Source organism: Mirounga leonina, unplaced genomic scaffold, assembly GCF_011800145.1.
Source record: "Mirounga leonina isolate KUSES-001 unplaced genomic scaffold, KU_Mleo_1.0 Mir_366, whole genome shotgun sequence".
Taxonomy (NCBI): Eukaryota; Metazoa; Chordata; class Mammalia; order Carnivora; family Phocidae; genus Mirounga; species Mirounga leonina.
In genome coordinates this window covers 18,686,319-18,758,407 of record NW_023270709.1, presented here as the reverse complement: position 1 = coordinate 18,758,407, position 72,089 = coordinate 18,686,319, and the positions used below count along the sequence as shown (strand labels likewise).

Below are 72,089 nucleotides of genomic sequence, written 5' to 3'. Positions count from 1 at the left end.
CTTGAAATCATGACCCTGAGATCAAGAGTCTGATGCTTAATTGACTGAGCCACCCAGGCCCCCCTGGAAGCTGCTACTTTTATCACAAAAGTACATGCAATGTATGTCACCACTTTCTGGCTTTGATTAGTTGAGTAAATAAGTTTCCTTATTTCTAGGCACTCAGGCTCCCCTGGGGTGAATCAACCCAAGGGACAAAATTGCCGAGAATGCCTCCATCAATATTTTTCCAGTCTCAGGCGAATATCAGGCTTTATCATCTTGCTTTGCATTACTTGTGAACGTGGAAATCTTCCTAGCCACTGAAGTAATAAAAACAGTGGCATCTATATTTCAAGATCCATATATCATGGGTTAAAATATTAAATGTGACAGCTAGAGTCAGAATGAGGTTTTGGTGATATCTTAATGGTATGTTAAGAAAACTCCAAAATGCTTGCCTTGTCCCCATCCTCAAGCCATCAGAGTGGGCACTGGAAAGATTTTTATTAATAATACATGGGACCCCCTATCAGACTGACACCAGTGACCAGCTGTCTGAAGTTCTTCCTAGGACGGGGCAAATATAAGCAAGCCAACTGATAAAAACTGTAACCGGGGAGACCTTCTCCATGGGAATATAATTTCGGGTGGAAAATCCCTATACACTAGTTTAGTAGATTATTTTTAAGTTTGTTCCTGTGGCATAAAGGTTTTTATGTTAGTCTACATCCACATCACCTGGGCTGAGCAAGGGCCTCCTAAAAGGAGAGTGTTTTTTATCACTCTGCATAACATCCAGATGAAGCACTAACAAATGCTCTAATCCAGATGAGCAGCTAATATGTGTTCTCATACTGAGGACCTGAATGATTTTAGTTTGATTTGATCTTTTTTTCCATTTAAGTGTGAGAGGATCACAACATAAGCGGACAAGACATACAAGAGGTGATAGCCACACAAATACTATATGAACTCAAACCTTGAAAAACCCGCTGCACGTGGACAAATGGCCAGATTATACCCTGCTTCGTGTGCAGAGAATAGGGCTACAATCTGGGCTATTGGAGTGCTTTTCTTCTTTTTCTAAAGCTGCTTAATACGTATAAAATATTGTTCCAGTTTATTGCAGTTAAATACCCTTACCCTTGCTAAAGCTGTAAGTGCCATAAAGTAGTGTATCTCTCTGCTAGGATCTCATGAAATTATTGCAAATCAAAATGACACAAAGAGCTCAGAAATAAATGTAAAACGAAAGGAAAAGAACGGTATACATTGAACCTTAGGTGTATACTTTAAAACCTATATTTTTGCATTACATTTTCTTCTTGAAGAAAAGCTCTTCAAGATCCGCCTTTAAAGACAGTCTAAATATCCTGTACCTGAATTAGAGGCCTCCTTGTGCTGTGCGGTGACTAAAGTATGTTCTTCGTTGTCGAAGGAGGCCTCCGTGGCATATTAATTTCTTTTAGTAACTGATCTTTACTTTGAGCAGAGATTGTGGCAGGGCTGTGATAATGATTTGGAAGACAGCAAGTGAAGGGATAAAATAGAGCAAAACACTTGTTGCTCAGGTTATGCTGAGGCCAAGTGTCTCTAAATGGAATTAAGAGAGGAAATGATTTTGGACCAGATAGGGGAACTTTGGACTTGGAGCCAAACCCATTCTTCAACTTAAATTTAGTCCTAAGCACCAGACAAACAGCCAGAGACTATATTTCCACTTACCCTATGGCTACCCCAGCGCAAAAGAATCATGAATGATTGACTGTCACTGACTACCGTGACCATCAGCAACTTCTTTAAAAGCCATGAGATGGAGGATGGCGCTGGAGCCTAGCGTATACCCTTTGCAACTTTTTATTTACCTAATGCAATACTGTCCCTATCCTCACAAGACTTCCTAAATTGCTGAGTGAAGAGGGAGTAGGGTGAGGTGGGAACGTGCCACGGCTTTAGAGAGTCACGGACCTGGTTCAAAGTCTGCGGTGCCCTTTGCTGTCTCTGGGCTTTAGTGAAAACTTCCTCATCGGCAACACAGCAATAAAGATACTAAACTTCTAGGGTAGTTGGGTGATTAAGTGCGATCGTTTATGGAAATCATTGCGGACACAAGAAACAGTGGTTGAAGTTATCATGGTAACCCAACTGTGTTGACATCATACATTGGATTATTTAAATCATCCTTTTCAAAATGTTCACCAGCGAGTAAGTGCAGGCCCCTCAGTTCTTACCCACCCCGCCCCTGGCATCCTCCTCTTGACACCCAGAACTGCTGTTGTCCCCTATGCTTCCCCAGAGAATGTTTACCCTGCCGGGCTGGCTCCCTTCTGCTGCTATTGATAATCTCAGGCCACTTGGGCCTCAAGGGAGAACGCCTTGCTTTCCCTTGTCTGTCTTGTCACCACCTTGGAATAGGTCCTTTCTCTTAATTCCCCACCACAGGACAGACACCTGCCTTTGCCTTAATTATAGTTTGTTGGAAGTTCAGAAACAATGGATGGGAAGCAGAATTCAGACAGAAATTTACCAACACAGCACAGGTGCTGAGCCATCCCCCAGGTGCCTGGCCAGGTCCCCACAAAAAGAATTCAGCCTTGCTCCGGATCTCAGAGCTCGGGCCCAAACTACTCCAGGCCTCAGAGAGGAGGCCCCACTTTCCCTCACTCCAATTTAAGACCTGCCTCTGAGTCCGCTTTTCCCACCACATGGTTAACTCTGCCTAGTGTGCTTCTTGTAGGAGAAAACCCACATCACCTAGAGGAATATGCTCTGGCCTTGGTCAAACAATGGTGTCAAAATCACTGGGTAGAGAGGAGAGCCTCAACTCAGGTGTGCCATGGAGACCCAGAACGTGTGCCTCCCCTCCCCCCAGCTTCCAGGTTTCCTGGGGTGTCACAGAGACTTTTTGAGCCTCTAGGGTTGCAAAGCAGATGAGGCTAGGCAACTGGAGCCCATATATGAGTCCTGAGATTCAATTCCAAGATCCACCAGCTGGTAGCATGGAGGTTGTGGGTGTCCTGTCTTCCCTTTCACAACTGGCTCAGGAACTGGACCAAAAGGACTCTGTAGGTCTGTAAACAGCTGAAGGACCTGGAGAGGGGAGAGATAGAGAAAGCAAAGTGGGCCAGAGGAATGGGTATGGCTACTTGGACATCTCCCCCCATCCCCATCTATCTATATGTACACAACCATATATAGGTACATATGTGAATATACAGTATGTATATACATATTGAATATCATAGTCAATTGAGTATATATTTGAATATATGTATTGAATATATGTATTTATTTTTTTTTAAGAGGAGGTTTTTATTTATTTATTTATTTATTAAAGATTTATTTATTTATTTGAGAGAACGAGAATGAGAGAGAGTACATGAGAGGGGGGAGGGTCAGAGGGAGAAGCAGGCTCCTCGCTGAGCAGGGAACCTGATGCGGAACTCGATCCCGGGACTCCAGGATCATGATCTGAGCTGAAGGCAGTTGCTTAACCAACTGAGCCACCCAGGCGCCCGAATATATGTATTTATATTAGTCAGGGTTCTCCAGAGAAACAGAACCAACAGAACCATGTGTATATATATGTTTATATATATATATATATATATAGACAGACAGAGAGGGGGGGGGAGAGATTTTTTAAAAAATATTTTATTTATTTACTTGACAGAGAGAGAGACAGTGAGAGAGGGAACATAGCAGGGGAGTGGGAGAGGGAGAAGCAGGCTTCCCGCGGAGCAGGGAGCCCGATGTGGGGCTCGATCCCAGGACCCTGGGATCATGACCTGAGCTGAAGGCAGATGCTTAACTGACTGAGCCACCCAGGCACCCAGAGAGAGAGAGAGAGTTTTTTATAGGAATTGGCTCATGCAGTTGTGGAAGCCCAAACTCCCACAATCTGCCATCTGCAAGCTGGAGATCCAGGAAAGCTGGTGGTGTCATTCATTCCGAGTCTGAAAGCCTGAGAATCTGGGGGCAATGGTGTAAGTCCCTGTCTGAGTCCGAAGGCCCAAGAGCAGGGACCCCCATGTCCAAAGGCAGGAGAACATGGATGTCTCAGCTTGAGCAGAGAGAGCAAATTCGGCCTTCCTCCATCTTTTGTTCTATTCGCAACTGATTGGATGATGCCCACCTGCGTTGGTGAGGGTGATCTTCTTTAATCAGCCTACTGATGCAAATGCTAATGTCTTCTAGAGACACCTTCCCAGACACACGCAGAAATGGTGTTTTATCAGCTATCTGGGTGTCCTTTAGCCGGGTCAGGTTGACACAGAAAATTAACCATCACATGTGATGTCACTCCTGTGGTTTTGTTACGTTATATAAGATTCCATGTTCCTAACAGACTCGCTCTAGTCTGTCTGTGTCTGTCTATCTGTCTCTCTCTCTCTCTTGCTGGCTTTTGAAGAAGCAAGCTGCCATGAATCCGACAGTTGCAAGGAAATAAATTCTGCCGACCACCTAAGAAGCTTGGAAGCAGGTCCTTCCCCAGTCAAGCCTCCAGATGGCAGCCCTGACCAACATCTTGAATGCAGCCTTAGTGGACCCAGCTAAGCTCTTCCTGGACTCCTGACCCAAAGAAATCTTGAAATTCCTTAAGCCTTTTAGTTTCTGGTAATTTCTTATACACCATAGAAACCTATACAGTCAATAATTCTACAGGATTTTTTTTTTCAATACTAAAGCCTCCAATCCTTTCAGTATTTCTGGATCCTCATGTCTTGAATGTTTCTTATAAGCAGCACATAATAGAAAAAAAATTAACCATCACATTATTCAATTGTATACATATGTTTATATATATGCATGTGTATACCTATATATGTATATGCATGTATGCGTGTGTATATATATATATATATTCAATTGCTCTCTTCAAATATTTGAGTTTTATTCCATCCATCATCTCTTTTAAAAAATTTTCAACACTATTTTCTTTCTTGCTTCCACTTGTCTCCTAATCTCTCCTTTAAATAGAGCCATGATATGAGACTTAATCATTTTTTTCCCGGTAGGCTCCACACCCATCACCGGGCTTGAACTCATGACCTCGAGATCAAGAGTTGCATGTTCTACAGACCGAACCAGCCAGGCGCCCTGAGACTTAATCATTTTTATCTGGTTTCTTCTAACTTGTTCTCCTGTTAACAATTTTTTATATGCAAAGTGGCTGAACCTTACATTTGATAGTTATCTGTTTTTGACTTACTGGCCTCCAAACACCTTTTTCCCATGGTCAGTGACCTTTTACAGAGAAACGTCCCCACCTTTGTTCTAAGTAAACACTAGAGTGTAGCACCAAACAATGCTGCCTGACAACGGAAAGCTGGGTAGCATTCTTTGCAGCCCAGCCAACCTGGCAGGGAAAACGTTCAAGAGGGCTCTTTGTGTGGGAGCAAAGCAGTAGGATAGGACTAAGGCAAAAGTGGTAACACAGGCAGAAGCTTGCTGGCATCTGTGGGATTGATTCCTACAGGTTTAATATAGCTACTTAAGAGAGTACATGTTGTTGCAAAGTCAAGCACCACTAGAACTGACTGTTAAGATTGGCCACAGGAACCGAAGGCAAAGTGCTTGGAACAAATGTATGTTTTTTCTCCAAGATAGGCTGGGAGGACATGCCCCGTCAAGATACTACAGTTCTGATGTGTGCCTATTGCTGAGTAGAGCCGAACGCTGAAGATTTTGTCATCAGAGTGTGAACGATTTGGGTTCAAATCCCAGCTATGTCCCTGCTACCTGAGCTATTCTTGGCAAGGTCACAGGGGAGATTTCAGACATTGAGTCAGTCTGGTGAGAGATGTAATGGGGCAGACAAAATGTCCAGCACTTCATATAGACATAATCGATCCCAATTTCCAACCATATCTAAATAGGACCAGTCCTATCTGGGGTAGTAAAGCAATACTATGAAGACTACTTTGTTCCAAGTGCCTAAGGACTAGAGCTAATTAAAACGATGATAGTAGTTTCCTGTGTGTGTGTGTGTGTGTTTAGAGGGGATGGAGTGAGGGTGTTCCACACACCACCGAGAAATTCTTGGATACCAGCTGGGTGTACTACAAATCGCCTTGATTCTGATGCTGTCTACCAGGAGATAATGTCAGACTCCACAGGTTAAGGGCTCAGGGAAATAAGACTGCCCAGCCATAACCCCCCTTTCTTCAGGGATCAATCACAGGTCCAGAAGGGAAGTATTTCCAAATAAATGGCCTTGTTTTGTTAATGTATTGGAAGATTCGATACAGTTAAGATGCCAGTACTCCTCAAATTGATCTATACATTCAATGTGATTCTAGTAAGAATCCCAGCAGATTTTCTTGGTGGAAATAGGCACAGGCTAAAATTTGCATGAAACTTCAAAGGAACTACAGTAGTCAAAACAATTTTGTAAAAGAACAAAAGAGCTCACATCACCAGATTTTACGACTTAGAGTTATCAAGGTAGTGTGATTTTTATGTAAGGCTATATGTATAGTTCAATGAAATAGAAAATGCAATTCAGAAATAGACCCACACAAATATGGTCAACTTATTTTTGACAGAGGCACAAAGGTAACAAGCTCACTCAAAGCAGGCAACAACCTCAATGTCCTTGGGTGGTGAATGGATTCACAAACAGGGTGATCTATGCAGCGGAATACTATTCACCATAAAAATATACCAACTATATGAACGGCAAATGATCGTGCTGAATAAGAGAAGCTGGTCTCGGGGCTACATGCTATATTGTTCCATTTATATTGCATTCTGGAAAAGACAGAACTGTAAGGATCGAGATCAGTGGCTGACAGGGGTCACGAATGGGGGAGGGTTTGACTACAAAGGAGCAGCAGGAGGGGATTTTTGAAAGTGAGGGAACTGCTCCAGATCCCAACGGTGGTAATAGTTACATTGATGTATGTGTTGAAACTCAATGAACTGTACACTCAGAAAGTTAATTGTACAGTATACAAATAAAAAAAATAGACAAGAATATACTTGGATTTTAAAAAACCTCAAGAAAATCATGAGAATAAAATATAAGACGGTGGTTGCTTTCTGAGTGGAGGGGAGTTATATTTGGGATGTAGTATGTGGAGGAGATTTTAAGGTGACTGGCTGCATTCTATTTCTTTACCTTATAATTATTCACTAAGCTATACACTTGCATGGTTTTCTGAATCTATATTTTAACAATTAAAATGTATGTAGATATCGAGCCAACAAAATTTCAATAGGATTTTATGTGAAATGAGTTCTAGGGACTGGTAATGCCCTGTTTCTTAAGCTGGATGATAAGTATTTAAGTATTCATATTATAAATATAGTTTAAACTCTGTATACATTATTGGCATAGCTTACACTCAACACATATGTTTTATACACTCTTTTGTATGTATGATTTAGGTCACAGTGAAAAAAAAAACCCTCTAAATTACACATTACCCAGGGCATTTTCAAATATACTGGACATCTATATATTATTTATTAAACTAACATTTTCCTAAACACCTATTTTATACCCAGTATGTGCAGGATCTTTTGAGGTACACAAGAGAAGTACAAAGTGTTGCTAGACTATTTTACATTGAGAATGTATTCATGTATTGTTCATGTAAAAAGATAAGTTGAATTAAAAGTCAGAAAACTACAAAGCTTGTTTCCTGTTTCAAAAAATTAGGATCTTATTCAGGAGATGAGAACACAAACGGAAAGGCCTTGGAGAATGCTAGACTGATCTTCTGGACCCTTCTGCTATGCACGGTGAGTGTGTAAATCAGTGTGCCATGGGGCAAAGGTGTGCACTTCGGGGAAGAACTGATGCACATCCATCGTAACCCAAACTACGTGGATATTCACCGCAGTCACACTTAAGGGAAAGTTTATAAGACTTTTCAGGCCGTTCGTTCCAGGAGAACATATAAGCACCGAACAATGTATTTTAAATTGCAATTCAACAGGGACACAATCTATCAGAACCAGAAATTTATTTTATAGGCAGCTTTTCAGGGTTGTACCTCTTTCAAATTGCAAATCACACCTACTTACGTATTTAGCATAAAGAAGCTAAAGGAAGTAAGACTCCAATTTCTGTATTTTGTTATAGTTCGTTACATTTTATTACAGTTCATCTGCCTTCTGACTATTTCCCATAATCCTGATACCTTAACATTCTTTTGTTTCTTTGCTGTTCTTTTAGAAATGGAACAGCCGAAGATGATTAACCTACTATTGATTTAGAAGAGTCGGTGGATTGTTTGCAGGCACCTTTTTGGGGAGCACTAGTAATGACTTTCATGGTTATTTCTGCACCTTCTGAGCCTCTTGGCTGAAGCCGAGCATAATTAGGGGGTCATAGCATTGAACGTCCAAACTGGGACACTTTGAAAAAGGAGTGCCACTGGTAATTACTTGAGAATAATGTGTGTAAATGGGGGCTGTCCTGGACAAACAGGGACATATGTCATCCTAGTCATAACCAAACTGGAATGTAAGAGGAGAGCCACCAGGAGGACACAGGTAATTGAAATGGTGGTGCGTGCGGACAGGGGCCGTGCATGTGCGGCCAGAGACATGGGGGCCAAGGTGCAATGACCATGGGGCAGGGCTTCATGCACTGGATGAGTAACGGAACTAGATGACCTCGTTGAGCCTGATTCCTATCATGGATGGAAAAGCACTGCCCCGTCAAGGTTGTGATTGTGGGTTGTAGGTGAGAGTCTCTGCTTCATGGTGCGACTGTGTATGAGGGGTGAGGGGCAGTGACAGAAGTGGCTTTTGTCAATGCCCTCTTTCTTTGCTCGCTTTCTGGATACTGCTCTATTTTTTATGGTGATGCTGATTTTTTATAGGGTCGGCTCACTGCTTGCTTTTCTTGAGTAGGCATAGAATCTGCTATTCTTTCTAGAGGGTTCAACGTGACTTTTCCTTCCTGAGTTGTAACAATTTATAAAGTTATCCACACGTGTGGATGTGCTAATGAGATGAGATCTCTGCTTAGCTCACAAAGGGGGAAACAGAGGGGAGCAGAGGGCCCCGGAAGGTGCTGGGAGAAGAAATGCATAATATACAGTGAGATAGAAGCAGAAAGTCCTCAGAAACCATCTTCCCAATATGTACACTTTTCTTATCACATCTTTGCCCACTGATCTCATATGATAGCATTATTATAATCACTGCTGCCAATAACATGTCTAATATACACATACCTAATGCTCTTTCATTCATCAACAACACATATTTATGGGTCCCTACTGTTCGCCATTCTAGATGCTAGGGATAGATTGGGGAGCATGACAGGCAGGCTCTGTGCCTTCATTGAAGCAGGAACAACCCTAAGCACACACAAACAGTCGAGATAAAGTCAGAGAGTGAGTGAGGTGTGCCATGCAGCCGAAAAATTTAATTCACATTTATTGAGGGTTTACTCTGTGTCTGACATGGATTTACATGCTCTATGGGTGTTCGTGGATTTAATCCCCTCAGCACTTTGATGCTGCTAGTGACAATATTATCATCCCCATTTTATAGATGAGAAGACCAAGGCACAGAAAGGAAGCTGAAGTCACTGTCCAGGGCCAAGTGCCAGTAAGTGATAAAACCAAAATTTAAATACAGACCATCTAATTCTGAGTCCACATCCTTACGCATTTTGTCACATGGAGTTCTGCAGTGCTAAGAGCACCAGAGGTCCATATAAGGGTTTGAGGTGCTGGGTAGACTAAGGCTGGGATGAGGAGCCTATGTTAAATAGGGTGGTCAAGGAAGACCTCTCAGAGGTCTAAAGTGCCTTCAGTTGAAAACTAAGGAATGAGAAGTCGTTAGACACGTAGAATCTGAGGGTAGAATTTTCCAGGCCCAGGAATCAGCTAGTACAAGGATCCGAAGGCAGAAATGAGCTTGAATTGTTCAAGGGACAGAAAGGGAACAGTGGGGTGGTCACGATGGTCATGAACAAGAAATCCAAATGTAAAGCAGAAAAATCTGGCTTACTATTTGAGTATCAGTTTCTTGGTCTATAAAAAGGAAATGACACCACTGACCTTACCCACTTGTTATGGAATTAAAGTGGTAGCATTCTTATAATCATGGCTATTAATACCACGTCCACAGTAAACAGAGCCTGGCTCTCTTGCCTTTTCCCATAAGAACATGTCCATGTTACGAGTTAATATTTAACTGAGCAGATACTGCATATTACGCACAGCGCACACGCAATCCAAGTCATCACTTCTAGCCTGGAAGGGACCTACCATCCCCATTTTGTTGATGAGAAACCAAAGCTCTCAGAGGGTAATACCACCAAAATCAAATATCTCATGGACCTCAGCTGTGATTCTAACCCCGTTTTGCCTGACTTCAAAGCATGAGGCGTTTCTTCTACCCTCCTTTGTCAGTTGCAAACGCATCCGAAGCAGGCAGGGAACGATGTCTCGTCTGTATTAAGAGTATCGCCTACAGACGCAGACTCCGTGCAATAAATCTTTAGGTGGATGCTGTGATAAAGACCACGATGGCATTGAATCGATGATGATGAAGTAGACCAGAGCGAATCAGAGCCATGGAGGGCTTCAGCTGCGCTCCTGTCCTCGGATGTCCAAATGCGCCTGACAAAAAGATGCTCTTCCTCTGCTCTGAGGCTGTGCGGGCTTGGCCTGAGAGAATCAAGAATAAAGCTGATTGCAAACTTGGTGCATAACAGAGAAAATAAAGACATCATTTACTGACTGATTTGGACTAAGAAAAGATGTATTTACTTGCAGTTTATTATGTTGAATGTGACAGGCATACATTTGTGCTTTTTATTGAATGATGACTTACTACATACAGGAATTGGTGCAATTTGTAATGCAGATTATGTTTTTAAACAAAAAAGGGTGCAAATACACTGATGACTGTCACATGACTTGCTCTGCACTTCTCAAAAAGTGGCTGGAGCGTGGGTGGAACGACAAATATACCCTCGATGCACGAATGTAATTTCCAAAGAAGATGATTCTGGGCAGCTTCCAATTCAGTCGGGCAGATTTAGACAGAAGAAATCCATAGCTAAGAAAAGCTAAGTATCTTAAAATAGCAGGAATTGGAGTAGGATCATTTGAATCACTCCCATTAACTGCTGAGATGCCTCCAGACAGAGCAAGAAGAACCACGGCTCAAGTCAGGATGTGGGACGAAAGTACATGTTGAATCTCTGTAAGATTCCCAAAGTCAAGCACCTGGGAGTCACATTTTACTTCCCAGGATGGGAGGTGAGGGCAGGAGGAGGGACGAAGGGATCGCCGCTTGTCAGTGAAATGCAATCAAAGGCGAGCCAGGCCCACGGCTGATTTTTTTCTGAATAATGAGTTTTGTGACCTCATCAGCTTCTAGGCGCTGGGCCAAATCTTGTCTCATGATACATTTGTGCAGTTCCTCGAGGTGGTGGACTTGGCTTTTCTACTTGAAGTGCATTTGTGAATTTACCCTGGGCAGGATTCTGTCTGTTCCCTCCCCCCCTCCCCCCCCTGCCCCCCACCCCCCATAATCAACTACCATGTTCATTTCCCTCGACATGCCGCGGTGTAGATAATCCCAGTTTCTTTTAGATGAAGGCAAATCCCATTAATTGCTGTTCTTCATCGGACGGTTTGGGCTGTGTCACCCACTTCATCCGGAATCCAGCCATTAAGAAAGAGTGTTCATTCATGCTAATAACTTTCATTTCAGCGGCTGGTGAGTAATAGTCGAGAGAATGTATGATTAAAGGTGCAACCCATGCAAAGATTTGAAAATAAGTGGAAACATTTAAAAAAAAAAAGAATATCAGGGCTTTTATTTGCCTTGAGGGGAAGGCAAAGCGGGGCATGACATAATTTTCAAATTGGGTTTCACGGCTTTCTCATCATTTAAAATTGGAGCTTTTTTGGTTGAACAGACATGTTGTAGCTTGCACAACATGACATGTCAAAATGGTTTCTTCTCTCAAAATCTTGGAGCTTCACAATGCGTTCTGCTATGGAGATTTTGACTCCCATCCTCCACCCCCCGACTTGGTCATTTACCCCAGGCAATTTTCCCTCCCTATGATGGGCAAACCCTGTAGCTCACACATGCTGGAAAGCCCTGCCTCTCTTGTGAGAGCAAATGCTACGCCCCCGCCTACATTTCAAAGAAAAGCTCAGCTTGCCAGCTCTTGGCAGTTCCATTTAGGACCGGGCACAGCATTGGAGGCTGTAACAATTTGGTCTACACTGCAAATCCCCGTTCCCAGCAAATGCAAGCGGCAAAGACTTGCAGCAGGACCTGGCACCTTCGTCTCCTAGGTGGTGAGGCCTCCGGTCTATTTCTAGGCAGTGATCACGGATTTCCTTGCTTTGCCTTTCACAGATCTGCTTTTTCCTCCTCTGATTACCAAAAGGGGGCTGCATTTGCGCTAATGAAAATCAATGGGTGGGGGAAGGCCTCTTTGTTCTCAAAGACTCGGAGCTCCTGGGTGCTAATGCTCCCCATCGCCTTAGATGCTGGCGTTTTGATTCAGAGGTAGTTTGATCAATGGCATTTGGTCTTATTTTGTTGTGTTTCAATTTCCTGGCAGGAAGAGAAGTAGGCAAAAAGGAACTGTGAAAACCTCCACCACCCCAGCCACCCACGCTGACCACTCCTCAACCCCACCGTAGCCCCAGATCCAGGCAGGATAAATCTTGAGGGCTGGCGGGATGGTGGGCAGCAGCGAGGAGGAAGAGAAAAGGACAGAGAAGGTCCCTCCTTGTCCTTGTCCGGAAGTAGAGCAGTGGCATCCGGTCGAGTTCCATTCCTCTCTGCACGAACACCAGTTTGGGTGCGCTCTTGTGTAACCTACATCCGTTGGCTGGGGCTGCCATGACAAAGTACCACCAAGTGGGGGGCTTACACAGCAGAAATGTGTTGTCTTACTGTGTTGGAAGCTGAAGTCCACCATGAGGTGTCAGTAGGGCTGGGTCCTGAAGACTGTGAGGGAGAATCTACCCAAACCCCCCTCCTAGCTTCTGATGGTTTGCTGGCCATCTTTGGTGGTCCCTGGCTTGTAGAAACATTGCCAAAATCCGCCTTCATCTTCACATGGGGTTCTCTCTGTGTGCATGTGACTGGGTCCAGATTTCCCCTTTTTATGAGAACACCAGTTGTATTAGATTAGGGCCCACCCCAGTGACCTCATTACCTCTGTAAAGAGCTTATTTTCAAATAAGGCCACATTTTATGCGGTAATGGAGGTTAGGACTCCAGCAAATCTTATGTTGGTGGGGAACACAGTTCAACCCATAACAGAGCCCGGGTTTAATTTCTTTTCTGATTCTGGTACCCATGCATGTGCAACCTTTAGCACATTATTGGTCATGCTTTTTCCAAATTTGTTGCAGCTGCTGGTATCCCTGGAGTGAGGTTATGGCTGTTCTTGGCATTCTCTGAATCCGGGATGTCCTAGAAAAGTGCAAAGCTTTCCTTGCCCCTGGCTTTGACTTCTGCATGCTACTCACTGAAGGGAAGGGAAGTGACTGTTTACTTGACACTAGTCTTGAGGGCCAGGACCCATAAGGGAAAGAGGGAGCTATTCAGCAGATGCTGGTTTTGAAGTTCCCATGGTAGCTGGCTGGGCCTTCAGGGACAGAAGCCTCCTTCGCTTCCAGATCTGCCACACATACTTATCGGCACCCTTTCTACCTGTATTTGAGGGGGATGGACGAGTCAGTCAGTCAATCAACATCTGTCCTGGAATCAGAGCTCACTTCCTGTGTCTCAGGTTTGCAGGTGGTACTCTCTTCCCTCTGACACTCTAAACTCTGGACCCTGCCAGCCTGCCTCAAATTTGAGAGGATGTTCTAGGCCAGCTGTCACATCTACCTGGGTCACCAGGGCCCACTAGATCCTTTTCCACATATTTTTTCCTCAGGAATTGATTCTTTGCCTGCATGGGTTTAACCAGGTCCTACCTACAAGTGGGCTCTGCATTCTGTCCCCACTTCTTTTTTAAGTAGGCTCCACGCCCAGCATGAAGCCCAACGCAGGGTTTGAACTCACGACCCTGAGATCAAAATCTGAGCTGAGATCAAGAGTTGAACACTCAACCGACGGAGCCACCCAGGTGCCCCTGTCCCCATATTAATCCAGCACCTCAGTGTTCCCTCCAGAGTCATTCTGTCCCTCAGAGAGCCTACGGGGCAGTGGATGTGGCCAGGAATGGTTGTCTTGCCTTTCTCACAGGATCACTGGCCGGAACGTGTGGCCCTCACAGTAGCCCTCTTGCATTATTGGCTACTCCCACTTTACAAATGAAGGGACAATGGTGAAGTTCAGTGAGGATGCAGAGTCATTGAGGGATACATCTGAGATGCAAACGGAGGATTTCTGATTCAGAGTCCAGTGTTCTTACCAATATCCTGGGACTAATGGCCATGAAAACGTGCCATCTATGCTTCCAGCTCTAGGAAGCATAAAGGACTGATGGTCACAAGTGCTGGCTGCAAGTTGACTTCTGCATTCATGCCCACGCATGCTTCCCCTGGGTCGCTCCAGGCAATGACCTGGCTCATCAGAGTCCTGATGCAGCCCTAGTGTCGCGAGATGGGGGCGGGAGGGGGACACTCCTCCTGGCTACTTTAGCTTACAGACTCCAGAGCTGCCCAGCCAAGATTTTCCTAGAACTGTACTGCACACAGCCTGAGCGTCTCTTCAGCCAGCTCTCCTTCCTTCCCCTGCTCCTTCAGAGGGCTCAGCCCTGCATCGTGCTTTACAGACTGTCGCCCCGCCTCCATGGGCTCTCTCTTCTTTTTCCCACACAGACAGTAAGCCCAATAAATCTCTTGCACATCTCCTTCTGTCTTGTGAGCTATTCCTCAGAGGAATGAATGTGCCAGGCCTCCCCACTCCCCCCTATGAAATGATGAGTTCTAATGTCAATTCATTACCTGTAGGAATATCTTTCACGGACTCCATGTTTTCAAGGCTTACCTGAGGAGGGCAAGGCGGGAAAGAATAAAAATGGCCAAGAATGAAAGAAGTAAGGGGGAGGGATGCAGAATGGCTCTACGCCATGGTCCTTGCCTCCTCCAAGATAAGACTACCGCACATGGAACATTAGGGAGATACAAGTCAGCTGTATCATTAACCAAATTATCAGCAGCCACCTTACATGCGGAATACTGTGAGTATTGTAGAAATCAGAGGAAATAAATACTAAGAGACCTGGAGTTTTTAAGAAAGATAAGTTGTCACGGAAAAGGGAGAATGCTGGAAAGTGAGCTTTGAAGGATAAGTAGGATCTTTACAGCTATAACATGTAGGTGGAGTGGATCCCACGTGAAGGAAACATTGCATGTGGAACCAATATAACAGTCCTGGGAAACAGTGAGATGAGCTGCATGAAATTGGGCATTTTTTTTAAGGTTAATACACCTGTCTAGGGGTGCCTGGGTGGCTCAGTCAGTTAAGCATCTGACTTCTGCTCAGGTCATGATCCCAGGGTCCTGAGATAGAGCCCCGCATCAGGCTCCCCTGCTCAACGGGGAGTCTGCTTCTCCCTCTCCCACTCCCCCTGCTCCTGTTCCCTCTCTCGCTGTGTCTCTCTCTGTCAGCTAAGTAAATAAAATCTTTCAAAAAAATACACCTCTCTGGGCCTGAGTTTTCTCATGCATAAAATGGGAGGTAATAATATTATCTGCTTCCCAGGGCTTTTATATGGGTTAAAGACTTAATATTTTTAAAGCATTTAGAACAGCTCTTGGGAAGAACAAGTACAATTTGTTTGTTAAATAAATTGGTGGAGATGAATTAAACATGATTCCAAACTTTAAGATGTGAGTGATGGAAAGGATGTTGGTACCATTGACAAAGACAGAAAAAGGAGCAGATGAAGCTTGTTTGGCTACGGGAGATGGAATTTTTGGATAGGACTGGATGGGAGAAGGAGATCTGAAGCGAAACTGTCAGCAAAGGTAGGTTCTGGGATCTAGATTTCAGATTCATTGGCGTTCGTTGTGGAGCTAAACTGAGAGCTAAAAACCTCATGACTGAACCACAGAAGGGCACCTCCATGTTGGCTGGAAAGAGTTCCTCCAAGCTGGTCCCAGTTCCTGGTCTCACTCTGGGGACACAGAGCAGTCCAGTGGCACTTCAGCTAGTGATCCGTGTGATACCTTTGTTAATACGTAAAGGAATCCGGCAGGTACGGAAACGACTAATAACTAATAGTTCATTTGGTTTTCGAAGCTATCCGTATTTCCCAATTTTCCTTCGCGAGGCTCTCTGGGGAAAATCTGCACGAAGGAGGCTGTAATATTTAATTCATTCATATCCAGCCACACCACAGCCTGGATTGGTTTATTATGGTAGTTCACAGGCATTCGGACAAAACAGATAATATTTTAAACATAATGACAGACCTGGCTTCCTGCTCAATATCTTCCAGTTTCAAAAGAGAAATTTTCAGACTTCTTTTGACCGTGACGTTGAGAATTGTAATTCGTGTCACAACATGACACATATACCTAAAACTGAAACCATTACGAAGTATAGTGCACTTCATTATCTTCTTTTCTCTTCTAATCCATTCTAGTCTATTTTATTTATTTTAAAGAGTGCCCTTTGCCACCCACTAAACCCATTTTGTGGCCATTGATGAGTCCTGACCTGCCGTTTGAGGAACAGTGTCTCAACCTATGTGACCATCGATGGCGGCCTGAGCCCTAGTACGCCAGCAGAAACTCAACTTGTCAGGCGAGTAGTTGAAGGTCAAGGCACACTTGCTGCTCAGCTGAGTTTCACCTTGAGTCTTATTCTAACCATCGGGCTCTTGCTTTGTCTCTGATACTCCAATTCCAATGCTGGATCACTATCTGAGGCCCCAGTGCAAAACCCTCCTTTGTGATTTGTCTCCCCTACGCTGAAGTCTTGCTTCTAAACTCCCAGCCGTGTGGTTGTGTCCGTGCATGCTTGCGGTCTGCTAGGACTGGTCAGGGCTCTTTCACTTCCGGCTCTGGACCTCACTTTCTACATCTGAACATTTCAAATCATCTTACCAACCTAATAAACAGGGCTACTGTAGGGACAAAGTGAAATAGCAGTTAATGCAGTTAGCAATTTTTATTTTTCAGTTTTGCTTGCAGTTAAGCTTGGTAACATTTTAAGTGCAGAGTTTTTAGACTGGCTGTGACCAGCCTTACGCAGATTCTGGTATCCTCTTTCCTCCTGTTTTTAGTATTCCCCTCCCTTCCCACCTCCTACACTCCTAAAAAAGGAATCTACACTAATTATTTCTGCTAAGGTAGCTGGTGGTAACCACCTGGAGAACTTCCCTATCCTATGAATGTTGACATTTTAGGAGAAGACTAAGACTAAAGGTCTTCCTAACACAATTGTACAAATTACTACTAATTGAATTCCTGGGATTATGTGAAGGTGGAGAGTATTATTTTGCCCAGGAGGGTCTCATCGGTACCTCTTAAAACATTGGGGTAATTGGGGTAGAATTCAGGTTGAGCAGTTGGCACAACTGATGGCCTCTATTTACACACTTAACCTTGACCCTAGTGATTTAAAACATAAGCAGACTTAAAATATTTTTTGCCTTTGTCCAAAGATCAGGATTTTTCATGTTCGCAGAGAAAACCCAGTAAAGTTAATAGCTGTTTCACCATGAAACACCGACATGTCATTGTATAATTTAATACAAATTATTCTAATTATTAATTCATTTACCCCCCAGAACTCTGTCTCTCATCTCTCAAACTAACTCTTACAATACTATTTTTCCAGGAGTGTACAGTATTATATGTGGAAAATCTGGGTAAGGCATGTGTAATTTAGAAGTGGATTAGGTACTCTTATATCACACTCTGCTGTTTACACCTCTCCCAAGATGGTGTATATGTGTGTATTTGTGTGTGATGTGTGTGTGTATATATATGTGTGTGTGTGTATGTGTGTGTGTGTATATATATATATATATAATCTGGATAGGTTTATAATATTCAGACATATGCTTATAAATATTCATAAGGCAATTCATACATAAATGAATAATTTAAGTTCCTTAGCATCACCCGATCTGTTTATAGAATTCCCTTTCTGTCCCAATTGAGCATCACCTCAAAGTTCTTCTCAAACACCTTCTCTTAGCTAACATTCCAAATATGCCTAATGTAACTGATAAAGTTTATAAAACTGCCTTTGTTTCCTACTGTTGTGTAATAATTGACCAGAAACTTAATGGCTTAAATAATGTAAATTTATTATCTTATAATTCTAGAGGTCAGGAGTCTTAAGATCAAAGTGTCACAGGGCTGTGTTCCCCTCTGGAAGCTTTAGAGGGAGAATCCATTTCCTCGATTTCTGCAGCTTCCAGCAGCTGCCTGCATTCCTCAGAACCAGCAACTGAGCATCTTCAAATCTCTCTCTGACTTTGTTTCCAACATCACATCTCCTCTGACTTTGACCTTCTTGCCTCTCCCTTATACTTGTAATTATATCGGTCCCATTTGGAGAATCCAGGATAATCTTTACTTCTCAAAATCCTGAACTTAATTACATTTGCAAAGTCCCTTTTGCCATATAAGGTAACAGGTTCCAAGAGATAGGACATGGACGTTTTTGGAGGCCCATTACTGATTCTATCACAAGTACAAAATAAAAGATTATAATAATTTTCTGTACATCAAACTATGCCTTGCAATGGAATGAATGGAGTTTGTTTAGGGTGACATGCAGGCTTGTCCTAACTTTCTGGGTGTCATGCTTTCAATGAGTTTACCATTTGAAGCCTTAAATCTGTACCAGAGCCCAGAAGATGAGTACAGGAGACTGTAAACAGGCCTCCAAGGTTGAAAAGTCTTACCAACAAAACACGAAAGTTTAAAATTACTTGAAAGTCATTAATAATTTACTTCCTTAACATACTTTTTAAAAGTATCAGGCCGTACAAGCTTAGGATAAAAAGGCATTGCCATATTGATATTCTCCTTATTTAAAAAAACCACTAAAATCAGTATATTCAAAATCGGTCATGCTTTATTACACCATTGATTTAACCAGCCAGTGTTCACTAAGCAGCTGCAACATGCCAGGTACTACACTGGGCACTGGGCCTAATGCTGAGCAAGACTGACATGGGCTTTGACCTCACAAACTTACAGGCTAGTGGAGGATAGGAAAAGTAAGGAAGTTATTACAATACTGTGTAGTAAGTGTGTAAAAGGAATGTTTTTCACTATTGTCCAGTTATACCCACCTCTTAGTGCAGGGACTGTCCCTTCCATATTACCATCTCATTTCTGGGTGTCAGGACCCCATCACCTTCTGTTGGGGGAGAGTTTATGAGTATCCCAACCTCTTAATAAATGGCGGGGAGCAGTGACTACCCATATATCTCAGGTGGAAAGCAACTATCTATTGAACTGTTATAGTGGAAGCAGTCAAGGACAAGATGAACAACTGATATGCCTTTCCCATCTGGGGAGACTGTGGTATGCCCAAGAATAGCTCAAGTAGTCTGCAGACATTGGTTCAGCTCCAACAAGAATCTCAGGTGCCATTCTCTATTACTAGCAATTCTCCTGCTGCTGATCCCACTTCTCTGTCTTTGTCTTGCCCGATCAGACCTCTCATTCCCAGCTCGCACCTCCCCTAAGGCCATGCCCATCCTCCTACCCCATTGCACTCCTGCTCCTCAGCCCAAGAGACACTCCATTCATATGGAGCTGGTGGAGAGGCCATGCTTCATTTTTCTTTTATCTTCTTTCTATTTCTATTTTTATGGTCTAAACTCTGTTCTCTGATTCCCTCAGGATATCTTTTCAAATATTCAAAAGGCTGTTTAGAGTTAAAAAAAAAATACTGAACATTGACCATTTCCTGCTTTTTAAATTCCTGCTTTAAAAATCCTACTTTTCCTCCAGGCAAAGTAAATGCCTCTGACAAACGTAAGTCACGCAAGCACAAGGTTGCTGGGGAAAGAAAGGCACAGACATTGATATTTCAAGATATTATCGTGCAATTAGTGTTATGGCAGGGGAAGTTCAGAATGCTGAAGGGCTGATGCCCAATCAGATTATGCAGGTTCCACAGGAACATTAAGACAATTGGACTGTCCAGTGGTTTTAAGCAGGAGGAGGTTATCATAAGATTTCGATTTTAGAAAACCAATTTTGCTGCAGTGTCAGAATGGGTTAAAGAAAGAAAAGACTGAGAGCAAGGACAACAGTTAGACCATGAATGTGGAATCAAAGTGAGAACTGGTGGTGGGTTGTACTAAACTAATATAATGCAGTTAGGAGGTGTTGGGTGGTTTCATGAGCTATTTAGGAAGTCCAGCTGGTAAAATAGTGGCTGACTGAATGTCGGAAGATTGAGGAAGAAAAAGAGTCAAGGATTACTCCCAGGATTCTGATGTGAACAACCCAACTTCCCATTGCCATGAGATAAGGAACAGGGAGAATGAGGTGGGGTGGAGGCGGGAAGCCAATATAATGAGCTTAGCTTGAGGCATGTCAAACTTGAACACTCAAGTGGAGAAGTAAAATAGGCAAATGGGTATAAGATCTGGGGGTCAAAAATTAGGTTTGGGTTAAAAATAGAGATTTGGAATGTATCAGGGTAAAGGTGATCATTAAAACAAATGGAATACATGGGAATGTCTGGAAGAATTTTTTGAAAATGAGGAAACAAAATGAATTCAATTTCTTTAATAGATATAGGAGAATTCAGATTTTCTATTTCTTTTAGTTTCAGTTTTATTTTAGTTATATTTACCAAAAAAATTGTTCTATTTTATCTAAGTTGTTGAATATTGATATTCATAATATTCTCTTAATATCCTTTTAATATCTGTAGGGTCCACGGTAATGTTCCCTCTTTTATTCCTGATATTTGTAATTTGGGGCTCTAGCCAAGGCAATAGGGTGAGTAAAAGAAAAAAAAGCATTTAGATGGGGAAAGGTAGAAAGGAGTGAGTATATAAAGGCATGAGGAAACCTGAGTATAATGGATATATTCACTACATTTATTATGGCAATGGTTTTATGGGTCTATATATGTCAAGACATGTCAAATTGTACACATTAAGCATGTTCTATTTCTCGTATGATGATTTTATGTTAAAGCTGCAAGAAAAAAAGGCATACCGATTGAAAATGAAGTAAAATGGTCTTTACTTGCAGGTGATTTATATAGAAAATGATGATTTATACAGAAAATGCTAAATATTCTACAAAACAACTACTAGAATAAGTAAGTTTAGCAAGAGCACAGGATACATGATCAATATGCCTAAACATTTGCATTTCTATATACTAACAGTAAAGAATAGGAGAATAAAAAATGTTTCAATTCTTTTAAAACAGAATTTTAAAAAATCATAAAATACTAAGGAATAAATTTAATTAAAGACATACAAGAACTCCCTGTTGATAACAATAAAATATTGCTGTGAGAAACTAAAGAAGATCCAAATAAGTGGAAAGATATACCATGTTCATGGATAAGATAATCCAGTATTTTTAATATGTTGATGGTCCTCATATTTATCTGTAGATTCAGTACACTCTTAATCAAAATCACAACAAGAAACTTGTCAAAACCGAAGAGCTCATCCTAAAATTTATCTGTAAATGCAAAGGAAAGAGAGAGAGAGAGAGAGAGAAGAGAGAAAGAAAGAAAGAAAGAAAGGGAAAAAGTCAGTTTGGAAGGCCTACAATATATGATTTAAAGACTCAGTACAGATTTAGGTAATCAAAACAGATTATTAATCATTTTAGGTTATGCACATAGAGCAGAGGAATGTGATAGAGTCTAGCCATAAGACCACAGACATATGGTCAATTGATTTTCAACAAATATGTGAAGAGAATTCAATGAGCAAAGAAAAATGTTTAATAATAAAATAGTTCTGGAACAATTGAACAAATGCAAGAGGAAAACCAACTATGAGCCCTACCTTACACTTCATAAAAATTAATTCAGGATGGGTCATAGATCTATACTTAAAAGCTAACACTATAAAGATTCTAGGAGAAAACATAGAGGAGTATCTTTCTGACCTTGGAGGTAGGCAAAATATTTCTTAGAAAGAACATAAAAACATTAAAACTAAGAGAAAAAAATAACAAATTGGATCACATCAGAAATCTAAAAAGTCACTAAGAAAATATTCCCAGTACATATATCTGATAAACATATGTATCTAGAATATACAAATCAAAAACAAGATTGAATTATTAGACCAACAGTTTCTGTGAAAGCCTACTAAATTTAGATTGAAGTAGGTACTGTTGACAGTCTTATGGTACCCTGGAGCCAGCCCAGGGGAAAGATTCCTAAAAAAGAGTAGCCTTTCCCAGACAAAGAAATCTCAGAACATGATCCAATCAAGTCTCAGGATTTCATTTATTCACCAAAATATGGTTACTAAAATCTTACCAGAAACTTTTGTAAGCCAACTTGTGACACCGTATTTTCATGCAATATCCAGTTTAGCTAAACCCTCTGAATTTTGCAACTACAGAAAACCCTGGAGAATTTGAGAAGCTGCTCCAAAAGATTTCTGAAAATCTTGCATGTGGGTGGGTAATCAGGGCTGTGGTTATTTTAATTCAATAAAGGATAAATTTAGAAAGTTATCAGAGAGCCTAAGAATCTCAGAAGGAAACATTTGTACAGTTTCTTTTCTCAGGGAGCCATGCTTCAGAGAATAGTTTGGTGAGTCCAGTCAGAGGTTTATATGAGTGTTTGAATTTCTGCCTTTGAGTCTACAGTTTTCTGAGAATGATTGTTAAAGCAATATTTGCATATTGTAGAGGTTTTGTAAGGCCTTAAAAAATCAGAAGGATAAAAATACTTATAATTCCACATTCTGTTTTTCTTACTCATATCATCATAGTTTAGATTATTTTATATCTTGCTCTTTTTCTCCTAACATTTTATCGTAAGCATATCTCTATATTTAAAATGATCTGCAAACTATTTTTCCTTAACTATTTCCCTAGTTGTGGATATTTAAATTGCTTACAGTTTTCCTTTCTTTATGCAATGATGAATAATGCTGTAACAAACATCTCTGTATATTAATTTTTTATCTATTTCAGGATATATTCTTAGAATTCTACCCAGAATTCTATATTACTGTGTCAATGGATATGAAAAGTTTTAAGGATTTTGACATTCCATCAGACTGATTTCCAGAACCTTTATATCCTGTAACGAGTACCCTAAGTGCCTTTTCCACCATATTCTCTTGGTGGATATGCTCAGTTCAGAATCTATGCTAATTTAGTATGTGGAAAACACTCTTATTGGATCTGTTCTTTAGAAATGAGTAAACTTAGTCAATTTTTATTTATTTTAGTGACCCCTTTCCCAATTTGGAATATATTTATTCCAAGATTTAAAAGGTACTTTCCTACAGTGGTGTTGTCTGCTCTGAATATCTTTCCTACTCTTTCTTACTAACACTCCAATTTCCTTCTCCCAATTATGAAGGTTGGTTAAGATTCCACTCAGAATATCCACCAGATGTTGATGTGGTTGCCAGATAGAATTGTGGAGAAGGGATGGATACAAGAGATTGCTTTTAATTCTATCAGAAACTTGTAGAAGGCTGGTTTGAAATATTCCTATAGTAAGGACTGAAAACCATCAGTTTTCTAAAGTCATCAGAATAACTTAATATGAATCTTGATGGCATGTGACTTGGGCTTCAGCTCCTTATCATTTCTTATGAAGTTACCAAATTCCTGTATTGGCTGGGCACCATTAGAAGATGGGCACTCCCTATCCCTAGAGGTATGCTTCTTCTCTATATATCTTTTGGCAAACTGCTAGACCATTCTTAAGCAACCAAATCATGGAAATACAAAAGCATCAATGTCTTCTCTGGAAAAACATTATCCTCTCAGGTCTTATAAGAAGAATAACCTAAAAACGGGGTAGGCACATTGGCTCATGTGACCAATTAGTGGCAGCCATTGGACATTAAGATTTTCTTGTTTTAATGAAAGGGATACACTGGGTAAAGTAATATTGGAGAAGTAGGTGGTTAAAGAGAGGCATAAAGAGACAGCCACAGAGAAAAAAACATAAAGTGGAAAATTACAGAAAAAGACAGACACAGAAAGAGGCAATCAGACACAGTGAGAAAAAACAGATTGTATCTATGCATCTCTGTGTGTGTGTGAGTGGGGGGAGAGAGAGGGGGGGGAGAAACAGAGAGAGAAGGGAGAAAGAAAGAAAGAAAGAAAGAAAGAAAGAAAGAAAGAAAGAAAGAAAGAAAGAAAGAAAGAGAAAGAAAGAAAGAAAGAAAGAAAGAAAGAAAGAAAGAAAGAAAGAAAGAAAGAAAGAAAGAAAGAAAGAGAAAGAAAGAAAAAGAAAGAAAGAAAGAAGAGAGGGAGAGAGGGAAGTAGGAAGGAAGGGAGGGAGGAAGGAAGGAAAATACTAATGTATAACAGGGGATTTAACTTTAAATATGCATTGCTGATGTCCCAAAATATACCTTTGCCTGCAAGGCTCCTGAAGGTTTACTTCAGTAGTTGGAAAGGCTGGCCTGATTTGCATGGTCTCTCCAAGGCTTTCCATGGTCCTTGTGCATGAGTCTGTCCCTTGTAGTTGATTGCCTCCAGGCAGAGGGATGCTTCTTGGTGACAGGAGAGGACAAGAGCACCCAACTACTGAGCTGATGATTTCATTAGATGATTCTAGAATAAGGAAGGAACCAGCAAAATAGAAATCAAGGTGAAGGAACAAAATTCATAGATAATATATAAAAGACAGTATTTACATTTTTTAGATAACTTAGAAAGCCTTAAGAAATCCTAGGAAAAAATGACTAATTACTAATGAGGAATTAGGATCTTTCAGACAATGAGACCAGAAGGTCTGCTGTTCTTTGGCAGAATGTCTCCCTATGTTCCTCTATGGAAGAAGTCCTACTTGTCAGCCTCTTCAGATTTCAAGATGAGACACACGCTATAAAAGGACCTCAAGGAAGAAAATGACTTCAGATATTGCTGTTGAGCTTGTGGTTTGCTGCTTCCAGAAGAACAGGTGGGCAGCATACTCCAGGAAGTGCTGATGATCCACTCTCAAGGGAAACACCTGGAAAATATGGCAGGGATTTTGAAACAGAGAGAAAAAGCAAGATTTTCTGGAATGTTATCATCAGTTAATCATAATTAGCTATGTTTGTCTTGGTTTGATATAGGATTAGGAACTGAAGGTCCCCATGTACAGCAGAAGGAAGACAGGTAAGCTTGGGAATTGCCCTGAATTCTTCCAACTTCCTAATTATCCCCACAGGGAATAGACTGAGCAAAGTAATAATACAACCTTTGCTTGTTGATATTTAATGAAGTTAACAGAGCTTGGCTGAAGGTTGGCATGCTCAGGGCTCCTGAGAAGGAGCTCTTCTTGCAAGACTAAGTGTGTGATTGTTTCCTTGTCACTGATCTGGTCCAATCTTTTTACCGCTCTTGAGATTTCCTGGCTTTGGCGTGCTGTCCTTGCCTTGCCCTGTAACTCTGCAGGAAATGGCATATCTAAGTCTGGAGATCTTTCTCTTTTGACTCAAAAGAGACCAGAATTTTTGGAAAGTATGAAACACCATGGACTAGAGAGATAGAAGAGCTCTTGTGGGATTTTCTTAGAAGAACCTGTTGCTTGATGCATTGCTTCTAAGTGTGCAGAGACAGAAAGTTCATGGGAAGCATTTTCCCTTTTACTATGACTGGTGTTCTTAGCAATTATTCCAGGTCAATTAAGTTTGGTTTGGGAGATTGGATTTATTAATGTTATTAGCACACTTGGCACTGGTAATAATTACAATTTGCCAAGTGAGCACCGAGGAATTGACTGTTTAACTTAGAACCACATGACCATCTCTCTTCATTTATTCATTAGGCCCGGAGGTTCTAGCTCTATTAAATTCTCAGGACTTTTACCTGTTCACTCATGATTGCTTTCTCAAAACAACTTAAAAAGTATTTTTTCTTAGAAAGGTGACTTTTCACAAAACATGGCATATTTGTCATAAACTCTGATAAAAGTGCATATGATTAAATAAAACTACTAATAATAAGTGTGTTAAGGAGAAATTAGACATCATATTGTCTTCTCCATTACTCCTACTTTTACTGCTGAAAATTGTATAAGAAATACTGGAATGTGAAAGACTTTAGTGCCTTAACACCATTCTGGTCATAGAGTTTAAGGTTAATTGGTATTAACTTGTGAATGAATGGGTGAGTGGATGGAGGGATGGATGGTTGGAAAGAGGAATGAACAGAAGGCCTGAGGTTTGGATAGTCGTTCCTGAAATTTGTCCATAGTACAGGACTGTTACTGATGCTTTGGGAAGGTACCCAATGATTATTTTTATGGAGCTTACTGAGAAAAATTAGACAAAATAAGTATTGTTTCATTTCTATCCATAACTTTTAACAGGCTCTAGCACATTTTGCATCTAAAGTCTGCAGACTTCTGAAATTATTGGACATCATAGACAAATAATACAGTAGCACCTTTTTTTTTTTCAGCACAGCAAAACAAGAAAGGAAATTTTAGAACAGGTATAAACTGGTTTTTATGATTTGAGACTTGCTTTGGCAGAATATTTGCCAAGAGTTGTGTAAGACCAGCATGATGAAATGTGGTATTTGTTTAGCCCAACAAACATTCACTGAGAACCTACTCTGTGCCAGGAAGTGTACTCAACACTGTGGGACCAAGAATGAATACATCCCTTTTTGCCTCTGAAGATCATACAGTCTCATGGAGAAGGTGACATACGAATAGACGATATTGGTACATTATTTTAAAGTGATACAATTACCACTAGTAATATGGGAGGAAGAGTAGACTATGATATTCTTGAAAGTAGTGAGTATGTAAGTCATCTTTATTTCTTAGTGTCTAGAGAGTCTCTGGTAGACTGTAGGGGCTTAATATGTAGGTTTTGAATGAATGAATGAACCCTGGTAGTTGAACAAAAACTTCTTGAAGGAGATGAGGTCTAGAACATCAATAATAATAATAAGGATACTAATGATGATAGCTAAGATTTGTTGCAAGTTTTATTATGTGCACTATTTAAAATATTCATTCATGTCATCTTCACAAAAATTCCAAAATAAATACTATAATTATCCCTGTTGCACCAAGGATAAAACTAACACAGAGATAAGTTAAAAATTTGCCCAATATCACCCACTAAGAAGTATTAGAACCAAAATTCAAACACAGCATTCCCTAAAACTATGGAGGAGCATTCTAGGCACAAGGAATGGTAAAAGCAAAGACAGAGCAATCTGTCTGATTGAGAAATCAATGTTTGCAGAGATCTACTAAGGATCTTGGATTTTCTGCTGTAGATCAGAAACCACTGAATTGTTTAATCAATGAAGTGAACTGATTAGAGTTGTGTTTCAACAGAGTCAGTTGCTGGGTGAAGGGTAGTGGTAAGCCTTCGGGGTATGATAGAAAGGGTACTGCAGGATAAAGAAGAGTTCACCATGTGAAAGCTGTGAGGGAAGGGAAGGGTTTGGGGCACTGGGCAAAGCATATGTAAAGACTGCATGATGAGACAGCATTTTCAGGGAAACTAAAGTACATCAATCTGGCTGTAACATGAATTTTAAGGGTAATTAAGAGATGAGGGTAATGAAAGAAGATGTTGAAACTTGTCAATGGGGACCATATTGAGGAGCCTGAACTTTTTTCTTTAAAAAAAAAAGAAATGTAACCACTGAAGAGTTTTTAAGCATGGGGTGAGATGATTAAATGTGTGCTTTAGAAAGATCTCTCTGTTTGGTGGAAAGTAGATTGGAAACTTGCAAGACTGTAAACAGGGAAATGTGTTTAGAGTGTCACTATAATCTAAGCAAGAGATGATGGTGACAGAAATGGGGGCACCAGGGCCTGAGAGATACTTAGGAGATGGAACTGACAGGGCTTGTCCATTGATTAATTGATTGATCATCAAAGGCAGGAAGAGGTGAAAGGAAGAAGAAGAGTGGTTGTACATTCTGGCTTGTCCAGAAGAGTCCTAGTTGTGCTAGAGCAATTACTATGAGCACCTCTTTTCACTCTCTCGAGTGCAACAGTTCATATGGCAAATTTACGGTTATTCTAGTTAGAAGTAAAAGATGTTTCCCAGGGTTTTGGTTTGAGCAACACAATGGATGCCATTCACCGAAAGAGGGAATGAAGGAGAAAGCAGGTTTCAGGATGAGGTGGTGAGGCTGAGTTCTGGACAAAGTCAGGTTAAGTGTCCAGGGTGAGAAGAGAATGGGAATCTTGAAAATAACATGGCATGTCAGGGCTAGAGCTGTTTCTCATGGAATCAGTTGCACAAAATGGCGGTCTTGGATCCAGCGGAGACTCTAGAGCAGTTTGTGCAAGGCTAGGCAATGCTCTAAGACATTTTGTCTTTAGGACCAGGTGGTTGGTGAAAATTTGGGGAAAATCAATGAATTAAATATTTTCTGTGTGCCTACAACTGAGTGGATGGATGTTTGCCCTACAAGGCTGGTTATTGGAAGGCTTCTAATGAGGGCATGCTCATAACTGGTGTCACTGGGACTGCTCCTGGTGCCCTGGGGCATAGGGTCATGCTACTTCCCTAGAGAAGAATATGAGAGTTTGTTCTTGTCATGAAGGAGCTTATAGTCAAGTTAGGGACATACCACTAACTATTGTCTCGTTAGTGACACATGAGAAACAATTAAAATGATGAATTTATTTTTAAAATGATACATTTATATATTCTAAGTTGGCAGTACAAACTAAGAGTGTTTTAGAATTTCAAAGCAGGGAGAGAACATTGTAGGCTGGAATAGTGGCAGCCATTTGTCGACTTGGCATTACATTTTCCTGAGATGTTTTTGGGAACAGGAGTAGAAGGACCCCAATGAGCAATGCTTTGGGATGAGTTTATGCCAGCTCTTACATTACTGCCCACTGTCTGGCTGCATCTCTGGATATCTGAGATGGATCCGCATTAATATCATTTCTCCAGCTGACTATAGCTGGGGAGACCACGTGGACAGCTGCAGGGGGTGGGTGCTGGGCCTTGGCATTTAGGAATGGGCATCCCAGGCTTGGCACATGCAACAGATAATGAGCAGAAAGAGTGGGCTGAAAACCAGTCTGGCATACGTGAGGAACATTAAGGAAACTGGAAGTACTTGAGGGTTCATGCTGAGCCATAACAGGAGTCAAGGCTCAGAAAGATCCCCTGCTCTTTGCCTGGGCTCTCCTGCCTTGCTTAGCTTAGCAAGCTCTTACTGATCTTTAAGACCCAATCCAAATGGCATCACCTACACGAAGACTTCTGTGACTCCTCCAGACAATCAGGCAGTCCTCACTGTGTGCTTCTAAAGCATTTGTTTACGCCTCTTACCATAGCATCAGTCACATTGCTCTGAACTTGTTTGCAAGTCGGATTCCTCCATTGGACTATGAGTTATTTGAGGATGGACCTCAATTTCTGCCTTCCCTGGCCCTGAATACAGCGCTCAGCTTAGAGAGGGCACTTGATTGCTGTTAGCAGATAAAAGATTTAAATGACAGATATAGGGGCGAGTTAGCTGTCCTACCAAATTAATTAACAGTCCCCCGGACATGCTTCCCCCTTCCCTGTCTCTGCCCTGTGCAAATCAACATCCCCTTCAGTACAGTGCTCTCCTCTGCTCTTGACCTCTACATCTTGTGCATTTTTCCAGGTCCTGCTCAACGTTTTCATGCAGCTTTCTCTGACATGTGACAGACCTCCTTGTCAACAATCTTCAACTCCTCTGACCTCAAAGACTCTTCCTCTCCTAGACCTGCATTCCTGTATTTGATAGATGAGGAAATGGAAACCTGCCTTCGTCCTGACGTTGGGCAACGTTCATTGTATAGAGTGGGATCACAGCTCCAGGAAGCTCCTTGCCGTTGTCCAGGCAAGGCTGAATAGAGTTGAACAATCCAAAGGAGCCAAATCAGAGACCTTCTGTGTACAATGGCAGCCCCCTTGTCCCTAGGCTCTGGTTGGATTTCAATTATGCATCAAAAGTCTTCCAGCTTAGCCCTAAAGCTGCTTTTGCTTTCTGTCCTCTGCTTTGTGACTGCAGTGGGTAAGCCTCTAAGGGAGAAATACTGCCATCTTCTTTCTAGATCTTGCTGACCTTCTTGCCTAGACTTCTAAGCACAGCCAAACGTTAATAACACCATTTTTTCATTAGCAAGTTCTTAGCGGAGCACTATATCAGGTAAACCCAAATAAAAGTGCCAGGACAAATAGTTCAAACACTCCAGTGTCTCCGAGTGGTTGTCCTACCTGTAGTTAAACTAAAAGGAATGATCGCTGCTTTTCTCCCCTGGAGAGCTTTCACCAGTTTCAAAGTGGGCCAGTAACTCCCCGAACAGAAGAGGAAGCAAACTATATTTAACGCAGTGCCTTCTTGTTTCTGTTTTAGCCATTTTGGCAAAACCACTTGAAAAATGAAATCTTTTGGCCTAAACTCAGTTAAATCTCAGATGCAGTTACTGTGCCAAGATAATTCCAATTTAGCATCACCTTGTATTATTTAAAGCTGTGAGTGAGGATGTATTCGTAGGGGCCATTGAAAAGAACTGGCTTGGAATTTGGGACCTTGCATGTTTGTTTTTGTATGCTTGCAAAGGGGGGGTTGGATATCAAAATATATGGTAAATGGGGGTGGGGACAAAGGTAATCACCTGGTTTATCCATTCAATGAATATCTTTTTGAGCACTTTGTGCCAGATAGATACCATACTAGGTGCTAGAAATAAAGCAATAAATAAGACCTAATCTCTGCTCTCAAGAGGCTCTTGGGGATTCAAATATTTATAACTGAAATGAGAAGTCCTGAAAATACAAAGTGCTAAGTGGTGTATGTGGGGCACCTACACTTAGGGAGAAGGATTCGTTTGAGCTGGAACTTAAAAAATAAGTGAAGTTTGCATGGGGAGAAGAGCACTCTTGACAGAGGGAAGAGCTTGTGAGAAGACAGGCATGAAAAAGCAAGGAATGTTCTAGAAGCAAGAAGTGATGGCAGGAGATAGAATGTCTGGGGGGCATGAGGGACATAAGTTGAGGCAGATTCATAAGGGTCTGATACATCATAGTAAGGACTTGAGATTTATTCTGTAAGCACATAGAGTCATCAGTGATGTTTAACAAGAAAGGAAGTCAGCAGTACCTGGAAAGCATGACCATGGCAAGTAGGAGGGCACTCCTGAGTATCAGATGAGAGACGAGGAAAGGCTAAACTAATGCACTCGGCCATGGGAACCCTATCAAGAGATATTTTGATGATAAAATGCATAGGATTCAGTCTGGTTTAATTTAGTTGTGAAGGTGAAGGAGGGATTAAGGAAGGTTCTGATTTCCAACTTAGGTGATGAAGGATGGTCACAGATGGGACACAAGGAGAGTCCTTGGTCACATGGAGGAAAGTGAAGGGAAGATGAGCTTGTCTGGAATCTGTCACGTCTGGGGGTTGCCTACAGAGCATCTTGGTCGACTGTTCACCAGATGCGATGCCTGGTCTACCCCAGACCTGAGGAATCAGAATGTCTGGCAAATAGGTGAGTCCCCCCCAAAAATAGCTCCTCAGGTGATTTTGGTAAGATCCTCCCACCCCACCCTGGTTGAAAAGGGTGGCCTCCCTTTGCCCTTGGAATAAAACCCAATGCCTTTCCATGGCCTCAAAAGCCCTGTGGTCCTGCCCTTTACTTACCTCAATGCCTCATCTTGACCCTGCTTCACTCATTCCACTCGAACCCCACAGGCCTTGTTTCTATTCCTGGAACTCCCCAAAAGCTCTTTCTCTTCTCAGAACTTTTTCCTATGCTGTTGCCACAGACCTTCCAGATCTTCCCATTTATGACTTTTTTGTGTGTCATTAAGGCCTCAGCTTAAAGTGATCTCTTCAGAGAGGCTTTCTCTGTCTACCCAATCTAGAGAAAACAGCCTTCCTTAGGTCACTACAACATGACCCTTTTTGTTGGCATCACAGAACTTTTGTCATAAAAAAATTATGTGGTTTATGATTTGGGGTGTCTGTTGGGGGTGCTGTGTTTTTCCCCGCCCCCACCACTCCCCCCATACATGCCATGAACACAGGGTCACAGCCCTTATAGCTCTAGTGCTTAGAAGAGTCATTGGAGCATACTGGGTGCTCAGTAAACATCTGCCAAAGGATCTAATAAGGGAGGGGCGTGAGGCAGGGAAGGAGGCAGGGGGACCATGGGAGCCCCACACATTTGGATCTGACTCAGAACGCAAGAACCAAGGAGGTCTTCAGAAAGAAGTGAGGTTGGGTTGAGTCTTGAAAAACAAAGAGGCACCAACCAGGTTGAGAGAATGGACTATTTGAGCAGGAGTGGTCTCAGATGAGGCAGGGAAATATCCTAGGGCCAGAGAGGCTAGACCCTTGCCCAGGACCCCACAGAGCATCCCTTGGTTGTTGACGTGTGATGTCGCAGGCCTTCCTTTTGGCAGATCTGGCCCCTGGTTCTGCTTCAGCCCTCTCTACAGAAGGGTATGCCTCTGTGTCACCTCTTTTCTTATATTCTCAGTCTGGTTTCTTCTGTTAAATTCTTATCAACTACAAGCATAAAATTAGAAGAGGTAATTTTGAGGAAAAAAAAAAGAAAAAGGAAAGTTTGAAAAAAAAAAAACCCCTCCACTCCATTTTCTCTTTTTGGTCGACACCTGCGGGAGACTCGTCTCTACTAAGGAAGCTGGGCTCTGAGTGTCGTCTGTTTGAGCCACTGCTACGTGCTGTTTGTGCGAGATGCTGGCAAGGAGAATGCCGAGCGAGTGCTGTTGCTCTGGGCCCCTCTAGAAAATGAGATGCCTGTCTCCCCAGGGCACTCAAGAGAGCCAAGTTCTAAATAAAATAGAGCCACATCTTCACGGGAACTCTCTCATGCACTGTATTCCAAGGACTTCTTTCTGCTCGTTGTCTTTAACTGACATTTAGAACTTGAAGGCAAAGCTTTCCCTCCTTGCTTCCTTTTTCCTCAAACAGCATCCTTATTTCTATCCCTTTCCTTTAACTCCACATCAGAAACAAAAACTCCACAAATTTAGAATCACTTAGTTATAAACATGAAGATGAAGCAGGCACAAATTTGAAACAATGGAAGTGAGTATTTTCCTTATTCAGCATTTCCCCAAACGTCGGTCATTCATAGGTCACCGTGGTGGCTTTTTCCCATAGGCACATAGTGTCACGTGATTGCTATTTTTCTTTGAATAGACTTCTTTTTTCATTTTTTACTTATCTTCAGCATTATGAAATCATCAATAAGATGCTATATTTACTTTTTTAGAGATTTGTTTTCTATTTTAGAGAGTGAGCATGAGTGGGAGGGTCAGAGGGAGAGAGAGAGAGAATCTCAAGCGGACTCCATGCTCAGCATGGAGCCCAACCCGGGACTCTATCTCATGACCCTGAGATCACGACCTGAGCTGAAACCAAGAGTCAGATGCTTAACCGACTGCACCACCCAGGTGCCCCAAGATGCTATACTTATGAACTTTCCAAAGGCACATTAAAATAATCAACTATCAAAATAAAAAATGTGTATCCTTCTCAATAAAGCTGGGGGGAAAAATGTCCTTTACCAACTAAACTCATCTCATGAAGGTTCCAGAACTTGGGAAACACTGGCCCAAGGCTAAGACCTGACCAGGATACATCTACCATGGTTGACCTGACTGCTAGAGAGGATTCTGAGCCAACCATAAGATGTTATGTGGCTTCTGCAGGCCTGTTTGCTGTTCCTTCACTGGGATCCAGTATTACGAATTCTAAAGAGTGTTTTGCAGGTTGATCAATTAGTTAATATTCATGATCATGCTTTGCAAATCAAGAGAGTCAAAGGCATGCTGAATATCATGATTTTGAAAACACTTCATAAGCAGCAATCTCCCTGCATACCTCAAAGAAGAAAGTTCTCTTTCAGGCCCGTAGAACACTGTCCCTCCTGCAGCATCATCTCTTTTCTTTTCTCCTGCTGAATGTTTCATAGTCTCTCCAGTTTTGTGGCTTTTATCCATGGTCTTTCTAGTTTTTCCTCTGGGGCTCCACGGTGCAGATCATACCATTTGCTCTGAAGGTGTGGTTGCATGTTTTGTGACCTTTGTATAGATCCATTTATCTAGGTTTGGAAGGCAATGAAGTGTTCCATATCAATGAGTCTTTAGATAATTAAAGCTTATCCTCTGTAAGCTCCCAAATATTTTAAAAAATCTGAATCATTTTGATAGAACTCTTTCTAAATATATTACACACTTGATTGCCTTCTTATATAAATGCAATATAATTTCACCCAGGGAGACGGCAATATGGGGATAATAGAAGGAGCATCTCAAATCAGCCTGCATTTGCTTATTCTTGTGGTTTTCTCTTTGACCCAAGAGTGACACCATCACATACTAATTAGGTTGATGTTTTTGTTGTTGTTCTGACTCCTAGGTCCTGTCTTCAAGGAGCTCACGATTTACTGGGGGAAGTGGATATGTAAATATATCAAAGAGATAATTAGTGATAAATATTGTGAGAGTCTAAGAACACAGAGGGTCAAGGACAAGTCACAGTCTTATTTGGTCAGGAAGAATGAATGAGAGAAATAAAAAGACGATGCTTGAATTTTTAAAGATGAGAAGTCCATCTTGAGGTGCCTGGCTGGCTCAGTCGGAAGAGCACAGGACTCTTGATCTCAGGGCTGTGAGTTTGGGCCCTATGTTGGGTCTAGAGATTACTATAAATAAATAAATAAATAAATAAATAAATAAATAAATAAATAAACTCAAAAAAAAAAAGAGAGAGAGAGAGAGAAATCCATCTTAAGGACCAGCAAGGTAAGTTAATTTGAAAGGAGGCAACAGTATGCTTAAAGACACAGAAGCCTGATGGAGTGATTTGTTGATAAAATTTGCAGAGACTGGAATATAATGAGTATATTTGTTTGCCCAGCCCATTGTCAATTTTACTTTGATTGCAATGAGGAGCCCTGAAAATTTGTGAAGTGGCATGATAAGATCTAGCTTTTAGGAATATCCCTCTGGAGCATTCTCGCATTCACCAGCTATTTATTAAGTACCCACTATATACAGAGATTTATCTAATCATGTGTGATAGAGAATTGACCAAAGCAGAAAAATTCCTTGCTCTCATAAAGGTAGATTGAAGGTGAAATGTAAATTAAGCCAATTAGGAGATAAATCAAATTTGTCCAAGGGATAAGTTTTGAGAGATCTTTGCATGTGTAACTGACCAACATTGATCAGATATAGAAGACAATTCTAGGAACACTCCCAGATTCAGGCTCAGATGGTGGATTGCTGGTGGTGAGCATTAACTGAGACAGATCAGCAGCTCTTGAGGGAAGAGACAATCTCATCCACCATTAAGAGCATTCTCTGGCACTGTGGATCTAATCTCCCTCCTAGTCTGATCCAGATAATCATTCTCTCTTCCATGCTACCTCTATATCTTGTACATGACTTCTAGTTTTGCTTCTATTGTTAGATTACAACTTACGTGTTTACTTGACTTTCTCTCCTACTGTTCTCTGAGATCTCATTTATCTCTGCAAGCTCAGGACCAAGCACCTAGATACTCGGTACTTCAAGAAACCTTAGTGGAATTATCAGTAGCAAATGGAAGGAGCTAAGGGAGAGAACAGGGGGTTTTGACTGGGGGGTGCTGTGAGCAAAGGAGTAACCGAGCAGGATGATTGTTTAACTTTGAACATGTTGAACTGGGAGGGCCTGTGGGACATGAATCTAAGGAGAAAGAACAGAGCCTTGGATATATATGTGGGATTCATCAGCATGTATTAAGATACGGGTGTGGATGATATTCTGTGGGCAGTGTGTTTCTAAGAATTTTCCTCTTGGAGTAGAAAAGAGAGGGCTCAGAATAAAGGAGGGGGCTGGTATTAGAAGACCATGGGGTACTCTAGAAACAAAAAGAGATCAAGACTGGCGAATAGAAATAGAGTTTCCAGAGAGGCAGGAGGCAGACAAGAGAGTAATGTCATTGAAGTCAAAGAAGAATAGAATTTCAAGGAGGCCAATGCCAAATACCACAGAGATACCAACTAGATAAGGCGAGAAAGTATTCACTCATCCGGCAACCGCCTTGCCTAGGATTCAGTGTCACAGTGTAATGGTGATGCCAAAGCCAGGCTTGTAGCAAGATGTGCAAAACAATACACCTGTTGAATGCAGTCTGTTCTTCCAAGAAGCTTCAAGAAGGGAAGGAATAGGAGAGGGTAATTACTGAGGATGATGGGAGCTATCACAGAAGCCAGAGAGAGGTTCCTAAATTGAGAAAGATTGAAAAAATATATATATATAAAATATATATTTTCTACTGAAGTGACAAGAAGAGGCTGGGGACATGCAAGAGGAAATAGCTGGTGGATCAAGGCCCCTGAGAAGCATGAAAGATACCGAGAACAGGTGGAGGAGTTGACTTTGAACCTGAGGGGGGCATCCAATTCTTTCAGGACAGGAGGGAAAGACCACAATGGATATTTGTAGCAAAGGGGACAGGAACTTGAGGGAATGCATGGTGGGTGGCCTGAATTTCCTCTGTGAAGTGCGGTGCATGGATGTACAGAGTCAAGAAAGAAGAGAACAGAAGGAGGAGGCCGGGGGCCTCAGGAAAAGTCTTGAAGACTTGGAACCACACCTTGAGGAACAGAAGAAGGAACTGGCCATGGGCATGTGGAAGAATACCAGAGAAGCAACTGCCCCACGCATCTGCCCAGCCTGACTTCCATGGTTTATTCTAAGTGCCTGAATCTCCTACTATACAGATTCCAACAAACCCCCTGGTGTCTCCGTGGGGCCTGCTTAGGAGGATGATTTATCCTTCCCCTGTGCTGTCAGGTGGGAAGAAGAGCTTCCAGCAGGAAGCAGCTAAAAACACTGCCCCTTGCAAACAAAAGATGCTTTCTTTTCTGTCCCTGCCCACTGTCCCCTTTGAAGTATTTGGCCAGTGGGGGTTGAAGTGTTACTTTCCTGCACATAGAAATTGTCCTGAGACTTGATCTTAAAAATTTCCTCTGCTTGTCTCCCCTACCCCCGACCGTGTGTGTGGGCTACACTGGGTTGTTTACTCCGTGGCAAAAAGTCCTGAGAAGCTGTGCTTTTATGTCTTTGGGTTGGTTTTTTGTAGTGAATTCTGTTTCTTCCCTCCTTTTGTCATTTACTCCTTGGATAGCTCTTGTGCTAGTTAACAAAGTACAACAAATTGAATGGCTTAAAACAATAGAAATTTACTCTCCCACATTCTAGAGGCTAGAAGTCCAAAATCAAGGTGACAGCAGGACCATACTTTCTCGGCAGGTGCCAGGGAAGAGTCCTTCCTCGTATCTCCCTGGCTTTTGGAGGTTGCCTGCAATCCTTGGCATCCCTTGGTCTGTACCTGCGTTACTCAAATCTCTGCTCCCTGTCCCTATGGCCATCCACATGGCGCATGTGTGTCTGTATCTGTCTTTTGAAGATAGCAGCCATTGGATTTAGGGCCCACCCTACTCCAGTATGACCTCATCTTAACTAATTACACCTGCAACACCCCTATTTCCAAATAGGCTCACATTCTGAGGTTTGGGAAGACCATGCATGATCGGGGGGACTCTAGTCAGCCCAGTATAGCCCTCTCTGTATTTCCCGTTGTAAATGTACTATGTGTGAGCTAGGATGTTAGTGTTGCCAGGCATGGCCTCTTGCCCCCCAGCTTTTCTGAGCATCTGGAGTCAGTCTGCTCTCCTCAGTCTTTAAGCTGGCTCCAGCCCCCCACTCCATTTTCTGGGACTCTTTCCCACCAGATTTCCTAGTGAGGAGACGTTACTATCTCTACTGCAAAAGGTCTAACCATGTCAGCTCTCCTCCAAGTGTATCTCACATGAAGATAGTAGAGTAGTTTGGGGATTCCTGACTTGTGGTCAGCCCCCAGCGGGGAGGGGGGGGGCGTCTAGAAAAGGGTCAGAGGTGCTTGCCTCTAAGCAGTAACTATTAGCGTGAAAATTTTTTCAGAGTCTTTGTACCAAATGCAAGCTACCTACCCACCTGAGACCCCTCAAACTCTCTTATAATGAAATATTAAAACTCACGTTATTTTGGATTGCAGAGTATGTGTGCTTGCTGATAAGTGTATTTGATTTCCAGAGATCTGAGGATTTATGATTATTATTACTATTTTCCCCTTTCTGCCATGCTGAGTTGTAGTCGGCAATTTAGCCATGAGGTATGATTTTTGCCCTTTCCTGATTTCCATTTTTAATTTACAGACTTCCACTTGACCTACTTACCAGGGAATTAAGGCTTCAGATCCGCAGTTCCCCTGTGCCTTCCTTACCCTCGTGCTGAGCCACACAGATAGATGTTGCCTTCTTCCCACTGAGTACAAAGGAGTGTCCGTCAGGGAACTGTGGGCAGAGATACACGCTGGTGCCTTCTTCGGTGACTCTGTGTTCTCCATAACGAGCTGGTGGTCCCTATATCCATTGCCAACATCTTCACTCATTCACTGTGTTCCTCAGAAGCTTTTCCCTCACCTGTTGTTCCTATGCGGAGGGACGACTTCTTACCAAACACGCTGGACAGCCACCGTCCAAGTCCGTAGTGTTTTCTCGGAGGTGGGTTTCCCCCCGTCTGCAGATAGACGGCCTCCCTTCCTTCAGTCAAGGACATATGGGTGTCAACATGAGCTGAATCAAGGGACTTGTAGTGGCTGCCAGGTGGAAAAGCACAAATAGGAGTATTTATAGGATGGCAGAAACGGAACTGGGAGAAAATGTATAGAGGCATAGACAGAGGTGCTTGTCCGAGGGAAGAATGACCTCTCCCTCTTTCATCTCCATTCAGCAGTTGCCTTTTGGCCCATCCTTGATTTCCCATACTTACACAAATTCATATTACGCAGCATGTCTGTGCCTCTCACCTTTTAATCCACCTTGCCTCCCCCCACCCCTTGGAATATTTATGACTGGGTAGCCCGTAGTGATTTTGGTCATGCAATAATTTATCTTTGAATACTTTCTATTTCCTTCGTGGTTTTCTCTTCAACAGCTTTATCCTGTTTCATTTCCCTCAGCACTTTCCCCTCTCTTCCAAAATTAGCTCGACTAAAATTTAGTGTCTTTAGTTTCCCCTTCTGCTGTGGCTTTAATTCTCCCTGGTATCAACACAACTATTATTAGCCATGCTCATGGGCAAGGCTGCCTCTCGCCCTCCCGCCCCCTCCGCTATGCCCTTGGTCCTGGATCCAGACACACACGGCTGATCTCGCTGCCCCTCGTCGCCGCGGTTGGCACGAAGAGCCGGCCTACATTAGGGTTGGGGGGGGGACACACCTCTCGCGAACGTTCTCTCTGCTCTTGGCGTGTCCTCCTTTGTCGGAGCGGACAGAGTCCCGCCAACGGCGCCCCCATTCTGATCCCATCCACGCTGCCTAAGCTTCTGCGGCAGTTGGACCGCGCAGTTGCCCCGCGAGTTCCCTGGGGACCGGTCAAAGGGACCGCCCGGAAGAAAACCACAGACTGATGATTTTTGTACCGTGCTGCGTTTTCTGGCTCTGCCAAACACTCACGTGGCATGTGCACACACTCCCTCTCGGCTTACCACTTTCAAGATGTTCCGTCTGGGCTTGCTCTCCGCTGTTTTTAGGGGATTTTATTCAGCATTAAACTTGAAAGCCTAATTTGATGGACGCGGCTGAAAGATTGATGCAGAAATTGTTGCTGTTTATGCTCTCAGCCTTCTGGAATAGTGGAAAAATACTCACCTCTCCTGAACATTTGCTCCACTGTGGGTGCCAAATTATCTAACAGCCACTCTCCCATTTGACAGCATGGTATTTATTTTTAAAAAATTATGCATTGTGGTGTCTGTTTCTGTCTATGACAGGTTCCTTGTAACAATGCTAATGTTTTGTCTTTACCTAGTGCCTTTTAATTCAAGAATCTTGCAGGGCTCTGGGCGCTCATCACCTCTGTGGAATTCCATAGACGAGGAGGCAAGGGCGGAGATGAAGTTATAAGAAGAGCAGAGCTGTGTGGCGGGACCTCAGCAGCCCTGCTCTCAACCCCTCGGATGGCCTTTTATCTCCAGTTGAGTGACTCATTTTTCTTTCTATCATCCCACCCCACACTCACCACCCCACCCCTGCTTTTTCTTAGTGGTAAGGAGCCTCCCAAATCCCTCTCTTTCGCTCTGCCATCCCCCCACCATTCAGGTTTCCTAACATGGTGCTGGGGGCAAGGGAAGGTCCTTCAACTCCAGGAATGAGGACTTCACTCCAGTATGAGGACTGGGTGAAAAGATGTCCTTTCTTTTCCAAAGGGAAGAAATGCAACGAGTCTTCCATGGACATTTCTCATCCGATAGTTTCCTTCCATAATCCCATTTAGCATCTGATATGCCTTTGCTTATTTATAAATAAATCGAAATTATGTTGATTCAGGTCCTTCCCTTTAGTACCCATTTTGAGCAGGATACTGTGTGGTAGGGGTTGGGCTGTGACACAAAGATGAGATTATGACATGTGGCCTCCCCTGGAGGAGCTCACAGTCTAGCTGAAGAATGCAGGTGGAAGGCAATACACACATTTCAAGGAGAAATACAAGGCTCAGCAGGTACTACCATAAGGGAATACCATACATGGTTGGGGGACCCAGGAAAAATTTTCTTTAAAGAGATGGGAATTGGAATGGTTTTAGGAGACAAAAACAATATTAAAAGATTGAGACTGGGGAGAGAACAATGCAGACAGAACAATGAAGATAGAGAACAGAAAGCAGTCCACATTGGCTCAAGTGCAGAGGAGAAGTGGGGGGGGGGGCGGGTCAGAGAGTCAGAGAGGGAAAAATGACTAAACTATTGGCTGGAATTTAATAGCAGCAGGTCTCGATTGCAGATGAAAATTTCTACATCAGTCTAAGGGTGAAGAGCTGCCTGTGAACAGGGCAAGGCCAAGAACAGAGCTATCATTAGGAAAACCAATCTGGCCATAGTGTGTAGAAGAAACTAGAATAATGAGACTTAGAGATGGACTAAGGGGGCAGTGATTTTATAGATGAAAGGGTTGTGACCCAAAAACATTGCCATGCGTGGGCTCAATAAGCCCAATAATCGATTTCCAAGGCCCTAAAGTCACTTATGTCTTGAAGTCAGTGCAACCAGAGCTGAAGCATCTACTACTAACTGAAAAACTCAGCAGTAATATCCCTGACTTACAGCAATGCCTTCCTACTGTTGTGGAATAGATACAAGGGGCTTCTTGGGGAGAGCTATTGCAAGGGTATCTCCCACATTACTGAATTCCCATCAATGTCCCTTTCCCTTGTGCAGACTCCGCTCCATGTGTTCTAAATCTATTTCCGAGAAAAGCTTTCTTACTAAGATATTAAAACTTATATTTCAAAGAGAAGAGAAAAGAGAACGAATCAGGATTGATCTAACACACACACCTGGACAAGGCACCCAAACATACATCTATCCACACAGAGAAACAAGACCTGTGGGGTTGAGCATATGTATTTCGTTGCCTTATTGGCAATGATCCTGTTCAGTTAGAATGGCCGCTAGAAATTGCTGGAGCATTGTCTATCAAAGGAATTGTGCTTGCCCACTGATTATAGTTGCAGAGACAGCCCAGGGCCACACAATGTCTTTAAAACTACATGTCAGGGAAGGGTGCTGGAGGATGGAAGTTCTCGACGGGACCCAGACCTTGAGGATGCATTTTCCTTTGGGGTACTCTGGCATTTACTCACATTTCTACTCCTCATTGTTAATGTTGAATTAACCTTGAAAGCTACGTAGCTAACAAATGCCCCCAGTTGATGCCTGAATACCAACTGGATGACAGTAATGGATTCCGAGGCATGTAGCTTTATTCATTTTCAATTGGTGAGAAAATCTGTGTCTCTCCTTCTAGGCTCAGTGATTGTAACCTTGTACGTGTGCATAGCACGTGTGTGTGTGTGTGTGTGTGTGTACTGAGGTTTCACATCTGCGCTCACAGCATTTTTCCAACCAACAAGCCAACCTGCTTACCAAATCGACAGCTGTGACCTAAGCAGAGTTATTGGCCAGAAGGGAGTTTATCCTAGGTTAGCTCACCGTGCTCAAAGGAACCTTCTCTAGGGTTTGTTGGAAGTTTTTTTTTTTTTTCCCAGTTGGATCTATATCAAAAGCCCTCCCCCCAGATATGTAAAGTTCCTATAACTCAGCCTTCTTAGAAAAACAAAAGCTATATACTGCACCTCATTTGTTCCAAACACTTTGTAGTCACTGTGATGTTGTGACCCTAATGTGAGCCAGGGAGAAAAATATGGCCAAATATATATTATCCAACCAAATTCATCTTGAAATGTCATTTAAAAAAACTACATATTTGTCAATATCTGATGTGACAAAGGTAGCTAAAAGTAGTTACCCCGTTGGTTAAGATTAACTGAGAAATCTGGGGCACCTGGGTGGCTCAGTTGGTTAAGCGACTGCCTTCGGCTCAGGTCATGATCCTGGAGTCCCGGGATCGAGTCCCGCATCGGGCTCCCTGCTCAGCGGGGGGTCTGCTTCTCCCTCTGACCCTCTTCCCTCTCGTGCTCTCTGTCTCTCATTCTCTCTCTCAAATAAATAAATAAAAATAAATTTAAAAAAAAAGATTAACTGAGAAATCTTATTGTGTTTTAGCAGTCACTTTCCTGCTACTAATGGTTTGGTCTATTGATACCAGGTTGAGATCTATTTGTCACCATCTTTACAATTGCTCTACTTAGAGCTGGTCTTAAATTAGTGGACAAATACAGAGATGTTTATCATTTAATTAGAGCAACGAGGTTTTAGACCTTAATAGTAGGATTCACTACTTCAGAAAACAGAATGACTTGGAGTATGCCAGAAGCTGAAACTGCCCTTATTCGGTGGAAAATAGAATTTTATTTCATATATATACATGCATGCACAGACACACACACATACATATATACCAAATGTGCTTATAAAAACACATATTGGAAAGCAAATGAACTTTGAATTTACTTTTTATATTGTGAATTTTTAAAGGAAATTAAAATAATAAGTAATATAAATGGTATCCAGAAATTTGCATTCACGTGTTTTAAAGCTGCATTTCTTTTTAAAAATTTTTAATTCCAGTATAATTGATATACAGTGTTATATTAGTTTCAAGTGTACAATACAGAGATATAACAATTCCGTATATTACTCAGCACTCACCATGATGAGTGTTCTCTTTAATCCCCATCCTATTTCACCCACCACCCCTCCCCCACCTCCCCGTCTGGTAACCATCAGCTTATTCTCTAGTTAAGAGTCATATTTAAGAGGCTGGTTTTTTTATTTGTCTCTTTTTTTCTTGGTTTGTTTGTTTTGTTTCTTAAATTGCCCATATGAGTGAAATCATGTGATATTTATCTTTCTCTGACTGACTTATTTCATTAGCATTATACCTCCTAGATCATCCATGTTGTTACAAATGGCAAGATTTTCTTCTTTTTTATGGCTGAGTAATATTTCACTGTGTATATATACTACCTCTTCTTTATCCATTCATCTGCTGATGGCCACTTGGGCTATTTCTATAATTTGGCTATTGCTGATAATGCAGCTATAAACATCGGGGTGCATGTGCCCCTTCAAATCAGTCTTTTTTATCTTTTGGATAAATATCTAGTAGTGCAATTGCTGGGTCATAAGGTAGTTCCATTTTTAACTTTTTGAGGAAAGTCCGTAGTCTTTTCCACAGTGGCTGCAACAGTTTGCATGCTCACCAGCAGTGCATGAGGGTTTTTCCTCCACATCCTTGTCAACACTTGTTTCTCATGTTTTTAATTTTAGCCATTCTGACGGGTGTGAGGTGATACCTCATTGTGGTTTTGATGTGCGTTTCCCTGATGATGAGCGATGTTGAGCGTCTTTTCATGTGTCTTTTGGCCATCTGCATGTCTTCTCTAGAAATGTCTGTTCATGTCTTCCGCCCATTTTTTAATTGGACTGTTTGTTTTTTGGGTGTTGAGTTATATCAGTTCTTTATATATTTTGGATACTAACCCTTTATCGCATATGTCATTTGCAAATATCTTCTCCTATTCTGAAGATTGTCTTTTAGTTTTGTTGATTGTTTCCTTTGTTGTGTGGAAGCTTTTCATTTTGATTTAGTCCCAGTAGTTTACTTTTGTTTTGTTTCTTTTGCCTCAGGAGACGTATCTAGAAAAATGTTGCCATGGCCAATGTCAGAGATAAAGCTAAATTCGTTATTTATTTATTTATTTATTTATTTATTTTTATTTTTTATTTTTTTAAAGATTTTATTTATTTATTTGACAGAGACAGAGACAGTGAGAGCAGGAACACAAGCAGGGGGAGTGGGAGAGGGAGAAGCAGGCCTCCTGCCGAGCCGGGAGCCCGATGCGGGACTCAATCCCAGCACCCTGGGATCATGACCTGAGCCGAAGGCAGTCGCTTAACCAACTGAGCCACCCAGGCGCCCTAAATTCGTTTTTTAAACTAGATCCCTTCCTTACTCTTTTAAAATTAAAATGTAAATGTATCTGAATGATATATAACACTAGATTAGTTCCAGGTTGTCTTTTATTAAACTTATCTAAATGAATTAATAGTCACTTTGCTTTTATGATATTTTGAGTTTGTTCCAGAATACATGATTAAAATGGATTTTTTTCCAAAAGTCTATAATAGCCACTTTTGTAAATGATCATTAAAAACTCTACAACTATGCTGGTTGTTTGTTTTTAAATGCATATTTTATGTTTTTGAATGCAGATATAAAGCTAAGAAAGAGACTGAGGAATTATACCTCCTGCTCCCCAAGTGGACATTTGAGCACAGATGCAGCCAAGGAACCCCCACATTAGTTACTAAAATTGAAATCTTCATTGATGCCAGCAGCTTAATTTTTCCCCCTCCCTTAAGTGTGCATTTTGTTCCCCTAAATACTCTGGTTTCTGCAGAGATCACATTGTTTAATCTTCCCAGTTTCAGAGTTTGAAAGTGATTTACAGTGTAGTGACCATATTATGTGGACTAATACCTATATGTCTTAAGGCAAGCTGGGAGTTACTATGTCAATTTTGTGTCGACAAAGTTCTTTGACCTTGTCTCTGAAATCTTCCATTTCCTTCTGTAAAAATGTATTGGAAGTTATTTTCTCACATGATAAGCTAGATGCCACCTGATTCATGTGTTCGTAGGTCTCAGACTTCTCCTTCCTTTTCCATAGGTCTACTTTATTCACCCCCCCAACCCCCAGTCCATGCCAGGGGTGCATCGTTGGCTCCTTTCTAACTCTACATGCTTGCTCTGGGTGACCCAGCTGGCTCTCTCCTTGACTTCAGGCATCCCCATGAGCCGTCCAGCTTCATGATCAGCTCAGATCTCTTTCCCAAGCTTCAGATAGATAACTGGGCATCTCTTCATGATTGTCCCACAGGTAATTTAAGCACAGCCTTCACAAAACTGACCTTCTCATGCAAGAGCACCAGCTAGAAACTTGGGGGTCATCCTAGACCAAATCTAACTGGTCATTACGTTCTACCTTTTTTCCTTTCAAAATATCTTTTGGTCTACCTCTTCTTCTTCATTCTCATAGCTACTCCCTGTCACAAAGTCTAGGTCATCTCTCACATAAATTATTGGCAAAACCACCAGTTATCCAAACTCAAGAATGGGCTTCCACTGACTGGGATCTGCTGGAAATTCCTCTGCCTTGGATTCTTGGCCCATCATTTCAGCCAGAGGCAGAGGCTTATGCTTTCTTAGGGAGCACATAGTAAGGGAGCAGTAGTGAAGGATGGGAAGAGAGACACGAAGGGAGAGAGAGTGAGTACAAGGAAGCATGACTGCACTGGCTGTTGTTAAGAGTGACCGATTATTTGACCCTGGAAAACCATCCTCTAAAAAGCCATGTAAGTTCCATCTTGGGACCATCCTGTTAGGAAGAAAAAGAGAGAAATCATCTGTATGGAGTGGTAAGGTCCTGAATGGACAAGGTGAGTATTTGTGAGTGTTGTGAAGGATCCTGTGAAGTCCCCCACCTTGTTATCACCAAAGAGACCTCATGGTGGGAGGCCAGTGGCATATGGTCCTGGGGAGAAGCAAACAACTCTCAGGATATTCCTTCTTTAACTCAGTCAGAACCCATGTAGAGTTGTTTGCCATGGCTGCAGCTGGAATGAGAGAAAGGAGACACTGGAAAGATCTGAAGTGGTCGAAGACAAGTGTATGATACCCCCTCTGAAAAAACTCATATAGTTGCCAAGAGTGATCTTCCTAAAACATAGATGTCATCATACCTGCCCCTTCTTTAAAATACTATTGTTTGAATCAGTGGTTTTCACACTATGGCTGTCAGAGTCCTGGGGTCTAAGGTGATGCCTAAAACCAAAGTGGGGGCCAGGGGCAGAGTTTGGATTCTCAGCTCCTGTTTCACCAGAAAACAAGATGATAGCTGCTAACAACAGGTTTGAAATCCTTAGCATGAAAAGTATATGTCTCTTACCTTGGGGAAGCATACAAGACCAACAACTGAGGCGATGGTATCCAAGAATCAGAGACTCCTCAGGAGCTCCAGATAGTCTTAGAGATTTGGTTGACTGTAAGAAGACTGGGGTTGAGATGAGGAGGCCACAGAGGGTGGGGACCTCAACTCCAAAGGCAATGGCCAGACTCAGAGCCATAAGCGTGATGCCCAAAAGAACAGGTGGGTCAAGAAACACCACAATAGATTCTGGAAAGACCCAAAAGGTGGCCCCATCAACCCAACAGGGGGAGAAATCCTGAAAGACTGGATAATTACCCCAAAGAGATGTCTTTAAGCTAGAAGGGTTGACAAGCTCATATGTTTTCTGCCATCAGCATAAATGCAGGCTAAAAAGCAAGATGAAATTAGTAATGGGAAGTAAAGTATGTAAATTCAAAACCAATATATAACCAATTGAGTCAGCCCTGCGAAATGACTCACTTAAGGTGCCTTCAAAACGGAGTAATCTTTTACAATTTGATTTCCTTGTAGATGCCAGCTTCCATTGATTTTGGGAGCTGCACATTTAGAAACAATTGCTGATCTTGATAATGACTACTCCCTTTGGCTCTGAAGGAGCTTTGCAAATTGTCATTTTGGACTCAGTTTGAATACAAGTTTGAATATTCACTTTGAATTGCAATTAGAATTTTAAAATGAATGCATAACATGTAGGCATATTAATTGATAATAAGATATATAACTCCGGATAGCTCAGAAATTTGCACTGGCCTGATCAATGTCCTCTACCCCTTTTAGGCAAGCTCTCTGGGAAGCCAGATCATCATAGGGGGATTGGCGGGCAGAATTGGACTGAAATGCTTAATTGCATAAAATTCTGATAGGTGGATATATCCCTCCCTGAGATGGGGACCTAGCTCCCATCAGCCTCAGAGAAACTTCTCCTCTACGTGGTGCTTGGATATACCTTACCAGAGTTTGTCTCTAGGACTTTTCTTTCTCTTTGTGCCATAATCTTTTCATGTTCAGCCATTGATTTCTCAGATATTTGCCCACACAGATAAAGACCCACTGGTCAGGAATTGCTATGTCTTTATATCAAGAGCTTCCTACCAAGTTTGAAATAAGTGCAAATCCTGATGCTTTTTACAGTGTAAGACCCAAACTCAAGTACCTTTCAGCCTTCATTAGAACAAGTCCTGTTATTTAGAAGTTAACCAGTTGGAAATTCATTGCATAGCGGCCTCTGATGAATGAACATAGTCATTCCATTTACCCGATCACAAATGTGTCCTTCTCCAAAGGTGAGTAATTTTAATTTTCATGCCTTGGCTGCTGAATCTGCAGTCTTTGCTTTTGTAACCACACACTATGCAGGGTAAACATAGAGGCAAAGTCAAGAAAGTGGAGACTCAAGGGAACTGTTCTTGGGCCTTCCCTTCCCCCACTTCAGTTCTTGCCTCTTCTCATATTTCCCTTCCTGCCACTCTAAACCCAGTTTCCCTTCCTCCTCACCCCAGTACGTACGCGCAGAGTCCCACTGAGGTATGGAGTGAGACCATGAGTTGGGCAGAGAAAATGGCTGCGACATGATTTCACCCTCCCCAGCACTTCTCAAAGTCATGGTTCCAAACCCCGTCTGCTTCCTTTGCCTCCCTCCTCGTCCCCTCTTTGCCTAGCTCACCCCAGTTACTCTTCCCTTTCTTCCCCACGTGGAAATGAAAGCAGGTGGATGTGTGTGTAGGAGGTTGAGAAATTAAATTGGAGTGGAATAGACTGAAATGAATTGGAAGCCAAAAGAAAAGCCATCCACCCACTACAACAAAAACAGCCCCCAAGGAAGGAGATTGGATTGAGGAGAACCCCAGGTAAAATCCCACGGCCCTATCCCTTTGACCTTCGTTTTCTTTTCCCAGCTGGACTTTCTGCTCTATATGGCTTCTCCCTTAAAAAAGGAAGTAGGGATGAGCTGACATCAACATGTGCTTCTGCTGCACCCAGGAGCTGAAGAAAAGAGTCTCAGCACTGGGTCCAAGACGTACCTACTAAAGCACCATATCATAGCACCTAACCCAAAGCCCTTCCTGTGGCTTGTTTGTTGAAACACCAGATGGCATCATGATCTAGGTCTTCCCTGGACAATGGAGATGGATAATGGTGAGAAGATTCAGCAGGGACCCTTGAATGAATTACATTGGTTTCAGGTAACTTTTTTTTTTTTTTTTTTTGAGAGAGAACACATGAGCACAGGGGGAGGAACAGAGAGAGAGAGAGGGAGGGAGAGAATCTTTTTTTTTTTTTAAGATTTATTTATTTATTTGAAAGAGAGACAGGGAGAAAGCAAGCAGGGGTGGAACAGAGGGAGAGGGACAAGCAGACTCCATGCTGAGCACAGAACCCGACGATGCGGGGCTCGATCCCACGACCCTGAGATCATGACCTGAGTCGAAATCAAGAGTCGGATGCTTAACCGACTGAGCCACCCAGGTGGCCTCAGTTTCAGGCAACTTTAATGACACACCATTTCCATTTGAACAAGTAAATAGGTGGATATTTATTACACAAGGGTAGGCAATCATGATAAGCTTGACACTTGATAAATAAAGATAGTCAGTCGTGATAAAGTTGCTTTGAGTTGTTTTCTGCTGTGCTTCAGTAATACTGAAAATCCTCAAGTATTCTTTGTGGTTATGGACCTTGGTGGGTTACGCCTCCCTTCTAGGACATTTTCCAGGTACGTTATGGCAGCACCTGAGTGCTCAGACATAATTACCAACTAAAAACAGAAAGAAGGAAGAAAACTCCTACTTTAGAATCATGACAGGTAGGCAGGATGAATGGTGGGGTGAAGGCACCAGAAGATTTACCTGCTTCGATGATACTCAGTCCATTGCCATGTTCATAGTAAAACTCGGGCATGACTAAATGGCGTTTCCATTAACACGCCTATCCTAGTTCTGTTTCTTCTGTTCTTCAGTACTGATCAGTTTTTTTTGAAAGTGTCCTCAGGCTGAAATTTTCCCTGTTTGACATCAATCCAAAGGTAAATTGCCTGCAGTTTGAGGCAAATTGTAATTGTGTTTGTGTCTGCTTCACGAAGGGTACAAGCCTGCTCTTCTCATCAATTTTCATTTTTTGAAGATTTATTTATTTATTTGAGAGAGAGAAAGAGAGCATGCACAAGCAGGGTGGGGAGGGGCAGAGGGAGAGGGAGAAGCAGGCTCCGTGCTGAGTGGGGAGCCCAACTCAGGGCTCCATCCTGGGACCCTGGGATCATGACCTGAGCCTAAATCAAGAGTCGGACGTTTAACCGACTGAGCCACCCAGGCGCCCCTCAATTTTCCTTTTAAGGGTCTTCTCCCCAGCCTGCTTAGAGTCACTGACGATGATCTGATAATAGACTTTTACCTATTGCATTACCTAAGGACAAGTTTCTTTTAATTTTGTTCATTTCAAAACGGGAGAGTAAACAGTGTGGCATTACCTATGCCAAGTTAAGTCATCTAAATAAAACAGTAAATATTAGCAAAACATGATAAATGGGACTGTATGTCATGATAGACAGACAGACAGACAGGTAGACAGACAGACATAGTCATGTCCGTTCATGTTTATTGATATCTAGGCAGATCCATTCATTTCTTCATCAGTGACTAGTCCAATTTTAAGTTTGACAAAGACCAAGATTTTGCCAACGGGCCTTTATACGTCGTTTTCTTGCCCCTGTGGATGACATAACTTGTCTTCTCCTTTGGAGGAACATGGACGCTCCCCTCACACGGCAGAAACCTCCCGCTCCTTCATGGCCAGTCTTCCTGATTGAAGAATTTTCCAGGCCACATCTTTGAGCTGTCCCCAAGGAAGTCTGTAACCTGGCAGGCTTGTTTTCTGCAAGATGCCTTTGAAGGTCATCCCAACATCAAATCTGTCTCGTCTCAGGGTGGCAGAATCCTCGTGTTCCAGAACGTGTGAGGCCAGCCCGAGGGGGGAGCGAGGCTGACCAGAACATGGGAGCCAGCAAACAAGTCAGGATGCCTGAGGGGTTTTCTTGATTGTTTGTTTTTAAAATACAGTTGAAAGGCAATGTTACATTAGTTTCAAGGGTGCCTAAGTTTTCCATTGAGGAGCCTCGCTGAGAGGTGTCCCGATGTCAAAGATGCTTTTCTGAAAGATTCCATATCCTAGCATTTTCCGCAGCAGCTCCAACCATACACGGGGGCACCTTGCTGGGATGGAAATGTTATTCTAGTGTATTACTTCTTCATTTTCCTTTCCCAAACAATAAGAAGGCACTTTTGGATGAGATCTTGTGGGCAGAGAGCCCCTTTCCTTCTTTTCAAGGCGATGTGGAACTAAAATTTATCAGAAAGAAATAAACAAGCCACTTGGCCTTCATCACTTGCCCTAGCTAATGCTAGTTTATTATTCTATTCTTCATTTTCCTGGATATAAAAAGAGACGGGACAAAGGAAGACTGGATTTTTAAAAAGTTGTGTCTGTTTTCATCTAATATGTTGAATGTTATTATACCAAACATTAGAAATGTGTTAAGAGGAAATATTTGTTTACACCTTAAGCTGCATAAAAAGCAATATTGCTTCAGTCTTGTTAAATCAATTACTGTCTGGGCTTTCAGGAGTTGGCAAGCAATTCTGCATGCCCTCAGAAAGAGCTGAAGTTGCAGAATTATTATTTAAAACCTATATTATTCACTGCCCCTCAAAAAAAAAAACCCTACAAATATAATCCTTTCTGAAATTCAGATTGAACTATTTCAATAGCAAACACATTCATTTATTATTTCTGGCACTTCCTTAGCGTTAGGGACTCCTTTGGCCATTCAGGCGGGCCCACCTTTCATAATGAAATCTATGCCTTTGATAAAGGAAAATAAACAGATTTGGTACCCTAGGCTAATGTGATTTCCTGAGTTTTGGAGGGCAGCAGCTTGTTTATTTATTTATTTTTCAACCTGATAAGTTTCCAATGCAAAATGATCTATCTCTGTCCACTTCTTCTTGGGATATTCACTGGGCAGAAAGTGGATTAAAGAAGAAGTAAAGAACAGGCTGAAATAGAACGAGAAGGAACTCTAAGGGCAGCACCTTAGAATTGACGATGGCTTAACCTGATTACTGTGCATCCTCTAAAGACAGCAAAAATCAAATTAGATTGGGGAAAAAGAAAGTGAAAAGAGAAGGAAATTGCAATATTTTGGTCTAGGGGAGATTGCATTGTAGGGTTAATAGAATTTAGATGGCAACATCATTTTTAAAACGAGATTGGCTTATGCCTGTAATTCCTGAATGTACTGTTCGTAGGCAAGGTGTGTGTGTTTCTCTGACATGACACAAGAAAAAAAATGTTCACAAATGATAATTGCCTAGTACCAGCAGTCACATAATTCCCTTTCAAAAGGGAACAGGGAGAAGAGCTGTTGCCAAGGCGAGCTTGGAGGCTGTGAGGCCCCCGAGCTCTTTGCTGTAGCTGAGGTCCCACCCACAGCCTGTCATTTTTCTCCAAGGCACAGTTTGGCACCTGGGAAGAGCTCCCGTCCCAGCCTGATGTGGAGGACCTGCCCAGTTAGGATTCAGCTTCTCCAACACACCACCTCCATTCATGGTGACCCCGTGGACTTGGGATGCTCACCACTCTGTGCAGGAGGTACCCAGAAGTGTCACCAAGCGTTCTTATCCTCCAATCACTCATAGACATGGGAGTGACCCAGAAACGGTCCAAGAGGAAGGTGAATGAGTGCCAAATTAGGGTACTCACCGGTTCTTCTCAACTTTGGTCTCACAATCCAGTAGGGTCGCCATGGTCAGTAGAGAGGAGGGAATAGAGCTGGGGCTACCAACGCTAGAATGGCACGCGATCCCATGACCTACCTTAATAAGAATAACAGGTAGTATCTAAATAGTGCTGACGGTGGGCCAGGCCTGCGGGGAGGAATCCCATGGGCCTCATAGCAATCCTATGAGTGGGTAAGTGAAGAGACTAAAGAGTACCCACCTCTTAGGAGAGATGATCCATCTGAGGCGCTTAGTGCCTGGTGCAAACATGAGCTGCTATTTGCATCTTCCTCCCCAACGGGCAGATGAAGAAACCCAAGCTGAGTCGTGATAATAAGTAGTTATTGGTGGGACCTGAATTCTAACTCTGGTCTGATTCCAAAGACCATTCTCTTAACTTGTATGTCTTACTGCTCTATGGTGAGTGGGCAGATGTGTAGAGCCTGGTGATCTCTATCAACGATGTCAGAGCAGATGTGCATCGAGTAACTCAGGGTGAACTGCAGGGTGAAGGGTTAAGAGAAGGTTCAATGGAGGAAGAGAGGTGTGGGAAAATGGTTAGGGTTGAGTGGGCAGAGGAAGGCAGTTAGTTTAGACCAGGAGACAGTGGGTAGAGCAGGCTGGCTGGAGCTGATGCTCAACTGGAAGGTAGGACATTAAGGAAACTGAACTCCCCAGATGCTGCCAGGCATGTGCCCTAAAAGCCTCCTCCTCACACACCCAGGCCTTCTTTTCATCTTCTGATAAAGCAATTGTATGTTTAGTCAGCCATAAAACCCCAGAGCGTCACAGGACCTTGACTTGGTGCAGCCCACAGGAGCAATGTTCTCTACAGGAGAAACAATTTGAGGGATGGGGAATTCACTACTTTTCAAGGGAGCGCTGGGCTCACCGATGGACAGCTGTCATTCTAGAAAGCCCGCCCTATGTAATCTCTGCTTCTTGAGGCCCTCAGGTAGTGAAAGATGGCTATCCCACACTGAGTTTCTTCCTTTCCAGGCTAAAAGGCCCCGGTTTCCCCATTTTAAAACTTATCCCGATGCGTTTGCTTCGAAGCAACTACCTCTTTTATAACTTCCTGGAGATTGCATGGCTTTGGGGAACAGGGAGTGAGTTCCCATTGAGCAGCTCTCTTCATACCTAGAGCGCCAATTAAAAGAGGCAAGAAGGCTTTGAGAAAAAATGGAAAGTATGTCACCAACACATGGGTGCAAAGAGCTAAAGTGACCCTAAGTGTCCCAGAAGTTTCAATGTAACTTTAAGCTTTAATAATTTAAGAAGTATATTTGCTAAAGTCTTACAAAAAAACACTATTGGAAACTTAAATTATTTAAATTTTTATTATACTTATTACATTTTATAAATTTTTCGACCAGCTTCATTGAGAAATAACTGACATACATCACTGTATAAGTTCAAGGCATACAGCATGATGGTTTGATTTACATGTGTTGTGAAATAAACTTTTAGTAATATATTTTTATGGTAATCTTTGTTTCAGGCAACACTGACCATTTTCAGAGGGGATGGAAGTCCCTTAGAGCTATGTGACTCCCTGCTCACCTGCACACAATGGGAATTTTCCATTGCCAGTCTGAGGCCGAATATAGAACATTGGTTTGAGCTGTAGGAGGCTATATTAGGAGCTAGGAGGCCAAGTTTCAGACATCTAAAGTTACTCAAGTTCTGGCTTTCACAGCACCAGCCCGCATCATACTATTTCCATAGTCAAAGTTATCTTGTGGTCCAAGATGGTTACCAGAGTGCCTGCCATCACAGCTACGTTCCATTAAAGCAGAAGGAAGAAGCAGAAGAACAAAAATGAACACTCTTCTCCTTTCCTGAAAGTAAGGAACCTTCCCAGAAGTCCTACATAACACTTCCACTTACAGCTCATCAGCCAAAACCAAGTCACATAAAAAGCAATCTTTACCAAGGAAACTTGGGAAGAATGGTCAGTGGAAGACAGACTTTCTCTTCTCTTATTCAGCTGGTGTTGTATGGGAGCACCTGCTTCTCCACATCTTCACCATCACTGAGTATTACCCTTTTTTCCCCATTTTTGACAACTGACATGCTCTAAATGGTGTCATGTTGTTTTTATTTATATTGCTCTAATTACTGAAAAGGAGGAACATGCATGCAGGTTTATTAATTACTTTTAGTCTCCTCTGGTTAAGTTGCTATTTATGTCCGTAGGCTATTTTAAATTCTTATTCATCTTTTTCTTATTGATTATTGAGGCCTTTCTTTATCAGGAATATAAACCATGTATCATGGAAATATTTTCCCCAGTTTTTCATGTTCTTAAGAAGTGTTTTATACCCCTCACAACCATTAGGTTGGCTATTATTTAAAAAACAGAACAAAATAACAAGTGTTGGTGAGGATGTGGAGAAATTGGAACACTTGTGTACTGTTGGTGGGAACATAGAATGATATAGCACTATGAAAACCACTATGGCAGTTCCTCAAAAAATTAAAAATAGAATCAGTAATTCTCTTTTTAATTCATATGATTCAGCAATTCAACTTCTGGGTATATAGACCCAGGAGAAGTGGAAGCAGGGTCTTGAAGAGATATCTGTAGATTTGTGTTTATAGCAGCATTATTCATAACAGCTCACACCTAGGACTAACCAAGTATCCATGGACAGATCAATGGATAAACTCAAGATGGTCTATACACACAATGGAATATTATTCAACCTTAGAAAAAAAGGAAATTCTAGCACTTGCTATCACATGGATGAAACTTGAGGACATTATGTTCAGTGAAATAAGCCAGTCACCTAGGGACAAACTCTGTGATTCTACTTATATGAGATACCTAGAATAGTCAAATTCATGGAGACATAAAGTAGATTGGGGGTTGCCAGGGGCTGGGAGGAGGGGGAAGGGGGAGTTGTTTAATGAGGACAGAGTTTTAGTTTTGTAAGATGGAAAGAGGTCTGGAGATAAGTTGCACAGCAACGTGAAGGTATTCAACACTGCTGACCGTACACTTCAACTTGGTTATGATGGGGGCACCTGGGTGGCTCAGTCTGTTAAGCGTCTACCTTCGGCTCAGGTCATGATCCCCGAGTTCTAGGATCAAGCCCCGCATCGGGCTTCCTGCTCAGCTGCGAGCCTGATTCTCCCTCTGACCCCCCCCACCCCCGCTCGTGCTCTCGTGCTCTCTTAAATAAATAAATAAATAAATAAATAAATAAATCTTTTAAAAAATGGTTACGATGGCAGATTTTACGTCTGTTTCCCCACAGCATAAAAATAGTTTATGTCAATAGCTTTATCATCCTATTTTTATAACTTTTGCCCTTAGCATCATGATTAGAAGGCCTTCTTACCCCAACATGATCAAAATATGTCTCTGTCTTTTCTCCTTCTGTGTTGGAGCATGGGATACTGGGGTGCAGTAGATTTGGTTTTATTCCTCATTTCGTAAGACATGAGCAGTGGGTGAGCCTTCCTAGGCTCCTCTCTTATTTGTTTATCCTCTTTAATCCCCATTTCCTATCCCAATCCCCCCATCATCATTCCAATGGGTTAAATATGTATCTTTTAATTTGCAGATGGTTTTGCTAAATAGGTATTGTATAATGTTCACACATTTTAATGGACTTAAATGATATGGTGTTATATTTCTCATTCTGCTTCTTGTTTCACCCTACACTACACCTTTAAAGTTCACCCTTGATGTTCAGTGTGCATTTGGTCCATTGCTTCTAATGGTTTCTGCTCAGTTCTCCTTGGTGCGCACCACATCTTATCAATCCACTCTCCTGGCAGTGGGTGCCCCAACTGCTTCCCGCTTCCTGGCACAAACAACTGGATATCTGTGTGAGATGGATTTTACTGCATCGAAGGGAAGGAATTCTGTTCAACAAAGACTAACATAAATAAAGTTAGTAGATGACCACGGAGAAAATGGAACTTGTGGTGTCTAAATTAACAAGAGAGTAATATCTAGAATACACAGGGAACCTTCTCAAATCAAGAAGAAAAATACAGAAACGAAAAAAAAAAAAAAAGAAAAAGGAAAATACAGAAACGCCAATAGAAATGGGGCAAGGGATACATGTAGGCACTTTAGGAAAATGGAAACCCAGAAAAACAAGTATTTGAAGAGATGTTCAAATTCATTCGTAGTCAGAGAAATGCATTTTACTTTATTTTTATTTTTCTAAAGATTTTATTTATTTGAAAGAGAGAGAACAAGCAGGGGGAAGGGCAGAGGGAGAGGGAGAAGCAGACTCCCTGCTGAGCAGGGAGCCCAATGATGCAGGGCTTGATCCCAGGACCCTGAGATCATGACCTGAGCTGAAAGCGCTTAACTGACTGAGCTACCCAGGCACCCCGAAAAATGTGTTTTAAATCAACTCATGCCTACTAGCATGGCAAAACCAGAAACCAGATAATAACAGCTATCGGTGTGGATTTGCAGACATGCAACCCTTCGTGCATGGTCGGTGGGAGAGTAAACTATACTCAGATTAAGAACATACACACTCCTGACCTCAAAATTCCACTCTTCTACCCTTACTTTTATCGTTTGGGTTTTGGTTTATTTTTAGCACATACTTAATCCATCTGGGATTTATTTTGTTGTAGAGTATAAGTATTGAGCAATATTTATTCTCCCCAAATGTTTGGCCTGTTGGCTTAACACTTTTGAATAATGCCCCCCTTTTAAGCCACAGGCTCTCTATCACTTACTAACTTCTTACAGATTCCTGGGTCTGTTTCCAGGTGTTAGGTTTCCGAACAGTGGATCTTGGGGCTGCCAAGCACTGACCCATTTGGACAATGTTTAATCCCTCCTGTACTTTATGCTTTGATGTCAAGAGCCATGAACTCACTGCAGATCCAGACAAAAACCAGTGACAGAAACCAACGGCCATTTTTCCCGGCACTTAGAAATTCCTGATGGATGGAGCTTTGGTTTGAGGGTGGTCATTCTTAAATGAGCCTCTTCTCACATTCCTTCCCTCCTTCCTGGTCTCCCGGATCCGCTAGCATCTTCTTACTTCTATTTCTTTGACTCAAGAAGTTCGATTTCTAATCTTTCTCCCCACCCCACTCTCTCTTTCTCTGTCTCTGTCTCTGTCTCTCTTTCATTGAGTGCCCAATTAATCCTGTTTCAAAAAGAAAGTTTAAAGTCTTGAATGGAGTGGGGAAATCAGAAAACCTCTCTGGAGATTAACAATTTAGCAATTTGGAGATTTCATTCAACCCAAATTAAAAAAAAAAAATCCTTCAGAATGAAAGTGTCCCTTTGTTTCCTAACCACAAGCCTGGTGGCACTAGCTCAGTTTTGCTCATTCTTACTTCCTGGGCAGCCTCGGTCTCATTACCAGAAATAGGAGGTCTGACCACAGAGGGTTAAAAGCCCGAGAAGCAGCCCAGACGCCTGAAAACCGGCTTCACATCAGGGAAATCAAGTCATATTTCAAGGCTGTAGGAAAATGTATTCTGCCCGAAGAGTGTCAGTCACTGAAGTTTAAAAGACGCAGACGGCACTTAAAGGCTGTCAATCATTTCCTATGAAAGGAGATGAGAAACTTTTAACATATGAATTACCAATATTTTCTGCAGTAAATTAAATAGAAATTTTTTATTGTAAAAAAAATTATTATTTCCCAGATTAGGCCAGGTCTTTGTCATGAGAATATTGGGAATAGCATTACCTGTCAGATTAAAAAAAAAAAAAAGATTAAATAGATCTATTAAAGCATAAAGAAAAAGATCTGGGCTGACTTCCCTTGACTAATGTTATGTAGTCAGCTTGCAGGCTGACAACGTGCTTCAGCTGGAAACTACCCTGCTGGAGAAACTTGACAACCAAACTGTGTTGTCCAATGGGGTGACCATTAGACTCACAGGGCTACTTAAATCTAACTAAAGTCCAACAAAACGGTAGTTTGGGCCACTCAAGCTACATTTCAAGGGCTCAACAACTCCATGCGTCTAAGCGGCTACTGTATTGAACAACACATGCATAGAACGTCTCCCTTGTCACAGAAAATTCTGTTGGACCCCCACTGATTAGACCCTTGCCACTCACAGTATGGTGGTGGGCCCCAACACAGGTATCACCTGGGAGCAAGGCAGGCTTCGTGGGTGTGTGGCTTTTGCAGTGACACCGGGCCCCACACTTAGAAGGGCTCTGCGCCTGGTTTAATGCTTTGTCATCGCCATCTTGAAATCGTTAATAGTCTTTGAACAGGGGGTCTATTTTCATTTGCACTGAACCCCACAAATTATATAGCCAATCCTGCTTGGGAGCTTGCAACAAATACAGAACCTCAGGCCCCACCCCACACCTGCAGAATCAAAATCTGAATCTCAACAGGACCCCCAGCTGAATCTCATGGACTTGAAACTTTGAGAAATATGATCTAGAAGAGTAGTCCTCAAACATTTAAAATCTATGGAATGCTTTATTTAACTTGGTTAAGGTAAACTTTCCACAGAGCCAAACATATAAAATAGATGAAAATAATTACACCCATCAGGCAGTTTATCGTGTCATTGTTCAGCTATAAATAATATCTGGTTACTTTTTGATCCCTCGGGTTTTATGGAAGAGCTTGAACACCCGTGACTGGAGACACTGGATGATGTTGATTCAACCCCAATCCTGTACCTAAGAAGTGACAAACCCAAGGTAAGCCAACTTTCTTGGAATAAGCAGACAAATGAAAACCATGGTAACCATGGTATTACACAATCTTTGTATGTGATATTAGCCAACCCACATTCATGCACGTGAGAGAGCTCCCATTTTGTGCTAAGCACTTCGGCACGTTACCTCATTTGAACCTCATCACGCCGCAGAGGTGATGCTTGCTTTAACCTCGCCTTACACATGAGTAAGAGAGGCTTAGATCGGATCAGTAACTTGCCCAAGCAGAAGCAGGATTTAAATCCGGGTTCAGAACCAGGATTGGGCGGAATGAGTGGCGCGTTCCTCTGAGCGGGCGGCAAACAACTCAAGATAAGTAATTTAGCAAGATAAATAATATTTGAATTCCAGGTTTTTTAAATCCCTAAATGAATGCAAAATTATCCAGGATCAATGAACTATCATGATTGTCAATAAAGGCAGACAGCAGTTGGTCTGTTTTATAAGCCTGCATTATTGTGGAAGAGGACCAGTGACTTCCAATCAGCCCACAGTTCCTGGTATTGCGGGTCCATGGAGTCCCCAATGAGCTGATGAAGGTTGACGATAGTGAGCCGATTGAGCCACGCAGACTTTATATACAGTCCTAATTTCTGATTGTGGAGATTCTAGTAACTTTTCTTACTTTGTCTAAACTAGGGGAGGATGTTTTGATGAATGTATAAAGGAGCCACGTTTTTCCTTTGGTCTCAGGCTCCAGTACGGTTTGCCCCTGCCTGGTTTGTCAGATGCCAGAGCCTGGGTTGAAGGACTCCTTCTGCCAACACCAGTAGTTCTCAAATCCTGGCTGCACATTAAAATCACCTGGGGAGGGTGCCTGGGTGGCTCAGATGGTTAAGCGTCTGCCTTCGGCTCAGGTCATGATCTCAAGGTCCTGGGATCGAGTCCCGCATCGGGCTCCCTGCTCCTTGGGAGCCTGCTTCTCCCTCTGCCTCTCTCTCTCTCTCTCTCATGAATAAATAAATAAAATCTTAAAAAAAAATCACCTGGGGAGCCCTCAAAACGTCCCCATGCTTTTGGGACCCATCTCTAGATTCTCCTTCAATTTGTCTCAGTGGCTCAGAATGAGGCTTGGCATTGGGTTTGTTGCAAATTCTCCGGTTCATTCTAATGTGCGGCCACGGTTAACCACAACCTTGCTACACCTCACTGCTTCCCTTGAAGGATGACAGGAGCCTAGCACATAAATGAAACTCTCTGAGCTTTCTGTAAGGTGAGGTCAGCTGAAAAACACGTCCTCTTCCACACTGGAATAAGAATCATAGAATTTTAGATATAAGGGTACCTTAGGAATCATACATTGTTGAGCCAAAAGCACCTCTAATTAGATTGCAGTTAAAACGATGAGAAAACAGTCTCAGATACCATATGATCTCACTTATATGTGGAATCTAAAAACCACAGCAGTAAACCACTGAAGTCACAGATACAGAGAACAGATTGGTGGTTGCCAGAGGCGTGGTGTACTAGGGGTGGGGGAAATGGGGGAAGGTGGTCAAAAGGTACAAGCTTCCAGTTATAAAATAAATAAGTCCTGGGAATATAATGGACAGCAGGGCAACTATAGTTAGTAATACTGTATGGTATATTTGAAAGGGGTTAAGAGAGTAAACCTTGAAAGTTCTCATCACCAGAAAAAAAAATTTGTAGCTGTGTGGCAATGGGCATTAACTGAACTTACTGTGGTGATCATTTTGCAATTACGCAAATATCAAATCATTATGTTGTAGTCCTGAAACTAGTACAATGTTACATGTCAATTATATCTCCAGGGGGGGAAAAAACAGAGGCTCAGGAAGGTGACCCCAACTTGCGAATGAGGGGCAAGAGACAGAAGCAAAGGGCTTGTCATAGCAAGCTCCTTTCAAGGCCCTCATCAGAGAAAAAAACACTTCCCTCTCCCACAAAAAAAAAAAGAAAAAGGAAAAGAAAAAGGAAGCAGTTATTAGCTTTCCCCCAAATCATGAGAATTACAGTAAAATTTGATTGTTTCATTCCACGTCTTAAAACATCTTCAGAATACACTTGATGAATGGAACCCCAGCTCACTAAGTGCCAACCTGAAGGCCAAATGTTTGGTTTAATCTGTACCATGTTTCAAAAAGTTGACCCAACATTTCTGCACTGAGAGATTTCACGTAAAATTGTAGATAATGTACTTCTCTTGCTGGCTTGGAATATTTGGCAAGTGGGTCTACATTCCTGACAGTAACAACTGGCCCGAGCTGAGTCACTGCTGCCGTGGTAAGAAGGTGCAAGCCCTCCCATTTTTGTCACAGCCTCCCCTACTTCCGGCTGTATTCATTACTCGGGGCTAGCTAAATATCACTGCAAAATTTAAAACCAAAGTTGACATCTCTGAAATGCCAGAATCCTCCATCCGGTCTGTTTCATGCATTGCCATGCACGATCTGGCCAGGGGAGGCTTTGAGTTTGCAATCCCTGATCATGTCGTCGGAGGGCCATCATTTCTCAGTGGAGACCTGAAGAGGGTCCCTTACAAAGAGCTCAGGAGGGCTGGATCTTCTGTTCTTGGGCTTCCTACCATGTGGCTTAGTTTTCAGTCATCCCAACACACACACAGAGTCAGATTTTCTCACTAGAAAACTCTGCTCCGTGTCATCAAGGTTTTTCTCCCTGCCTGCTTGATTCGTGCTGTTCTTCCAACCCGGAACGCCCTTCCTCTTTTCATCCCAAGTCCAATCGTCCTTCCGGGCTCAGCTTCCTGGATTATTACTCTGATCCATGTGATTGGAAACTCCCACGGCATCAAGTCGATAGAGAAACCATGTGCTGTTTTGATTTCCCCAGGCCAGGGGATAAGCGCCTTAAGTTTGCTTGCTTGTAATTCCTTGGAATCTTCCCTAATGTCCAGGTGGGTGTTGGACAAACAGGATCTTCTCGATAGACCCTGTGTGCTTTGACTCAGGGTTCCCTCTGTGGCCGAGCAGGCGATGCAACTCCCACTTGGAGCCACTAGAGGTCGCCCGTCTACGCACATCTTGCCCTGCCCAGGTTCCGTGCCGCACACACATTACTAGAGCCTCTGGAAGTAGGGCAGGCTCATTTATTTCCTTTCCAACACAGCCTCGGGCCATCAGAGCCTCTGATGTCAGGGTCCCTGCCGTGCAAGCTGCAGAATGAAAACACTGCAAACAAGAAAGGTCACTGCATCCTCTCTACACATTTACTTCTCACCTGAAATCTCCCCTTCACTAGCAACGTCCCAGCTCAGAGTCTGAATATTTTTCCCGACTCAATGTTCTGGCAGGAGGGAGAAGCACGCTGTGACTACGGAGCCTGTGTGTGTGTGTGTGTGTGTGTGTGTGTGTGTTTACAGATTATTGCATCAGATCCGTGGCCCGGTGATGTGTCAAGGAAGGTTTCCATCCACCCTCTTCTCCTCCAATCCCCGCGAAGTACCTGACCAGCTCCGACTCTGTTCTGCTTTAGCTACTGTTGGTCTCTAGAATAATAAGATTAACCTTTTAAAACGCGGCCCTTTATCAAATGGCCAGCCTTAATGGAGAAGTGGCAGTCAGGTTTTATTTGAAAAATTTAATGAGCCCAGAGCAACAACAGGAAGGGAGAACAGTAGGTCTGAAGATGGGACAGATGCCACAGAGGGTGGGAAGGGCAGAAGTGTAGGTAACCTGGGTCATGCGTGCCCAAGTGCCCAGCAGGGTGTCCTGTTGGCATCACAGACCATGATGCTGACATTAGCTGAGTCAGAGCCATTGTAAAGGCTTGGCAAGTGAATATGTTCATTGCAGAGATTTAAACGGAGGTCCAGACCCAGGGAAGAAAGCTAGCATATAGCTCAGCTTGGAACAGTGGAGACTTTGGATTCAAAGCCCTAAGTGCAAGCTTTGTAAGGGGGAGCTAGCATGTTTCAAGGCATTGGCAGATTCTAAGTAGAATTCAGACCCACTGGCAAACTCTATATTTTTAAAAGATTCATTTATTTGTTTGTTTTTAGAGAGAGCAAGTGGAGGGGCAGAGGGAGAGAATCTCTAGCAGACTCCCCGCTGAGTGGGGAGCCCCATGCAGGGCTCGATCTCATGACCCTGAGATCATGACCTGAGCCAAAATCAAGAGTCAGAGGCTTAACCGACTGAGCCATCCAGGCACCCCTAAGACCCACTGGTAAACTTTAAAGGAAGGACCAATTTGCATGTCTCTTTCATCCATCACCAATACCACCATCAAAAGGATGCATTTATTAATAGAGGCAGTGTAGCATCTCTGAAGCCAGAACCTGAATGGGAATCGCAGTTCCGACATTTACAAGCCATGATTTAAACTCTCTGCCTCCGTTTATTCATCTGTAAAATGGGATTAATAATAGTACCTACCTCACTGGATTACTATGAAGATGAAATGAGTTAATATATGTAAAAGTCTTATAATAATGCCCGGCACATAATAAGCACATAAGTAAATATACGCTATTCATTTTTTATTATGTATTTTGCACAAAATGCACAACAAGGCTTCTCTTTGCTGCAGCTGCGACTGCGATGAAGAATGCCAAAGAACTTTTCCAGAAATAGTGCCAGTTCCTACCTAAGCAGTGCCAATGTCACTTTCAGTTCAACAAGTCTCTCCTTCCCTACACAGCCAAGTTTAGAATTATCTTAAAGGGATTCAAACTATTTGCTTTCTGTTCCTTAACCTTCCCTTTAAACAATAGATCTATAAAACACGTGGAGAAGAACAAAACCAAGAATTGGTTCTTTGAAAATATAAACAAAATAGACAAAACTTGAGCTAGATTGACTAAGAAAAACAAGAGAGAAACTAAAATAACTAAAATCAGAAATGGAAGAGGGTCATGACTACTGATTGTATAGAAATAAAAAGGATCGTAAGAGAGTATTGTGATCAATTGTATGCCAAAAAATTGAATAACCCAGATAAAATGGACACATTCCTAGACACTCACAATCTACCAAGACTCACTCAGGAAGAAATAGAAAATCTGAACAGGCCTATAAATAGTAAGGAGATTTAATCAGTAATCAAAGACCTCACGATAAAGAAAAGCCCAGGACCAGATGGCTTTATTGGCAAATTGTACTAAGCATTTAAAGAATTACACAAATCCTGCTCAAACTGGTCCAAAAATTGTAGAGGAGGGAACACTCCCAAACTCATTTTAGGAGGCTAGCATTACCCTAACACTAGAGTCAGACAAAGACACTACAAGAAAAGTACAGACCAATATCTCTGATGAATATTGATGAAAAAATGCTTAACAAAATACTACGAAACAGAATTCAATGGCAGACTTAATATTGTTAAAATGTCAGTACTACCCCAAATGGTCTACAGGTTCAATATAATTCTTATCAAAATCCCAATGACGTATTTTTTTCAGAAACAGAAAAATCTGTCTGATATTCATATGGCATCTCAAGGGACCCTGAATAGCCAAACCAATCTTAAAAAATAACAAATTTGGAGAGCTCACACTTTCTGATTCTATTACTTGCTACAAAGCCATGATGATCAAACAGGGTTGTGCTCGCATAAAGACGTACAGATCAATGAAATAAAAGGGAGAGTCCAAGCCCAGAATAAACCCTCATATATATGGTCAAATTTTTTTGACAAAATGTCAAGACCATTCAATGGGAAAAGGATAGTCCATTCAACAAATGGTGCTGGGAAAATTGGATATCCACATGCTAAGAATGAAGTTGGACCCTTATCTTACAACCATTTAAAGTACATCAAAGATCTAAGTGTAAGAGCTAAAAGTATAAAGTTCTTAGAAGAAAACATAGGGGAAAAGCTTCATGACATTGGATTTAGCAATGATTTCTTGGATATGACACAAAAAGGTCAGGCAACAAAAGACAAAATACAGAATTTGGACTACATCAAAATAAAAAACTCTGTGCATCAAAGAATACAATCCACATAATGGAAATGCAACCCATGGAATGGGAGAAAATATTTGCAAATTGTATATTTAATAAGGGTCTAGTATCCAGAATATATAAAGAATTCCTTCAACTCAACAACAACAACAAACCTGATTTAAAAATAGGCAAAGGACTTGACTAGACATTTCTTCTAAGAAGATAAGCAAGTGACCACCAAGCACATGAAAAGATGTTTCACATTACTAATTGTTAGGGACCTGTAAATCAAGACCACAATGAGCTATCACCTCAAACCCATTAGGATGACTACTATAAACAAAACCAAATAAAACAGAAAATAACCAGTGTTGGTGAGGATGTGAAGAAATTGGAATCCTCGTGCACTGTTGATGGGAGTGTAAAATGATGCAGTGCTACAGAAAACAGGATGGTGGCTCCCCAAAAATTAAAACTAGAATTACCATGTAATCCAGCAATGACATTTCTGGATATATATACACAAAAGAATTGAAAGCAGGGTCTCAAGAGATATTTGCACCTCCAGTTCATAGCAGCATTATTCACAATAGCCAAAAGGTGGAAGCAACCCAAGTATCTATAGGCACAAGAGTGGCTAAACAAAATGTGGTAGATAAATACAACGAAATACTATTCAGCCAAAAAAAGAAGGAAATTCTGACGTCAGCTACAACATGGGTGAACCTTGAGAACATTGCTTTACGTGACTTAAACAAGTTACAAAAGGACAGATACTGTATGATTCTACTTAGATGAGGTTCCTAGAGTAGTCAAATTCATAAAGTAAGTAGAATGATGTTTGTTACTGGGGCTTGCAGGAGGGAGGAACAGGGAGTTAGTGTTTAATGGGTAGAGATTTTCCATTTTTCAAAATGAAAAGTGTTCTATAGATTGATGGTAGTGATGAATACATAACCATGTGACTGTACTTAACGCCACTAAAATGAATACTTGAAAATGGTTAAGATGTATATGTATTTATATGATTACATGTATTTTACATGATAAAATAATATGGATAAGAACTATTCATTCATTCAACTATTTCTTGAGGACCTACGAAGTGCCAAGTGCTGCTTCAGGTGCTGGGAGGCAGCAGTGAGACAGATAGATGGTCTAGCCTTAATGAGGGTTACATCTTGTCAGGGTACACTAAACAAGAAATCAACCAGAAAACAGAGAAGGAGACAAAGTCATTAGATACTGATGAGCACTCAGGGAAATTAACAGGGTGATATGATAGTGATGACCTAGAAGGTGGGGTTTACTAAAGATGGGATGATCAAGCAAAACATGTCTGAGAGGTGACATGTGAGCTAAGATCTGAAAGATGAGAAGAAGTAGAAACGCAAGGAGACAGAGTATGGATGAGATAAGCAGTTGCAAAGGCCCTGAGGCAGTAAAGCGCTTGGGAGTTCAGGGAACAGAAGAAAGACCTGGATAAGGGAAGAATGGGATAAGATGAGTTTGGGAGGGTGGGGCAGACAGTGGCTACATCTTGGAAGGCTCTGCTCCCTGGCTTAAAGGGATTCATTCTGATGAGAAGTTACAGACCAGATCTCAACAGAATAGAGACATGATCCAATTCGTGTTTAAGTGTGGGAGAAAGAGTGAAAGCAGTGGGACCAGTGAGGGAATGAGAGGGGATGGAGGATGGCTGATAGTCTCACAGTGGAGGTGGAGGGAAAGGGAGAGATTGATCATTATGTCTAGGTTTTTGACATGAGTGGATGGTGGTGCCATTTACTAACAGAAGACAGAGAGAGAGGCAGACCCAGGCTAGGAGAAGAGGAGTTTGCTTTTACACATGTGGCATTTAATATGAATATTAGATATCCAAATGGAGACACCAACTAGGCATTGGTACATACAAGTCTGGAGCTCAGGCGAGAGGCCAGGCATGGGGATGAAAACTCAGGAACTATCAGTGAATAGACATCCACAGCCAAAAGCCTGATTGGTATTATTCTAGGGAGAGAGTGTGTCCTGGGTATTTTATATGGCCATTTGCCTGGGATGGAGAGTATGATTGAGCCCATCAGTAAGAACATCTGATACCAGTTTCCCACCAGAAGTAGTTTCTCTCTCCTGGATCAGATGTGCAGGTCCAAGTTCTGTAACACACCGAAGAAGACAAAAAACTGGAAGGGGTGGGTGGGGGGTCTCTTTCATCTTTATTTTTTTTCCAAGTCTTTATTCATCAAGCAAGTTTTCTAATGAAGGTCAAACACAAATTAATTGAATTGCTTTTCTAGTTCCCGCTCTGAGTGTGGCACTGGATAGAAATTATGGGAGGCAGATGAGAGAAATAAATGTGACTCCTCCTTGTAGGAAACTTAACTACTCAGAAAGAAAGGAAATTCACCAAAGAGTCAGATGATCCACAGGTTCGGCGTTAACATGGGTTCAGCACAGGAAAGAGAAACCACTGATTTCTTTCGGAAAAGGATTGAGGAAGTGAACAAGGTGTGTAAAAATGGCGGAAGGATTCAAGAGTTGACTCTCAACTGGATCTCAGGACGGACTCCTGTAACACGACAGCTGATCACCGGGGAGCTAGTAACTTTGAAAGCAACACCCAATCTGTTGAGCTCAAGAATACACTTGAATAACTGCCATTCAGGAATCAGGAAGCTGGAATCAGGAAGCTGCCAGTGCTATGCTATTATGGAAACTGCCTCTTGACATTCATAAAGCTAGAGAATGGGACCTGGAGCCCTCACTCCCACCACCGCTCTCCCCCTACACATGACTCTTCTCAATACCCTGGAGAATGGACAAGGAGTATTGCTACAGAAATATTGTTCATCTCCACAGCCCCCCCCCCTCTTTTTTTTGCCATTTGAAAACAAGCCAGAAGCAAAGGAAGATGGCCTCCACCTTACTGTAACCTTTCAAATCTAGCAGAAGTTCACCTACTTGTCAGAACCGATGTCTTGTCCTGAGTCCTAGAGACAACAGAGTCTGAGAAATGTAACTTTCAGCTTCCTTGCCGCTGAGGTTCAGGGAGGCACCCTAGGATTGATTCTCAACTGGGGGTGATTTTTCTCCCCCTCCCCGGCCCCAGAGACATTGGCAATGTCTGGAGACATGGTTGGTTGTCATGACTGGGGGTGGGTGGGTGTTAGAGGCATCTAGTGGGTGGAGGCCAGGAATGTTGCTAACCATCCTGTAAAACACGAGATGGCTCCCACAACAAATAGTTGCCTGGACCCAAATGTCAATCGTGCTGGAGTTGAGAATGCCTGTGCTAGAAAGAAGTAAAACAGAGATTGACAAAACCAAACCGTTGTGTCCGACAATAGTGAAGGGCCCAGATTATTTATAGAAATAATTAGTCTCCAAGTTCTTTGGTTTTGTTTTTCAAAGAAAGTCAGTTAGGTAGGAGCTGGAATGGTGAGAGAGTTCTTCATGAATGATGTGGGACCCGAGTCACATTCTGAAGCTCGTGAGGGATGGCACACCCTGAGACAGGAGTAAGGAAGGGAAGTAGCATAAGGCTTGCAGTTAGGAATAAGAAGCCAGGTTTATAGAAGGCATGATCAGTCCGATCAGAGTGGGACACTGAAGTTATGAAGTTCTAAAATAGGTCTTTAAACAGGTGGTGTTAGATTGTTGAGGACTTTGAACATCAGCCTGGAAAGTTTAGACTGCAGTGTGGCGGAGCAGAAAGGCTTAGGATGGGGGCAAACGCAGGCTTGAGCCTGCTTCTTCCACACCCTATAGTGAGACCCTGGAAACCTTTCTTAACTTTTCCAGGATGCAGTTTCCTCAAGGAGAGGTACCGTTACAGCCTCTCTGGTTTAGGTAAGATCAGCACGGTACATGGCCTCATTCCTCTTTGCCTTTTTGACAAGAGGGACCTTTTGGAGACTTGAACGTTCCCCAATTCAGGAAGGAACAGACAATTCTGCAACCTGCAAGCCATTCTTCCAATGCAACCCCAGTGCTGGGATGTTTAACCTCTTTGTCAAAAGCCAGGCAAAAGAATAAATGATCACACTGTAATTTTTTTATTACATCTGGTGGACTACTTCTATTAATTTATTAAATACTACTTAAGATCATCTCTATATGTAGAGTATTACACTCTAGCTGAGACTACATATATCTACAAGTATTAAGCTGTATTCTAGACTCTACATGTGCAAAGTGATAAGAGTGACAAGATAATTACAGGTGACCTTGAACAACATGGATTTGAAACACCTGGGTCCACTTACATGTAGATATTTTCCCCATAAATATAGTAAGTACTGTACATGTATTTTCTCTTCCTTATGATTTTCTTAATAACATTTTCTTTTCTCTAGCTTACTTTATTGTATGCATGTGATATATACAACATACAAAATGTGTGTTAATCAACTATATGTGTTATTGGTAAGGCTTCTGATCAACAGTAGGTTATTAATATTTCTATTCATGCTATGCCCTTCTTTTGAGAGAGAGAGAGAGCATGCACATGGTATGGGAGAGAGTGGTGAGGGAAAGGAGGAGGGAAAGAGAATCTCAAGCAGACTCCACACTGAGTGTGGAGCCCAATGCAGGGCTCGATCCCAGGACTCTGAGATCGTGACCTGAGCCGAAATCAAGAGTTGGATGTTTAGCCAACTGAGCCACCCACGCACCCCAACTATGACCATTTTTTTGAGTTGTTTATAGTTGTAAGAGTTCCTCATCTTTGCCAAATACTAGCCACTTAGAAGGTATAGGATTTGCAAGTGTTTCCTCCTGTTCTGTGGGTTGCCTTTTCACTCTCTCCGTGGTATCCTTTCATGCCCAAAAGTTTTTCGTTTCAACAAAGTCCAATTTATCTATTTTTTTTTCTTTTGTTGCTTGTGCTTCTGGTGTCATATTTAAGAAACCATTGCCCAATCCGAGGTCATGAAAATTTACCCCTCTGTTTTCTTCCAAGAGCTTTATAGTTTCAGCTCTTATATTTAGGTCTTTGATCCATTTTGAGTCACATTGTCTTTTGAACCACCTTGCCTTTTGTGGAACTCAAATTCAGATGTTGTCCTCTACCCCCATAACCCAGCCTCCTCCAACAAATGTTCCCTGCTCACTGCCTACCTACGATGGTCTATTTAGGTCTTCTTTCTCTGGATAGCCCTCCATTCCCCAGAGATACCTTCCTAAAAGTCCCCCCACCCAAATCTTCTTTCACCAAGGCCACTTCAGATATCCAGCTGTTTGTTAGTGGCCGTGGGAAAACACCGAATAAACTGGTGGGTAGTTGGATTTCAGAACAGCTGACCAGTGGAAGGCTTGCCCTCTCTAAGATCTATTACATTTTACCAGTAGACTTTTTAGAAAGTAGACTTTATTTTTCAGAGCACTTTTAGGGTCCCAGCAAAATGGAGAGGAAGACACAGAGATTTCCCATATATTCCCTACTTCCACACATGCACAGCCTTCCCCATTATCAATATCCCCCCATCAGAGTGGGGCAGTTGATAAATTGATGAACCTACTTCAGCACAAAAAAATTAGAGTTAGCCCTTGGCATTGTAGATTCTACGGGTTTGGACGAATATATAATGACATGTACCCACCACTGCAGAGTACTTTCACTGCCCTAAAAATCCTCCATGTTCTACCTATGTATTCCCTTCTCTCCTCTGATCCCTGGAAACCACTGATCTTTTTAGTGCCTTTTGTAGGAGGTCGTGTAGTTGGAATCAGAGTACGTAGCCTACTAGGGATTTTTAAAGCCCATTTTTGTCTTACTTCAAACACCGGGTCCACAAACTCTTTAAGGGGATTGTGATTTGTCTTTTCATGTGTCCAGGAGGCATTCAGTCAATATTTATGGAATGTGTGAATGAATTCCTAGTCATGGCATTTCAATATCTTAGCCATCACCAATATGCAACATCTTTGGAGAGAAGGGCCCTCTCCGAAGCACTGACTTATAATAAACACCTAATGAGAAGTTAAAGGAGCAGCAAGGTCTGGAATCATAGTGGAGGGCCTGGGAGACCCCTTTCCAACAAAGGCTTGGACCATCTACCTGTCTAAGGCATAGAGACACTTTTAGAGGCCGGGTCACAGATAGCAACCACAGATACATATCAGATAATAATTGGGGCTTATAAGATTTCTATATGATTTCTTGTAATGTGGTTTATTCATCTTTAGGTTATCATGGAGGATTAGGAACAAGGGAACAAAGAACCGTCCTTACCTTCATAGGAAAATGTTCCTTTGTAGGAATAATTCACTCAAAGCACATCAAGATTTCCTACACCAGGATTATAAGATACACATACCATTCTTTTCCCTCCAAGAATTGCCTAATTTCCATAACATGTTTTCATGAAATTGTTTTGCCAATTGTATACTCAGGGTGAATTTATGTTTTACTTTAAAGTTGCTTATTATCAGGTCTTTAATGTTAAATTATGGGAGATCAAATAGTTAATGTTCAACAGTCACACAGCAGAGCAATTTATTTGCCAGGAATTTCTACACCAAATGCCTAAAAAGTATATATACCTATTAATTCAAATGTTAGGCAGTTCAGCCAACAAGCTAATTATTGGGGGGGAGGGGTGTGTGCGCGTGTGTGTGTGAAGGGAGGTATGCATAAAATTGCCAACCATTTTCCCCCAAAGAATCGAACATCGCAGAAAAGCAGTAATTATATTGCAAAAAAGAAAGAATTAAAAATTTTTTGCTTAGGGGCGCCTGGGTGGCTCAGTCATTGAGCGTCTGCCTTCAGCTCAGGTCATGATCCCGGGGTCCTGGGATCGAGCCCCACATCGGGCTCCCTGCTCCACGGGAGGCCTGCTTCTCCCTCTCCCACTCCCCCTGCTTCTCCCTCTCCCACTCCCCTGCTTGTGTTCCCTCTCTCGTTGTGTCTCTTTCTGTCAAATAAATAAATAAAATCTAAAAAAAAAAAATTTTTTTTTTGCTTAAACTTGAACAGATTTTTTCTGACTTCCCCTCAGTTGACTTCTGTGTGTGTGTGTGTGTGTTATTGATTTATTTTACAGGCTGTTGATGGTAGGAGGCCAGGGCCTCTGTCATCTTAGTTCATGCCCTGAAAGGAAAGAAGATTGTTGGTAGCTTTGGAGGGAGGGTGGGGCAAGGGAACTGCTCCGCAAATCATTAGAGAGTGAAGCCCCCCTGCTTCTTGTAGGCCATAAAATGTTAAGAAAATATTGAAAAGGTGACA

At 42.1% G+C, this 72,089-nt stretch overlaps 1 long non-coding RNA gene across 1 annotated transcript; it reads left to right on the top strand.

Moving 5' to 3' along the window:
- Positions 1–25,166: 25,166 nt before the first annotated feature.
- On the top strand, positions 25,167–40,042 carry LOC117997439. The gene is made up of 3 exons (XR_004675819.1): positions 25,167–25,211; positions 31,365–31,554; positions 39,940–40,042. It is a non-coding gene; the product is annotated as an uncharacterized LOC117997439 (long non-coding RNA).
- Positions 40,043–72,089: the final 32,047 nt, after the last annotated feature.